A 72089-nucleotide genomic window follows, 5' to 3' on the forward strand; every position below is an offset into this window, starting at 1 on the left:
TCTCTCTCAACCCGAATGACCCTGGCCAGGGATTTGTCTGAGCAAGAACACATGGGATATTCCTCTCATTATGCCGAGAGTGGATGATCCTCTGTCGACACTCAATAGCCCTCGTAAGGTCGACTACCACTCCCAATGACCAGCTGTACTAGATCTGGGAACAGTCAAACCTATAAGTCTGGTATCAAAGAGTGGAGCACTCATACAGGACATCCTTGGTGTCTCAAGTCTAAGGACCAGATACACCACTAGGACTACGGAATCGCTGTCTGACAATAAGGCATCATCAACCATCCAGCATTCCGTAAGCGGATCAATCAGTGAACTCATTCTCCAATGAGCACCTGTACTGTATCCCTAGTGTCCCTACACGAGCAGCTATGAGACCAGCTGCATCCATCATATGGACGGGTATACAGCACACCAGTCTATCCGGTTATCACGATGTCCCTCTCGAGTAACCTATGACCGGGATTATTTAGGATATGTGTTTAAAGGTGAATCGATCTCATTATCGTGATCTCATCACGATCCGATTCCCATTGCACAAATCCAAGGACATCACAATATATATGCATTTATGCAATAGTTATAAAGTGATATACGCCAAAATATAATAAGCAAAAAGATTCTGTATCAAGTCACACGTGCCATCACTCACGTGATTGGCTTGCTGGGCACCTATGACTAGCACAATCTCCATATCGACTCCAAGTGTGCCTTCATTTGTGTTGCTTTGGGTCGCTCTCCCACTTGATCTCGTAATGCATCCACAATGCATTCTCTTAAGCGAGATCATATGATGACTCCTCGCCGCTAGCTCGGTCCATTGAGCTTCGTGAAGTAGTTTTTAAGGTACTCCTCAACATGTGCGGTCCGTCACACATGATTGTCCCTCCGGAGAGCTAGGACTTATCCCTCCTAGATAACTGTTCTATTGGAGCAATATCTCTCTTCATTTCGGAGACAACCATCCCCTTAGTCTACTTCGATTTTCTAAACAAACTATGCATTGTTCTGCCTCCTGCAAATGCACTTGCTAGATTTTGACTTCACGTTAATACAGCTCTCGCTGCACCACTAAAGGCATAGCAACATGTTGAACTCATTACACACTTCAGCCTCCTATGGACGTTTCCTTCACATACCGAAGAAAAAGTTTCAATGCTCCATGGCGTCAAGTATCGGTCGCCTTGGAATGGCCGCGAAAATTCCATCGTCCACATACAAGCCCATGCATGAGTACCGAATTCTTCGAGCTAGCAATTCCCCTCACCTTTGTGAGCTTTGCACCACTCTTTCGTTGCTGAGCAACTCATTCCATCTTGCATCGTCTCATCCTTTACCAAGCGTCTCGCTGGCCTTGAGCACCATCAAGTATAGTTGTCAATGTTGAGCCATAGTTCAAACTTAGTCATTCGAACCTTTGTGTGCTTTGCATTCTTCCAGGCTTGCTTGTTCTTATGGTGCCTCTTGCGTGAAGGGTTTGTCATTCCTCTGAATGCTAATCTCAGATGCCCGCTCCTCTGAGCGACTCCTTTTCCCTACATTTCCATGCTCGTTTTCCCTCAAACGATCGCACGTGTGCTGACTGCCCTCAACGCAGCCCCACTGGGTCCCCCACGTTTGCATGCCAAGTATTTCTATGAGTGCTTATCCCACTTTGATACCATTTATTATGGACTTAGCTGGTTTTGCCTAAGTCGTGCGACACTCTTGCATGTCCGTCCGTAAAAGACAATCTCCCCGAAGCCTCCCATGTCCCTTAAGACCTACAAAAGAGAAAACGAATTAGAAAAAATGCCTCACTCGAGATCTATAAACAAACATTCCAGGAAATACTTTATAGACAATGTAAATTACAAACAGACTTTACAAGCTCTGAACAGTTGCACAACAAAGGGTCAAAATGATCCACTATAGATCGAAAATCTCTCACAAGTGTCCACATGACACAACCTTTATTTACAAGCCTAAAACAGTCACCAAATCCAACTAAAATTGGACTATTTAGCCTTTAGCCGTCTCTCTATATGCTGTATAAAGCATGAATATACCAAAAGACACAGATATATATAAGCATTACATTAAACATCCTGTTTAGAAGTTTGTCTGTGACATGAGGGCATCGATGCATATATGCTGGCATGAACTACCTTTTTAGAAAGCATCAAATATAGAAAATACATGAGAACATCATAGCATGCCAACTTAAACTAACAATGCAAGAAGAGTTGGATGTAGAAGAAGCATGAGGGCAATGATTTGTGCCAACTTGAAATGCCTATATATAAAGTATTGTACGTAGAAGACACATGAGAACATCATAGCATATTGACTTGACCTAAGATAGGCGATGCTTAAGAACATTTAAATATGTTGAATTGACCTAATCTTACAAGGCACTGGAGTATGCATATTTGAACTATCCACAAAGAGAGCATGTTACATAGGAGATCCATAATTGATATTGGGGCATATCAAATTGAATTGATCGTAAAGAGAGCACTGGAGACCCATGAGGGTATTAAGGCATGTGACTTAACTGCCTATGCATGAGAATTGAACAGAAGAGAAGTGTAAGGGAGAAAGGAATGCTAGTTTGAACTACTTTTGCAATTACTATTGAACTTGGGAGACACTCAAGGGCATCAGAGAATGCTGACTTAAACTATTCGTGTAGTAAGCTTCAAATGCAAGATATACATGAGAGTGTTAGAATAAGCTGGCTTGACCTAATTATGTAAGAAGTGTCATATGCCAAAGACATGCATGGGAGCTGAGACTTATCCACATAAACTACACATGAAGAGAGTAGCACATAGAGGAGGGCATTATTTATGATGCTAATTTGAACTATACAGTAATTGTCGAATACATGCAGGAGATGCACGAGGGCATCAAGTATGCCAACATGAACTAACTCATAAGTGTATTGGGCCATGTGGACATGGACTACCCATGTAGAAAGTGTAACACTCAAAGACATTAAAATATGAATTGCCTTGCATAGAGCATTCAATGTATGCAACCTTAAATTAATCATTTTAGGAGTGTTGGAGTTAAAAGACGCAAGAGAGCATCAAGATACGATGACTTGAATTGCTAGCGTTGGGAATGTCAAAAGTGGAAGTTGCATAAGGGTGTGAGGGCTTGCTAACTTAGAGTACTCCTATATGAAACGTTAAATGTAAGTGATAAGCAAGGGTGTCATAGCATATTGACTTGAACAAGTCATGTTTGGACCATTATATGTAAGAGATGAGCAAGGGCAACAAGGCATGCTAACTTGAACTACCAGTTCAAGGAGCATTGGATACAAGGAACAAATGAGTGTCTTAGGATGTTTTGACTTGGACATGAGAGTTGGTGCATGAGACATATGAAGTCAAATAAAAGAGATGAGAGCATCATTAATTGTCAACTTGAAATGTCGTGCATGAAGAGTCAAATAAAAGAGATGCACGAGGGCATTATTGTGTTCCCGTTGAAGATGCATAAGAGCATTGGGGCATTCTAGCTCAATCTTTCCATGCAAGAAGTGTTGATGCTAGAGACATGAAAAGGAATATGAGGTGTCATCCTTACCATAGTGGAAGCGTGGGACACTAAAGATGTGTGAAAGTATATAGGACTTAAATTATCCATATAAGGAGCATTGGACATGAGAGACATACAAGGGCATAAGAGGCATGTCGATTTGAACTACCCATGTAGCAAAGGTGCCGAGAATATAAGAGATGTGCAATGATGTCGAGGCATATCAACATCAACTATCTATGCATAAAACGCCAGATGTAACAAACGTGCGAGGGCATTGAGGCATGTCAACTTAAACTACTAATTTAGATGTAATGATTATAATAGACACAAATGTATAGGAGACGCACAAAGGCATCAAAACATGTTAACTTGAACTGCCTATGCATAATGTAGGAATTATACAAGGGCATCAACGCATACAAGTTAAACCGATCTTATAGGATTGTTAGGCATACAAGATCCATGAAAACATCAAGAGGTGCAAGCTTAAACTAGTCGTCTAGCGATTGTTGGAAGCAAGAAACACATGAAGGCATTCAGACATGCCCCTTATAGCGACTCGTGTAGGTATTGTCAAACGTGCATGTGAAAGCATCTAGGTATACTAACTTGAACTATTTGTATTGTGAAAATCAAATACAAAAGATGTACTAAAATCGTTAGAACATCCTGACTTGAATCTCCCATGTTAGGAGCATGGGGCGTTGAAGATGTGTGATGGCACTAAAGAGTGTCAATTTGAACTACCCATACAAAAAGCATTTGATATGAGAAATTAAAAATGTATTAAGAAATATAAACTTCAACTAATTTGCATGAAAACTCAAACGTAAGAGGAGACTAAGAGACATATTAGAGGATCCAAAATATACCAACTTCAATTGTACTATTAGGAGCATTCACCACATTCTAACTTAGACTAGAAGCATTAGATGCAAGAGCACTTAAGGTGTCAAGACATACAAACTTGAATTGTAAAGCATTAAAAGATAATGTGCCAAGCTTTGCTTAAAAATACTATAAAAGATCGCAAAGAGTTATGGTGATACCTCGTAAAAGAAAATCAAAAATGAAAAATAAATGCATTGTTATGTCAAATACAATCTATGAATGCTCTTTTGGGAACGATATTGAAACAAGTTCCAAGGTCCATGGATTACATATACCTCCAAAGTGGAAAAGCATAATCTTGCACCATTTATATCATTGTTTTTCACCATTCAATATAAGGAAAAAATACAATTGAATGGTCGGCTGCCAATCCGCTGAAAGTGGTTCTTCAATAATCAATACGATATGCAAGTACTAATAAGTGGTTAATATAAGCTTCTACATTTGCTGAATGAATATAGTATGCAGTTATAGTGTGTCCAATTGGTCATCAAACTTCACATTTGCAGCAAAAAGCGCGATAAGCAGTGGATGCTTCTGTAGGCAATCCATGAAATCATCTCTGCTGACAATCCCATCACTATCAGCATCAAACAGCTGACAAAGCTGCAGGAGGAATGATTACAGTGAGCGCTGGTATTAGGAGGTGACGATAACAGAAACAATGTAATTCTAAGGTGTAATAGGACTAGGGTAAAACCAAAACGTACAGTTTCACTGATTGCGCCGTGCACTATCGACTGGTTGATATGACCCATCTACATCAGTGGTACAACCAAATTATCGTAGTGAGAGCGAAATCCAGAAAGCATGGAAATGGTTGTGGTTGGTTACCTTTCCAACAGAGATGTGGCCTGTCAGATTATCACTGAATTTTGCGAAAGCTGTCTCACAAGCAGTCATAAATGTAGGCTGTTTTTTGATCTGTGCTGACCCAGACAAAAACTGCAGATGAACCATCAATGAACGTAAGAATTTAGGAGTAACGACGACTGCAACTATGTAAAGTTTGTGAAGTATCAAGAGAGCTCACGTGTATAACATACATTAACAGTAGTGATATTGATTATTATCACGAGGAAAATGAACATATAAAATATGATAGATTATACTATGATTCATCTTATCGTTCTATACCAATATATCGATCGAAATATCATAGATAATCTATGAACAGAGTGTTCGATATACTATGTGTCTGTTTATATTTTTCGATTTTATTCATATTTTATATAATATGTAAAAAATTTATAGTAGGTTTGATAACCTTATTTTGATGGGTTTTATAATCATTTCAATCTTGTAAATGTAGATTGTGAGCAATCATTGGACTGAAATAAAATTGTCTAAAAACAAACTATCCAAATATCCATTTGTGAAGGTTTTCTAACTCTATAAAGTAGTGCAAAGTGTCAACCAATATAGCACCTAGGAGCTACTCATGTGGCACATGACTAGATAAACTTTTATAGTAGTATCTATGGTTAGTTCACTGTTTTGTTCCGTAGTAATATCATGTGAGTACTTGTGACGATTTATGATCGTGACGAATCACCTTATACCTTTTGTCTGCAATCGTTCAAAGCTTATGAAATCCAATGATTTAAAAGCGCTAGGCGCTCTGAAATATTAAAATATAATAATATAATATAATTAAAAATATATAATTAATTAAATAAAAAAATATAATATTAAATTAAAAATATTGTTAATAGTATATTACTTAAGTTAGAGGGGGAGAAAAAAATTATTCTCTGAAATATTAAAATATAAAAAATATATAATATAATTTAAATATAATTATTTAAATTAAAAATATAATATTAAATTTAAAATATACCGTTAACAGTATATTACTTAAAGTTAGAAGGGGAGGGGAGAAAAAAAATGTTAACAGCAATAGAGGGAGATAGCAACAGTCGCAGAGGATTAGTTTAAGATAGTTACGACAACGCTGCAAACAACAACGGTAGCGACAGAAATTGTGGACAATAATAGTGGCAAGGAGGGAAGCTACGGACAGAAGCAATGACAGTGACGAAACATGCGGGCAGAAATAGCGGCAATGGCAGAAGCTGCAAACAATAGCGACGATAGCGATGAAAGCTACGGACAACAACAGCGATAGCGACAGAAGCTTCAGAGGGAGTTCGTCGGTGGCAGAGGACCTGCGATCCTCTCCCTCGATAGTGAAAGGAAGCGATAGTAGAAGGAAGCTACAAGGGTTGTTGGACTCATCCATTGACAATAGAGGAAGGCTCGGTCCGCTGCATTTGCGACGAAGGTAGCGACAGAAAGTGTCAGCAGTGAAGGCAGAAGCAGCAAGAGGGTTACTCGGGGTCACGCAGACCTAAAGCGTGGTTTTGAGGTAAGAAATTACGAACCGAACTAGCCTTAAACCGGTTCAGTTCGCGTAATAGAATCATGCGCTTGCTTGAAATGCCCAATGTGTGCGTTTGGGCAAGCGTAGGCGACGCCTCATTGAAGCGCATCGCTTGGTGCACACACGAGGCGCTCGGGCCTTGCCTCGCCTTGCCCGAGCACTTAGGCAAACGCCCAAGTGCCTATTTAAATCACTGACGAAATCTATGTTTGTAATTTGCATTGCCTATCAAGTGTTAGTTGAAATGACTTTGTTTTATCCTGAGTTAAATACTTCCTCTAACTTGTCTTTTACTTTATAGGTCTTTAAGGAACTATAAGAAGTTTCAGAAAGGTTGATCCTTTACAGATCGATATGCAAGGGTGTCGCACGACTTAGACAAAACAAACTAAGTCCATAACAGATTGTTGGCTTGATACATACCAAATCATACCAATGTATCAATATATGATACGATGAGATATACTGACAAACTGATATATATACCATCTATATAGATCCCCTATCGAATTGATATGTATTATCTGTATCGAATAATACATCGTGATACGATGAACCTTAGACCACCGTTAATGTGACAGGATGGTTGGTATTTGATAAGGTGTTTTCACGGGTCAAACAGTTTACACTCAAAATAAATCAACCTATGTACACGCCTCACCTGTGTTCCTATACTACTACGAGTACTGGTTAACAATGCCAGTCCTTGGGTGCTTAGACAATGAACTTACTAGAAATATGCACAAAAGATACTGAATACCAAGTCACTTACCAGTAACATTATTTATCAATGAGAATCAAGTAATAAACTCAAAATTATAAGACAGATTTTAGTTCAACAGTTTACATCATCCAAGACTAAAATCAAACACGTGAAAAATACACAATAATACCTGACGAAATGTTATTGACCCCTTCTTTTCCAAGTCCAGATAGCCAAATATCTGACGAGGAGGAAATCTAACCTTTAGCTATGCATGAAAGGATCTTGGCACAAATATTTATAGAAAATCTTCATATTCTACAGATTGCAGGTTCCTCAACCAAAATATGGACCGAAATATTAGAACATCCGAGTATATATATTACATACAATTAGGAGTCACCAGTTTTCTGCTGTAAGTCCATACATATTATCAGGTTTAAGAAAAAATCGTTTTCTCATACACTTGCATTAATATGATGATACAAATCTCAATCCCCTAAAATGTCTATGCATATGTACATGCATGTCATATTCCTTTCCCATGAGAATGCATCACTTCCCGAAACAGAAGCTTTGAATTTGTGATTATAGCCCCATGATGATGCTTCAACAAATTTGATCTCAAACTAAATTAATAAGTTATAGATTTCCTTCAAAATACAACATGCATCATTCTTTCAAGTACTTAAATGAAGATGTGAAAGAAATCATAGAAAAACCTCCTTGACCTTGCAGAACCAGGGCACTTCATTATAATCTGCTTGTCACTGAATAAAGGACTTTAATGTACATTATGATTTTCTTAGTGGGAGAAAACAAACCAGAGCTGCTGTTGGCATCCTTTGCAAGATTTCAGGATGGAAACTTGATGATGGTAATAAGTGCTCTCATATCAGATTGACATGGGTTGATTCATATGAGTGTCAGTATGGTGCGATGACAAGGCGTGATACAGTAATGATATGCAAACGTTAAATCTAGTTACAATTTGGCAACATGGCATGGTCACAATTCCTTAGTACCTATGGTTTGATAACAAATGTTCTGAGAAGTCTCTAGAAACCTAACAATATAGAGTACATATTTTTGCAATCGTACAAATGTGTATATAGTTGATATTATACATGTGAAGAGTTTGTAGTAACTTCAACACCATATCTGCATGTGATAAAGCATTAGTTTCCTGACCAATCATTTCAATGTTCATTAAGAATCTCGAGCTATGCTTTCTAGAAAAACAACTTCAATAAAGCATTGATACCTAACATCATTTATTACACAAGTTATACACAAACAAGAAGACATTCTAACAGTCAATAGAAAAGGTATCAACTGCTAAGTTTCCTCGTATACAGTATCAAGCACGAGATATAACAATATGTAGCAGGACTTATTTTAGACCCTAGCTGGATTCATAGTTACCTAACAATGTTAAATTTTACTATAGGTTAGGATCAGTTAAGCACTACAAGGTCCACAAAAAAGATCAACTTTCTAGAGACTGATAGGAAAATCACGTTAAAAGTTTATTCTTTCATAAGATGGAAAAATAAGCATGAGATGTATGACCAACCTTTTCACATAGAGGACTCCACCCCAACCCATAAGCAGTCAAAAAACCATGAATTTGAACATGTCCACTGCCACCACCATATTACAAGATCACATAAAAATTGTCATCCTTAAACTCAAAAAGCATAGTTGGATCTAATAATAACAATCAAGAAAATTATGCAAGCTTTCAAAAACAAGTTAAAGCATCATGATTTCCTGCAGGGAATGCAAAACCAATCAGTTCGGTAAGGTTCAACCGATATTTACCAGTCCTACCGCCAAACAGATGTGGATTGCCCTTATTTTGGGCAGTCCAGTTCAGTTATATATATAACACTTCGTTGCCCAATTGCATCGCCACTGCTCATCGCCATATGACCCAGTACTTCATCTCCTCTTTCTCCGCAGGAGGTCAATCTCCTCTTTCTCCACCACCTCCTGCCCTTTGCACACACCTCCCCAAACCGCTACACCCCCTCTCTCTCTTCCTCTCTCTCCTCACCCATTCCCAAATTGCCCCATGATATATACCAGTATATCAACACATGATATGTTGGTACAGGTCGAAGTACCAACATATATTACACCAGTGATACTCGGGTCTACCAACACATGATACACCAATATGGCTCAGGCTTATACTTGTCCAAGCCAAGACTGATATGGGTCTGATACCTGAGATTGCAATCTTTAGTTATTGAATATATATGTCAAAAATAATAATAAGATTTTAGACAATCTCATAGCAGTATGAATTTATCAATTTAAACTTAGCACATGGGTGTCCTTTGATCTATCAAGTCACAAATCCTTAAAGCCTCAGCCATATCCACTAATGTCCTAGCATGGAATTTTTGATTGGTTGTCATTACAAAAAAAATAACGAATGCAAGGTTCTGAGTTCCATGGCACAAGTGGTATGCAGGTAACATGTCAGCTCGGTACGCCAACACCTGGCATGGGCTCTAAGACAGGCCAACACTATATCACATGACCTTGGCATACCACAGAATTTGTTCCACTGCAGTTGTCCCATGATTTCATGGTATACATTATGTGACATGGGCCAGTATGTGTAATCCATGAAGTATTCTTATTCAAACATGCAATTTGAGATTTGTCTGAGACTTACTTGGAATCTGGGTTCATAGCAAGAAACTGATCCAAAAGTAACACAGCCTCAGATGAGCTTATGTTAAACGACTGCAAATGAAAATAGTAGTAGAATTAAGAAAAAGACCATAAAATAGACAATGAAAAAGCAAAACACTCCATTTTCAGATAAATTAGTGTATGGATCACTGCCTCTAAAAGCATAGTGAACACTACAATAGATTTTGAGTCAGCAAAAGCTAGTAAGTATGATGTCTGAAATATAAGATACAAGAAATAATGATGATGTCAACTAAAAATTGAAAAATAGTTGAATTTATTTTGTAACTGAAAAAATGCAGACATCCCAATGTCATTCACAACAAGTCCCTAAATTTAGTTATTTATCTGGCTAAATAAAATTTTCCACAAGTTTCAGAAATTTAAGATATTACGAAAATCATCTTCTTGGCATTACATGTGGTTGCATTGCTTTGTGTTCCTATAGCTGCAGGAAAGACTAAATAGGAAAAGAATTCATGCCATACTATGTAAAGAAAGATTATGAATTAGGTGATATTAGGTCATTTACTCGTTATTAGGTTTTGACAGTTAACAGAGTATGACCAACCTTTTCACATGAGATTTTAGGTGATATTGGTGCTCTCTCCCTCTCGAAGAGGTTTTAGGTGAAAATATTTCCAAAGGTGGTACCTAAAAACTTGACATAGGTAATTCTCTTGGTGAAAGTAATGACCCCATCCATTATTTTTTCTCAAAAAAAATATTATAATAGTCACTGCAATTCTTGGTTTGCATGAAACATTATGATCAACTTCAGCTAGTCATCAATGTGTTAAAATTAGTCACATATAGCTATATAGGATATCTCAAACAAGTCAATTTTTAGTCATTAGAAGCCATCAGCTCTGGGAGAAAGATGTTCCATGGAAAATCCATCATTATATTTCGCAACTTCAGTTTGTTTGGGCAGACAGGTTTCTGTTCACTATTACTTTTCTATAAATTATAAAAGACTTGATGGATGAAAAGTAGATATTTCATCATCAAAAGTTAAAGGGTAGTTGCACTGTCATGGAGACACAAGACTCAATTTAGAGGTAAGTGACGCTGTTCACCAATGTGGATTTAAATTTTATTAGGATCAGATTCAAAAGAATCATTATCTTTGTTTCTCCAATTTGGATAAAGTGAAAGAAAATCCAAAATCGAAAACTTCAAAAATTATTAATTATTACAAAGACAAGGAAGAAAAGAAAACAACTGATGGCTTCATATGTTGGTTGTTCTCCACTAAACTGCATCACGTAAAGTTCCAACTACAATGCCAACAAATGATGTAAAATGTAGATTATATATTGCAGATTGATAACTTACATTCTCAACCCATGCCATTTCTACCATATAATTTGAGCCTCTCTCCTATGAACAAAGATTGAAGCTATAAGAAAAAAATATGACATAAAAAGAGCCAATAAAAGGTTGCATACAAAGATACGGAATATTTATAAATCACATACACACACTTAAGCAACAACTAGAAAAATGATATACTCTATCAACTCCCACTTTTTCCTCAAGAGAACGCAACACATATTTTATGGGAATGATAGATATGGCTGTCATATATTGTGTATGCATCATGTACCACAAAAAATGCAAAATAGAAAGTTTGATGGTTTGGATTTGAAAGTTGAAAATATGTCAAACTTGCTAATGCAAGTGTATCAATATGTGCAGTAAAATGTATCTTATAGAATAACAAGAATGTTAATGCATAAGAAACAATGTGTTATTAAGGTAATAAGCACCGACACAAGTAAGCTTTAAAAATTACTTTCAAAAAAATACTTGAGGAAATTAGGATACATAATAAAAAGCAAAGCATATGATCTGGTGCAACATCTGCCAGCCAAACACAGTCCAACTGTGTTCCAGTTGGGCTTGGGAAGAATGCAAATCAAACTTCAAATATGGCAAGTTTAGGTTAAGATCTTAAGAAAATTTCACACTTACCTAGTTCACATATGCCATATTTCCCATGTGTGTGCCACTATATAGGAAGCGAAGCACAAATTAAGCATGGGCATTCCATATCGAGTGTCTAGGTGTATTGCCAGTATCTACCAAGTTTAAAAGAAAAAACTGGAATAGAAAAACACCACTACAAGACCTGTACCATCTTGTGCCAAGCATACCAACTGGTTTACTCTGGTCCATGTACCAATGAGTTGTCGGACTGATAGAAACCATCTGTACCATATATCATGGTATTGCAAACCATGATATACACTATGAACAGGAGAAATAAACAAAAAAGAATGTCTGTTGCTCCATAAAATAAGCAGTTATCTTCACCTTTGTAAGTTCGGTTGCTCTTGCAGAAAGCATCATGTCACCAAAGGAATGAGATGTCTGTAGAACATTAAGTGCATTTGTCATAGCATAGCTAGTCTGCAAAAAAAAAGGCCAAGAACAGCATGTTAACTTTAGTCTTTATCATGATAACTGCTACAATTCAAACGATAAATGTTTATAAGGTGCATGACATGTATATAGTATTGGTAATTGATTGGACTGGTCATAGTATGATCATGTCTGATCGGTATTTTAGTCCTTACAGCTAATCTAAACCTATTAATCTCGTATTTCGTTCCATGTGCTTTGACATGCCATCCAAATTTGATACCCCTGCTTGCAATACCATAGCAAAATCCTCATCCTTGTTTGACTATGTTGCTCCAAGTTTTGCCATGACCAATCATAAGCTCGTTTAAACTTTCAAAATTATATATCCTTTTTCACTCCAATATATCAGCAATCATGATAAGAAAAAAGATATTTTAGCACCAAAGGGGAAATATTATTCTAGACACGAACATCAATTAACGAAGCACATTACTAATTTGTTTAACTTCTGAACTGACAAACTGTAAATTCCATTTTGGAAAAAAATATAACATATAAGATGCAGCATGTCACCACAGATTCATTGAACATACTCACCCTCTCTGCAAAATGAACTGTGTTTTGTTGTTTGCTCTCACCTGGAAAGACTACAGGAAGGTATTCCACCTGTTAAGCAAAAAGTGGCACTCTTAATACAAAATTTTACCAATTAAGCAGATTCACTGACTATTAATATGAAATCATAAAAATCCTCTTCTGTTTACGTGAAGACAGGATTTGGCTTAATACTACACTGCATGCATGCATTTATGTAAAAATTTATATGCAATAACAGAAGTAAACTACTTTTTTCTTGGAAACAACAATCAGTGAAGCTACTAGAACTTAAAGAGCAATACAGAATCAGATTCATGACCGTAGATGTTGCTAAGAAGTACAAACTAAAAATTAAGTTATTCACAAAAAATACCAGGAAATCCATGTTAATAAATAATAAAAGCAAGGATTTTAAATCCTGATCAGATACTGGTTTCGACAGACTGTTGTACCTATAAATCACGTGGTAAAATGACTTGCACTGCCAGTATGATTATATAAAATAATAAAATAAATAAAATGTTGGTACACACTGGTACTGAAGCTATATGCACTGACTGTTACTAACCTTATTATTTAAGTATAGCTACTCATATTCTAGAATCAGAAAATTGGTGCCATCAAAATCTTTACAATGAAATAATAAGCAAGAACAGTTCACTTGGGAAAAAATTCCAACATCATCAAAACTGTACCCAAACACAACCTATACGTCATAATACATAAAACATTTTTTTATCTATGACATTTTTTTCATACGAATCAGCAACATGCCAAGTTATTCCATGAAGAACTGAACATTGGATCTGTACCAAGTAATAGTCTCAGCCCAGATAAGGTACCAATAATCTTCCAAACTGAATGTCATACTGTTACTTTTGAGTAGAGAGGCAAATTGTCATCATCACTAATATACTGATCCTGATTCTGGACAAGAACAAGATCAAATGGTGAAAAAAGTCTCGTTAACTACAAATGGTTGTGCATCGGCCACATCTAGAGAGTTGGTTTGTTATAATGATAAGTCTCTTCCCTGAACAATCCCATGATTCCCACCTCCTCCCAATATCCCCCAGATGACAGAGTATTTGCAAGCATCTCAATCTCCCTACTCAAATGTTTCACATCGCCATTAGGGCATTCCTTTAAATACCGAGATAACCCTTGCGGTGCCCAAGGTTGCACATACTAGAGACAACAATTCAATCTGCAACAGGAGCATCATTTTAGCCCACATGAAAGATCTTGCACAGGTGCTTTGGTATGACATAATAGCTCAACTGACCAGATAGCCTATAATGTGTATAATATGGCCCAAAAGCCCAAACTGTTAGTATTAGACCACTAAGTCTATAAATAAAAATCCAACACTTCTGAAATTGTGGCCTAACACATGCCAAAATGGCACATCTTATGCACACCGAGATGATGTGCTCAAGTTTTCATGCAGAGATGCAAAGAAAGATCTCGACCGTATGTGGTAAGGGGATCAAGCATTACAAGGCAGGATTATGATAAATCCCAAGCAGTCCTGTACCAGAAATAAAAACAACATGAACAATGTACAAGTTGTTACCAACTGAAAAAGTTTTAGGGAAGCTTTGGGAAAAAGTTTCAATTGAATTTAACCTTGGATCATAAAAACTATATTTAATTGAACTTTCATCATGGAAGTGACAAGCAAAGAGTTACTCACGTGACATCAGAATATGGCTTACTGCACATGGCACATAAGTCATGGGACCAAGAACTGAAGGTAAAAAAGAGGTGGATCGACGACTCCTAAACCAGGATTGAAATCTGACTCAAATGACAGTTTTCTTGGCTCAACTAGCCTACTAGACCAAGAACAATTATGTATGAAGCCTTGTTCAGAGTTAATTTTTATCACAGACATTCTCATAAGATTTTTATATATCTCGTAAAATCTTAATTCTGATCTTGCCCTTCTTGTTATTGCTTCATTTTCATCCTAGACATAGCTACAATTCATGGACATGTCTTTTTTGGATTATAAAAAAAACTAACACTACAACAAACTTAGCTTACACAATGTAAAATCTTTTCTTGATGGAGTAGGAAGATTTACCAGATTTTCTAGTTCCGAAAGCAATGTGTAACATGAAACTTAGAAAGTTCTATTTACTTGAGCAATTATCACCATTAACAAATAATATTAAAGAAGAAATGAGAACTTTAGGAAGTGGGAAAACTGGGTTACAGAACCACCAGGGCAATCTGACTATTGTCAAATGTGGAAATCATGACACGTATATGAGGGCAAAACATACCTCCATGAAGTTGTGAAACTGTGTGAACATTCTAAACATGAGCTTCAGCAAATTAATGTTTCCCCTAAAACAAGTAACATCATCAGATGTATCAGGACAAAGAACATTAATAAGAGAAATGTCTCATGTAAAATTCTCACCAAGATTGGTCAAAATGTATGTACGGGTATCGAACAACCACCGGTTGGATTGGGAAGCCTGGAATGAATGCACCAAGCCGAAATGAAATGAGGAATCTCCCATTTGTAGTGGTCCCCTCAGGAAATAGCATAATACGCGGAAAGTCATTGGAAGAAGCCTTTCTCTGAATTCATGTCCTAGAAAGCATATTTCTGTATCAAATAGATAAAATATAGATTTTGTTTTGTGTTCATTTATAAGGCAAGCTCTTAAGGTTCAGGTTTCTTTCCATCAACTAACTGAAATGAAAGATATACAGTCAATGGCACATCTTATGCCGAACCAAAACAAGAAAGGTGGCGTAAGTAAAGCCCAATAGAACTAATATCTTGATAAAAAGTATGATTGCAGAAGAAAAAAACTTGAGGAAAGAAATGATAGCATCAATCATAAGTTCCAAAGCCTTTATACCTTTATTTCATGAATTGCGAGCTTTCTCGACTGTTGTGAGAACCTATCAACATATATAACCTATGAAACATAGATGAAACATGTTAACATCAAAAGTTCCAATTGAAGTGCATTCTCCCTTAATATAAAAAAGAATAAAAATCAGATAAATAAAGCAACATAATAAGAAAGACTTCCGGCCAAAAAAGATGAGCGTCCACCTGCATTGCTCTAACAATGGTTCCAACGAAGGGTAATGCATCATGTGACTCTGAAGCAACCATAGTTGGAAATAGTTCATAGAAAAAGAATATTGGCTCAATGTATGAGACATGATTACAAACAACTATAGGTGCAATGTCCCTTGAAGCAGGCCTTCCTTTTCTTTTAATCCAATGATATCTGATGGAAGAGCAACCATACAAACAGGTATTTGTAAGTATAAAAACAATCATTTATATGCATACAGTCAGTATATAACATTAGGTTAGATCTTTTCTCGTGCTTTTAAGAATTGATTCAAAAGCAGGACAACCCCCACACAAACATTTCTTTGCAAAAAAGCCAAAGCCTTATAAAGAAATACACAAGTACAAAACTGACGAGAAATGAATAAAGAAAAGATGAACAACCACTAATCTAACAGAAGATACATCAGATATGGATTATAGTTATCAGGAGTCTGAACATTCCTCTAGGAAGGGCTAAGCAACCAAATGCATCCAATTTATTCATGATCATTATCCTAAGTGCTTGAAATCAAATTGCAGCAGAGTCGTTTGCATTCAGTGAGGTTAAAAACTTATATCTGCATCTGGGAATATTAATGTTAGAGGTTCAACTGCAAGCAATGCAGAACTTAACAGAGTTTAACACAGCCTTAAGCAAGCCTTGGGCATGTCTTCAATTGTTACTCAATTAAGCTTGAGTTGACAGTTCATCAACTTAAGATGGTTGGATTTGTGTATCTATACTGGGTGAGCCAACTTATCAAACTCTGCCTCGTTTGTGTACTTTGTAAACGTAACTTGATGCCTTGATAGACAATCTTGCACCCACTTTCCTTGAGCTCCTCTTTTTCTCTCTTGGGCATGCAACACACACAGCGTTGTCATCAATACTCCTATGGCACCTGCCACTACTAAAAAATGATGACTCCTTACCCTCTTGTCCAAAGCCTCTTCCTCTTTCCCTTTGATTTTGTTCCTCTTCTCTGTATAGTGAGTGCCCTTCCCAACTATAAGGCAATGGTTTTAATTTGTCAAGAAACTTCATTATACTCAACCTGGCCAAATATACTCAACTTGATCCCAGCTTTAATTGTTGTACTTAGCTAAGTTTGGGTTAATGTTATAAGAATTTTCCAGTATATCGATCAGATCCAGCTTCATAATGGACGCATTTGCTCAGGTTCTTGGATCAACCATAATTCAATCCCAATTTACCTATTTGCACCCCAAAATCGTATAACTTAGCATTTTTTTAACACACACACACACAAATATATATAAGAGTTGCTCGAATTCCCACAAAAGGAAACACATATGACATACTTCTACCTCTTCCTCAAAGAGTAATCAAGTTTTATTTGTGAACACCTAAAAAACTGAACAGATGATAAAATAAAACTAAAATGACATGCAAAGCATCATCCATCCATTACTACAACCATACTCTTATTTCCTACCACAATAGTAGACAGAATACATCGGTTTTAAAAGATAAAAGAACCTGGTATTCACCACTCAAATCTTAATTGCATTTCCTACCACAATACGAGAAGCAGTATTTAAGCTTTAAAAATTAAAGTGATCAGAAACAAAAAAGAACAAACGAAGCCTGATCATATGCTGCTAAAGTCTTGTTATTATTACTTTTGGTAGTTTCACGTTGACCTTGGTTTGTAAGCTGTTGTTCCACCTTTAGAACAAAGATGTTTCTTCAGAAAGGTATACCCATAATATATTTCAACAAATAGTTATGATCCAAAAGAGACACTTTGCATGACCAGTTTGTCATTCATAGAGGAAACATAAAAGGATGCATGGAGAAGCTACAAGACTCGGAAAAGTATGATTAGAGAAAGACTGAGGAATTAAACCATCACAACAGACATCCTAGTTAGCAAGCTGACATTAAAGCAAATAGGATATATTGATATGACCCAAGCTGACATTAAACCAGCAACCAATCACTTAGGCCTTTTTTTGCAGAATAGTTACAGAAAAATTGATATGCCAAAGGTAACTCAATGAATTTACAAATAATGGACATTTTGTTAGCATTGTTCGCATCGGAAATGATGTGATTCAAAATAGTTCTATCAGTTTGTGCCCATGAGCTAAAAATTGCTTTAAATCAATCACAACCAGAAGACCCAACCAAGGCTTGCAACTATACTAAACCCTTGTCTTTGTCAGAAATGTATGCGTTTTTATGGTAAATATTTTGTCGAACTAAACCTGCATCATATTTGTTAAAACAATTTCCTTTTCTGATAGTTTTTCTTTTTGGTAAGTCCGTTTTTACACCTTTAGCATCAAGAACCAAAAATCATATTGGTTACCATATGCATCCAAAATCAAGAACCAAGATACCATATGCACTCGACTATTACCATCAAGAACCATCAACCAAAAAACCCTATTGTACTCGGACTACACAAACGATACTTTCTCCAGATCTCAACCAAAATATCCTAATGCACTCGACCATTAGCATCAAGAACCAAGAACCAAGAAACCCTATGGTACTTGACTACACAAATGATACTTTCTCGAAATCTCAACCAAGAAACTCTGATGGACTCGACTATTAGCATCAAGAACCAAGAGACCCTACTGTACTCGACTACTTAAGTGCTACATCCCCAGATCTTATCTAGCTCGTGTATGCAACTAAACCCAAACCCGCCCGTACCATCCTCGCAGATAAAAATACCACGATTTTCCTAACACGCGTCTACTCAGATTAGAATTGTAAAGAAAAGAAAACACAAATCTATCAAGATTACCCGAAGGAGAAGAGGATGAAACGGGCGCAGAGCCTGGTGACACACATGACGCGGGACCGCCACCGCGACATTGGTCTCTCCTTATCCTTCCACCCGTAGAGTGCCACCACCGTCGTCACGTATCCCACAGCGATCGCGATCCCTAAGAGCACGAGTCGGGCGGCGGCGATCGGCAGGCAGAAGACCGTCTTGCACCATTCGTAAAGCCCGGCGATGTGGGGTGTGTGGTTGCGGAATGGGTCCACGGGGCTCATCTGGGGCAGGACAAGAGGCGTCGCGCCCAAGAACTCGAAAGGGTTCTCCGGCGGCGGCCCCGCCGCCTCGCTTCCTCGATCGAGGAAGCGATTGAGGTCGAGGGCCAACTCGGGAGGGCCGACGTCAAGCAGGGGCGCAGTGATGTCGCCGTTGGCATGCACCATGGGAGGAAGAGAGGAAGGATCTCGAGGTGGAGAGGGAGATGGCCGATGTGCGGTAGAGGCGGTGCGGTGAGGAAGGACGCGATGTCGACGAGCACCAAAATATACGTTGTTTGCCCTGGGGGCCACGGCGACGGCGTATCGTAGACCCGTGTTCCCTGCATCGTCCGAGACAGGCGAGCTGCGGTCTGGGATGCGGACATCGGATCGGACGCGTGGTTTGATGTTCCCTTTGTCCGACAAAACATAAAAACAACGTTTCCACCCAATCCCTAAGACGCCAGGGACGGGAGCATGCAGGAAAATCCTGTATCCTGCTTCTGGAAACCAGAGGATCCTTCGACGTACCGCGTCCGTTATTTTGAATGCCCACGTACTTGACGGTCAGATCTGAGCCGCAACGTTATATGTTTAAAATATGAGACGGTCAAAGTTGGGATAACATTAGTACTTTTCGCACCCGTCAAGTCTCAACTGAACACGTTTCCGTGTGACGATTGATTGTTTAAAAGGGACCCTCAGGGTCCCACTGTTTATACTCTGCCTGTGATTTTGGGGCCGAACGGTGACGTGCTGCTCCGTAATTTAGGATTTCGGATTCGTGCGAACTTTAAATAATATATTTTTTACATAGCTAGTCTATTTAAAAAAAAAATTTAAATAATATATTTTTATAAAAAAAAATCAGCCTATCTATTCATCGATTGTCTCCTTTATTTCCGGTTAGCCCAACTAGTCATCACCTCATTGTCCTCGTCAAAAATCCAATAACCTACGACAATAATACTCGTTCAAAATCAATAAAAAAATAATCTCATCCAAAGGGATAATTAACCTTGTCCTCATCAAAACCCAGTAGCCTACGACAACAATCTCTCATATCTATTGAGGTGAGGTTTGAGAACCAAACTTCGGAGTAACGAGGGTGTTTTGATCAATATAGCAATTCAAGGGACTTAAATGGGACAGATGAGGATGCGGAATGAGAATTTGGTGACTATAAAAGGTCTTTAGCAAAAAACTATGCTATATATATATATATATATATATATATATATATATAATTGGGTTTTTATATGTGACGTGTCCACGGCGAATGCGACCGAGCGTTGATTTATGTGCTCGGTGGCAAATTTATGATTTGAATTCCACGTTGTTGAATGTGATGCTACATAGATGCAAGAGTCGGTGAAGCAACTTTTAACATAAAAGATCAAACAAGGTTATTATAAATATTATCCTTCACATTTGAAAATATTCACACCTGGAATAGGTGTTTGGGTCCACCAATACAAGATGGAGAACGTATTAAGTCAGGCATTATTATTAGATTATTTGATGTGAGACTAAATAGGGAATTTTTTATCCCAATCATAGTCGCATAGAACGGAAATTGGTATTTTGGTCAACAATTGTAGCCAAAGTTGCTTCATGATTTGAGACGCTACTTATTCCATCGGAACAGTTGACTCAGCCCATTGTAGTAAGTTGGGAACGTTTCCAATGTACCGAATTTCCATTTGATATATATATATATATATATATATATATATATATATATATATATATATATATATATATATATATATATATATATATATATATATATCTCGATTAAAATAAAATGTCCAAGGCTTGCAACCAAGCCCATTGTAGTAATTCATGTCTCATGACGATGCCATAAGTAAAAATGAAAGTGATCGAATCGATTGATTGATTGATTGATTGATTGAAGAATTCTATAGTCATCATCTCCCATACACAAATGAGGTGAACAAACTCTAAGTCAAAGTGGTCGAATCGATGGCGAAGATGATCCATCCACAAATAATTATTGACCTAAAGTCGAAAGTGATTGATTTGGAGGCAAAGTTGGCTTAGATGCAATAGCAAATGGAGGCACTATCAAAGAGATGCTAATAAAATTATTCAAGGTCAAAACCGAATGATGGAGGTTGAGCTGCTAAAGTACCATTATGAAATAAAAAAAGTTAAAGAAGAATTTCCATAGATTCAGATTATAGAACTAAAGGTCTAGTAGGAGGTCGAGGTGATATTGGCCCTAAATAGAGCAAAGCAATAAATACCATTATCACATATAAGGAATCGATGAAGTTCAAGAAGAGGCTCTTGAGGTAAGGGATGCCTCGTTTAAACAAGTACCTCCTTGCATTAGCTCACTTCATGGTAAGATATCTCAATGTGATAGTTGAGGAAAACCTATATATTGACTATCTTGAAAATACAATCATATCGATGTAGCTAATGGTGCCCTTCGACGATAATCCTAACTCCTCCAGTACCTTTATCTCAATCGTAATCATGTCACCACCAACTATTGTTGCTTTGTCCTCTACCTCTTCAACTTTTAGGCATTTTGTTTATACTTTTCTTTTTATTATGGATTGTCTTAGAGTAGAGCTCTGAATTGAACGTCACATGTATATTAACAATGTCAATGGGGTAGATTGAATCACCAATGAACCCCAACAAAGAAGAAGACACCGAGGTCTAGTAATTAGTAACCGATTCTAACATATGGAAGGCATCATAATACTCTTGACTAATGCATTAATCATTCTAATGGAGACTATAAGGGCATTATAATGATATGATTGAGGTTAAGGTGTTCTGTCTTCTCTTCCTTTAAAGTTATCTTTAGATCTCCCTCCAACCCCAGGCACTTCTCAATAGTAACTCGAGCTTATACTTTGCTAACCAATGAGTTACCTCTTTTGGAGGTTGAACCATCGATTATAACATAAATATGCTTCTCTACTAGTCCCCAGAGTCATATGACTCTCATCACTTGTGCACAAAGTGCCTAAGGTGCCCTTGGCAAATGAGTTCTTCTATCTACTCATCTAAATCAAAATGTTTGATATCATGGCTATGATCCTAATGGAATATATAATACTTTGCTTAGTCACATCTCATCGATGAGGATGTCTTAGGATACGGTCCTACAGTAACCCTTCTCTTTGATATGGAAAATGACTTTTATCTAAAACATGTTGAAGGGAGTTAAATTTATGCATGATTTGGATGGGCCTACTTGGTTCGACCCTCTTCGCTAAGGCAATCTTGAGGTCAGGGCTAGTTACTCATACTTCATATGTTTGCATGATTCCCCACGCTTGTAGAGACTAATGTCTTAGCTACGATGTACTAATTAATGCACTGGAGCAACCTGGATAGAGAGATCGATTACTTAGGACCATAAGAACTAATAGGGTCTTGGCCTAAATATGAATGCTTGAATGTGGCCTGAAGGGTTTCTGTTAGTGATTCCTCAGGTCTTATTTATTAATCTAGTGATAAAGTCTACCAATAATTCTTCCTTAACTAGTCAGATTGTATATAAGGTCGTAGTTATATGCTCGAGGCACACGTTCTTTATAAAGTATTATTTAAACTCCTTAAGGAGCTCATCTATGAGAATATCACTCACGAGCTATACCTTGTTATGTTATAAAGAAAACACAACAACTCATCTTATCATAGAGAAACCATAATAACTCATCATGTCATAAAGAAAGCATTACACATCAAGGCATCTGTCATATGGGTGCAGAAAACCACTATATGTTTTGTGGGGTTCGCACCTCCGTCGAATGCCTCCAAGATAAGCAGTCAAAATATTTTAGGACTCAGCTTTTTTTGTTTTTAATCTTTTGGACAATAGGAGATTCAGCTAAGGTGGTGTTTATCGATTCCTCTTTTTCTAGATGGAGCATGCATGCCCTTTAGATGTCAGTCAATTTGTTGGATTTGTGTCATATAGTTTAATAAATAGAGTCCGCCGATTAGATCTCCAATTTGAATGTCATTGGATGAGGGTAATGGAGCCCATTGACCTTGGTAGTGGGAGGTCAAGGAGGTCATTGCTAAAAAAAACTTTCAAGGGGATCATCATATTAGTAGATGTTCCATACGGGGAAAAGAAACCAAGATAATTGAATATCTACTAATACTAAAGAGAAGTCTGCATCGAGGAGGAAATACTAATGGCCAAAAACATAAGTAGTTGGGTAATATAGGTGAAGACACTATAAGAATGAGGTGGAATATTCTTATTAGAGCACTCGTTGAGAGAGTCTATGTGACAAAATGCATCCTTCTTCTAGAGTCAAAATATTAGGATGAACGTCGATAGTAGTTGGATCAACTCAACTCATTTCGAATCCATGTGTGTAAAGACTCTTTAGGATATAACCTAGGCTTTAGATGCTTGAATTGGTGTTAACTTATAAGAAGACTGAGGTCCAATGAGGTTCTCAACATGATCCTTTCGATGTCCAAATTGTTAGGAAATAAATAAATAAACAAGTTGTAGAAGTAGTTGATTGTTATTAACATATCCTCCTTCCTTTTATACAAGTTAGAAGGAAGAATTTTCCTCAACAGATTAGAGGATTTCCCTCAACAGAGTAGAGAGATTTCCTCAAACAGTTAGGAAATCTCATCTACTTATCATGCCCCCGCAAGATGGTGCTCCGATCAAGGAGGTCAATCTTGGACTGATGTAATGCAAAAAATTTATGAGATAGAGGCTTCGTAAATGAGTCGACCAATTGATCAGCCGTATGAACATGAGAAGCACGAAGTTGACGGCGGATAACTTGATCACGTACAAAGTGGAAATCGATAGCAATATGTTTCATGCGAGAGTGGAATACCGGATTAGCGCACAGATAGGTAGCTCCAATGTTATCACAATATATTGTAGGGGTGGAATCGATGTTGAGTTCCTGGAGTAGATTCGTGATCCAATTGAGTTCTGCAGTGGTAGCAGCAATGGCATGGTATTCAGCTTCAGTTGTAGACCGAGCGACTGTCTTTTGCTTCTTAGAACTCCAACTGATTGGATGAGCACTAAGGAAGATAATATACCCTGATGTGGATGTTCTATCGTCAAGGTTACCTGCCCAATCAGCATCGGCAAAGGCATGAAAACAAAGTGGAGAGTGTTTACGAAAAAAGAGTCCATGATTTAAGGTCTCTTTAAGATATCGTAGAAGTCTCTTGACCGCAGACCAGTGTAGAGTAGATGGTTGATGCATAAACTGTGATAATTTGTTGACAGCAAATGAGATGTCTGGACGCGTGAGAGCTAAGTATTGTAAAGAGCCAACAACTTGGCGGTATTGAGTGGGTTCTGTAGCAGGACTTCCATCCGATAATTTGAGAGAACCACTAGTAGAGATGGGGGTTGTAACTGCATTTGCATCCTGCATGTTTGTCTTTAATAACAAATCTTGAATGTACTTGCGTTGTGATAAAAGGAGACCGGAAGATGTGAATGTAGCTTCGACGCCCAGAAAGTAGCTCAAGGGTCCGAGATCCTTAAGCGAGAATCGAGCTGCCAGTTGTTTGATGAACGGTTGGATGCTGATGGGATTGTTGCCTGTGACAATAATATCATCCACATATACCAGAATATACATTGTGTTTCCATGATAATGTCGCAGAAACAACGAAGTGTCAGATTTGGAGTTAAAAAAGCCGACATAAAGAAAAAATGAGCTAAGTTCAGTGTACCAAGCTCTCGGAGCCTGACGAAGTCCATAAATGGCTTTCCGAAGTTTGCAAACATGCTGTGGATACTGAGGATGAGTAAAATCGGGGGGTTGTTGCATAAAAACATCTTCGGATAGAGATCCCTGTAGAAATGCATTATTAACATCCAATTGTCGTAATTGCCAGCCTTTAGTGGTAGCCAGACTCAAGATGAGCCGGATTGTAGTGGGTTTAACAACAGGACTAAACGTCTCAGTGAAATCAACCCCAGGTCATTGATGAAACCCTTTGGCGACCAAGCGTGCCTTATATCGGGCAACAGAGTCATCTGGGTTCCGCTTAATTCTAAAGACCCACTTACACCCGATGATGTTTTGTGAAGGATGGAAAGGAATGAGATCCCACGTTGAATTATGGAGGAGGGCATTATATTCCTCACTCATGGCAGTACGCCAATGTGGAGATTTTTGGGCTTGAGTAAAGGTGGTGGGTTCAACGTTGGGGGATGAGGAATTCATGATAGCTTGAAGGTTAAGTACCTGACGAGGTTTAAAAATACCATGCTTAGAGCGAGTGGTCATAGGATGATTAGAGACGACAGGATTGGGAGGTGATGTTGGGTGAGGATCTGTGGCATAAGTCGGGTCAAGTGGAGACACGTCAGGGGCACTTGGGCAAGAAGGAGATAAAGAGGATGGTTGTGTCTCGGAACATATTGCCCCATCAAGTGGGGAAGAGTGGAGTGGAGTAGAAACGGGCAAGTGTTGAACTGGAGTGATATAGTGCGGATCAGGAGGGGAGAAAGTAGACGAAGTCATGGGAGGCTCGTCCGATTGGACCGAAGGTATACCCCAGTGAGATAGTGAAGTGGTCTGTATGGCAGGATATGGAAGGGTTTGGAAAGGAAAGTTAGACTCAACAAAGACAACGTGACGTGATATGAAGATTTTATGAGTGTGGAGATTATAGCAGCGGAAAGCATTATGTTCAAGTGAGTAACCAATAAAAACACAAGGAGTAGATCGGGATGTTAACTTATGAGAGGCATAGGGACGTAACCAAGGATAACATAAACAACCGAACACTCGGAGTTTACGAAGGTTAGGGGGTTTGTGAAATAGTGTGTCAAAGGGGGATCGGTATTGTAGAACATTCCTTGGCGACAATAGTATCGCCGTGTGTTAGCCAAGCGGCCAAACGACCACAGTAACATGCTGCCTCAAGCGGAGTCACTGAAGAAGCACAAGACAGGGATTCAGAGCCAGTAACGAGCATCGTCTTGGCTCTGCTCATCCACTTCTTCTCTTTCTTCATCGCCGATCTTGCTTTTCTTCGTCGGCCTTGCTCCCTCTCCTATTTGTTGCCTACAGCAGACACTCTCCATCGTCGTCACGTAAGGAGGAAAACATTCTCTCACTGCCTCCTCAATAGCGGTGAACGGCGAACAGTGGTGTCTTCCTCGCTTCCCAGCCAGCAGCAGTCGCAACTGCTGCATCTTCCTCTACCGCAGCAGCCTTCGCTGCCACTTCCCTCTACACAACGGCGCCTCCTTAACGGCGGTGTCCTCCTCCTCAATAGCTACGAACGGTGAACGATGGTGTCTTCCTCGCTCAGTCTTCCTTACTTAACGACGGTTGCTGCGTCTTCCTCCTTCGCTGTCGCGGCCGCTTCCCAGCCAGCAGCAACCGCAACTGCTGCATCTTCCTTTCTCTACCACAGCAGCTTTCGCTGCCACTTTTCTCTATACATCTAATTGCTACAGATTTCTCTCACTGCAGTTTCCTTGAGTAACACTGCAGATTTTCGCGGCCATTTCCCGGCGAACTGCAGCCTCTCCAATTCGCTGCAGCAAGCAGCAATCCACAGCAGCGAACCATAGTCTACATCTAATTGCTGTAGATTTCTCTCACTACAGTTTCCTTGAGTAACACTACAGATTTTCGCGGCCATTTCCCGGCGAACCGCAGTCTTGAGTACCGCTGTAGTTTTCGCAACCATCTTCCGGCAAACTGCAGCCTCTACAATCCACTGCAGCAAGCACCAATCAACAGCAGCGAACCACAGTCTTGAGAATCGCTGCAGTTTTCGCGGCCATCTTTCGGCAAACTACAGCCTCTACAATCTGTTGCAGCAAGCAGCAATCCACAGCAGTTGCCGACAACTTTGGGCACTATTATAGATTGCCCAATCTGCTGCAGCAATCTATAGCAGCAGCCCCCTCCCTCATTCTCCACTTCTTCTAAAAAAAAAAAAAAATGTCTTCGTTCACTTCTTCTGATGTTTCAGTTCCTGTAGGGACTCCCACTTCTTGTTCTTCTACAGGGCTTATCTCCATCAATGCTGCCACGCTGATACCCTTTAAGTTATCAAAGGGTGGCAACTATGCGTCCTGGCGAGCTCAATTTTCTAATCTTTTATTTGGATACGACTTGCTAGGTTACATTGATGGCTCTTTCAGATGTCCTCCGGCCATGCTCAACATCCCCGGCGATCCCAGTCCAGTACCCAATCCAGCTCACAAACTGTGGCTACGTCAAGATCGTCTCATCCTCCAAGCCATTCAAGCTTCAGTTGCTGGATCTGTTGCTCTCTTGATATCTTCATGTGTGACAGCTGCTGATGCATGGTCTACACTGCAAACCACCCTGGAAAATCATTTGCGTACTCGCAAGCTCAGTCTTCTATCCAAGCTTATGGTGACAAAACAAGAGGGAAGTAGTATCTCTGATTATCTACAACACATCAAGGTTATCATTGATGACTTGGCCTTAATAGGTCATTCCCTATGTGACGAAGAGGTTGTCATTCATACCCTCAATGGTCTCGACACCGACTACAAGGAATTGGCTGCTGCAATTCGGGCACGCGACTCGCCAATCTCTTTTGAAGATCTCTATGATAAGCTGACTGACTACGAGATGTACTTGAAGCGTGCGGACAAACTACCTGGATCAACTGTCACTGCTCAAGTCAGTCATAAGTCTAAACGGAAGAGCACTCGGTACTCACCGAACATCACCCAAGGTTTGGCTAATGTGCCTCTTGATTCTGTGAGTTCCATGCAATACCCCTCCTATCCTCCTAGTCATCACTTCTCGCAAAGTGGCAACTCCAGCCATCATCCGTCTTGGCGTCCTGCCCTACCGAGCCATCAAAGACGGGTCGTTTGCCAACTGTGTGACAAAGTCGGCCACTCCGCTAAAGTTTGCCGGTCTCGTCCCCGCCTCCCTGCTTCGTCACACTGGCCTTAGGCAAATCTCCTAACTTCTCCGACACCTAGCCAGTCCAACTGGATTGTTGACTCTGGTGCCTCTCATAACATAACCGCTGATCTTCAGAATTTGTCTCTTCACAATCCCTATGGCGGCGATGAAGATATCATCATCGGTGATGGTAATGGACTTCCTATAACTCATACTGGTTCCACAACGCTTAATTCTGACTCTAATACATTTACGCTCGATGATGTTTTATGTGCTCTTCATATTAAACGCAACCTCGTTTCTGTTTCTCAATTTTGCAAACATAACAATACTTCCATTGAATTCTTTCCTGATTCTTTTCTTGTTAAGGACTTGAGCACGGAGGCATCATTGGTCCAAGGCCCGAATAAAGACAACATTTACGAATGGGCGTCAACCTCTCGAATAACCCAGCCCACTGTTCATTCTTCTGTTGTGACTCCAATTGATGTGTGGCATCGTCGACTTGGTCATCCCTCGTCCTTTATTCAGCAGAAATTATTATCTCATCACTCTCTTCCTCTTTTTAAGTCCACTAATTCTATGATGCATTGTGATGCTTGTCTTAGTAATAAGAGTCATCGGCAGCCTTTTGGCTCATCTTCCATTTCCTCTTCTAAACCTTTTGAAATTATATATACTGATGTTTGGGGTCCTGCTCCAATCTTATCTTTTGATAAGTTCCGATTTTATGTTATTTTTGTAGATCACTTCTCTAAGTACACATAGATATATCCTCTTTCCCATAAATCTGACGTTTCTCGCATTTTTTCCACTTTCCAGAAGTTGGTCGAAAACTATTTTCAGTCTACCATTAAGATAGTCTGCTCTGATACCATGTTAGGAAATAAATAAATAAACAAGTTGTAGAAGTAGTTGATTGTTATTAACATATCCTCCTTCCTTTTATACAAGTTAGAAGGGAGAATTTTCCTCAACAGATTAGAGGATTTCCCTCAACAGAGTAGAGAGATTTCCTCAAACTGTTAGGAAATCTCATCTACTTATCACAAATAAGTAATAGAATGAGATATAAGATAAGATGAGGATGAACAATGTCTAACATCGATTATTATAGTTGGATTGATTTTTTATAACCAATCAAACTAAAAAAATTATTTTATAATATAAAAAAATATTCGATGGATACTCACTTAGTTGTTAACTAGGAACTTCAGTCTCTTTGTTCGTTTAAATATTATTCAAATTAGATATTAAAGATGATTTTAATAAATATTTTATTTTCAAGCATGACAATAATAAAGAGATAGATCACGCCGAATCAACTACATCAAGTGAGAGGTTGTGTGCACAATAAATTGGTGTTAGGAAAATTAAAAGAAATATATCATGACAAAACTAAGTTCAACGTACCCCAAGAGCAGGATTGCTCCGAAACTCCCTACCTAGCTAGCTTTCAGCACTCTTTGACCGCCACCGCCAGGTCTCCCCCAACCCACCAAAATTCGAGGCAAAATCATCGGTCAAGGTTGTCTCAAAGACATGGTCGATTAAAGCTTTCTACACGCGTTAAGATAATGTATTTACAGATTACTATTCATAAGCCTTCCCTCCAGCATGCTCTGCAACTGTCTGTAGTACAGTTCATGCAAATAATCTTCAATCCAAAGAACTAGGATATCGGTTTCTGCAATCTGTGTTGTATGATTAGACTGCTTCGTGCCTTCCTACTGTTGCAGTTGGCCAGCGGATTCCTGGTACTCTTCTTCGAGATCGTGTGGCCAGGGGATCAAACTCTGTGGAGGAAAGCAGCAGTCGCATTCCACCTGGCATTGCCGCGGCCGGTCCATCGGCGATCCCGAGGAGGAGGAGGACGACGCGTCCCCGGCCTTGCCACGCCCCCTCGAGGTCGCATCCCGGAGCGGCCCCCAACACTCGACCCGGTTGAACTCGGGGAGGCTCGAGTGGAAGTAGACCCACACCATCGCCTCCTCCAGCTCCGGGTAACTGTTGAACAGCGTCTCGTCGCCATGAACAAACGCCTTCAGTACCTTCATCGCATCATCCAACGCACAGTGTCCATCACTCGATGTGCAAAAGGACTCATAATGATGAAATCATGAGCGAGCGAGTTGGTGACTGCACGAGTATACATATGTGTATCTATACCACTGGGAGTTCCTTGCAGAAGATGTAGTATCGGAGGTTGGCGATGAGGTCGAGGAGGAAGTGGCCGCCGCTAATGTGGCAGTGGACGTGAAGGGACATCTTTCCCTGGACCTTCTTCCACTCGGCCACCACCTCGTCCCGCTGCAGCCGGTTGTACCATCCCTGTAGCTGTCGAAAAACAGGGGAGACGAAGAAGCTCTGTAGCAACTGTCGACGACGAGATATGTGCAAGCTGAGATGTGCCTATGACAGGTCGATTGATACCTGAGCACGATTGATGGTGTTGGAGACGGCAAGAGTGATCTTGGAGGTGACATCGCTGTGGGTGAGGGTGTAGGTCCTGGGTAGCTTCCCCGGGTGCTTCTCCTCGTCCACCCCCAAGAACAGTACCTTCAGCTTGGAAGCCTCGAATATTGCCGGCCCAAATAGTCTCGCAACCTAATCACGATTACCAGCACATGAGATCTCAATATGTTGTCTTCTGCATAAGATACAGAGACACGCTCTACGTGAAATCATGCTTTGCGTTCGTTGCTTCTCTGTTGTGGTATTGGTCATGATAGTATTTATTTGCAATTGGCAGGTTGATGATACAATATATTTTTATATTTATAATCGTGAAGAAGTTCATGAAGTATTCAGAATTGCAGATATGTATACAGAAATAGACAAATCCATTAATACAACATCATTTGGTTGTTAAGCTCAGGAGGCAAAAAGAAAACAACAGAAGAAAAGATGGATCGGAAACTGTTATCAGACACCAAAAAGGATATAATCCATACATGTTCTCTTCTTTGCCTCCTTACCGTAGATGTTCATGATCTCAGAACAGTAGACAACAGCAGTGATATCACGATATGTAGAAAGCATACCGGAGCTATGGATCGCCTTCGTCTTTCTCTCGGCTTGCCGAAGACTAACAAGGGACCCCTTCTAAGATCCGGACAACAGCTGTGCTGCTTTAGTTGAGCAGGCAGCAGAAACAGACCGGCAGCGAGAGCCATGACAACCCAAGAGTAGACAGGTAACAGAGCAAAAGGAAGAAGAAGAAGAAGAAGAAGAAGAAGAAGGAGAAGAAGAAGGCTGAGAACAAGCACAGGGATAAGGTAGAAACAGTAGCTAGCCTCCTCCAACCTCTGTGGAAGATTTGGGAAACTCGAGGACACTTGGAACCCAGTGGCCACGGAGTCACGCCTCCTTATTGTGTTCTGTTTCGTTCAGACTTGTTCGGGATATAGTCGGGCCGCTGATCACCTAATATGAGTTCCCTTTCTCGCGCTCTCTCTCCCTCTCTCTCTCTCTCTCTCGCTGTCGAGGTTGCCTACACCGAGAAGTCAGCGGCTTCTGCCGCATTCTGGCGGTGGGAGTGTGTGGTTTGTAAGCAAGCAGAAAGAGGAGGCGTGTGGGAATTCCAATCGTTTACAGGGAAAGGATTCCCATGTTTTCTACTCACTGTTTTGTTTGCTTCTTGGGGTCCAAAGAAGACGAAGCGTGGCCACCAATCCGCCGTGACACGTATGTTGTCAGTCACGGAACAACGAGGCCAATTGATTTGATAAAATCATCACACGAGATGATTCAGGTAGCAGCAAGAAAGAGCAGTCTTAATTATACGGTTGGAAATAATGGAGTTTTCTTTTTGCGAGTTAGATTGCGTTAAATTGAGGAAAAATAATAGATAAAGGGGTTTGTTTATCTGAGAGTTTTAATATAACTAAAATTGAAGGACGTATTTGTTCTTCCCAATAATAAATAAAGCATAAACGATGCATTTTAGGGTGATTTTCTCGGATAATGTTCTTATTTTTGAAATATCGAAAAAAATCTTTAATTTTTAAAATAGTAAATATATCCTTCCTAACAATTTAAATTTTGAGTTTCCTACCGAGACCAACTAAACCAAACTATTCAAACTAATTCGATGTTAAATTAAATCAGTTACAGTAGTATCTTTGGTTCAACAAACTTGGTTATAGTGTTTTTGAATTATATTATAATTATTTAGTAATCTTATCTAAAAATACTGTAAATTAATCTTATTTAATTTAAATTATCATAAATATTAATTATTAATCTTATTAGATGTGTTCAGTTTCATAAAATATTGTATTGAAGAGTGCTTAGATGATTTTCAATGAAAATTAAAGAGATTTTCAATAAAGGGAAAGGGAAAGGGCGAAGGGCACGAGAAAAACACCATGAATGGTAACGCTGTTTATAAAATACTTAAAATATAAATATTTGTTTTTATAAAAAAAATCGTCCAATAATTTATATTTGAAAATAAATCATCCTTGTAAAAAATAATTATTTAGAAAATTAAAGAGATTTTTTTTTTATCTCCACCGACCTCATCCATTCTCTTCATCTCTGCTTCTCCTTTTCAGGCGTCACCGCCAGTCTCATCGCCGCCCTCCTCTCCGCCTTCCCCTCTCGCCCCTGGTCTCGTCTTCTTCGAGGCCGCGGCTGCCGATTTTTCCGTCGTCTACCTTTTCAACCCCCACTACCTCCTCCCGCCCCTCTCACCCGCCGTTACCACGGCCTGCTCCACGCGGTAGCGATGAAACGTGCAGCCTCGCCCACGCCTCCCATCGCTTTCTCTTCGCCGGAGTCCCTCTTCGACTGGATCCGCCCCCGACTTCCCGCCGACGCCATTGCCTCCTGGGGCGCCACCCCTGGGACCAAATCCCTCCGTAATCTCTGGCTCGAGATCTGCAAAGGCGAGGCCTCGCTCCTCCTCCTCCCCCACTCCCAGAATGAGACGAAAGGCGAGGAAGACGACGCCTCTACCCTCCTCCGCGTTGTCAACGTGGCTACCCTCAGAATTCGTAACCCTCGCGGCGCCGTCCTTGTTGAATCTCACCAGCTTCTCTCCGATGGCGCGGTGCGTTACCGTCACCGTATCCTTTCCGAGAAGATGATGCCCGGGGAGCCCGTGGAGGAGGCTGTCGCCCGTGCAGTCCGTGAGGAACTAGGCAAGGACGCGGTGAGAATTTTGCCGGGGTCGTATCAGATGAGGGTAGAGGAGAAGGCTTCTGTCTCCTATCCGGGCCTCCCGGCACGATACGTGGTCCATTCTGTTGATGCGGAGGTCGATGGACTGCCGGAGGAAGGGGAATTCTCGACGGAAGAGAAGGGGGAAGAGTTTGAAGCAACGGAGAAGGCGATCTTTGTCAGGAGACATTTCTGGAAATGGGTTGCTGACGACGGCAACATTCAGTAAGCTTTGGGGATGATTTCAGTGCTTAAAGGTGCGTCTTTGAATGGATTTACATATGTATTGATCTGTTATCAACTAAATGTTACAGTTTAAGAACATATTTGTGCTTGGTGATTACAAGTGTTATGTAAAATATCTCAATTATCACAATATTCTATAGTTATATCTATGGTACGACGGGTTGGAACATTATATCCATAATGCGAATGGACTCAGTTATTTGATTATTTCTCGATGTTGCACATCAACTTGTTGTAAGAAGATTATGAAACATTTTTAATGTGTATTTACAGAGAGAAGATTGAGCGAATATACATACAGAACTGACGGATAAATTTTGTAATTTATCATTCTAATATTTTTAATATTTATTTAAAGATAAATATTTATTTGTTTTTTTTAAATTAATAAGTAAATAAATAAATAAATAAAATCTTAAAAAATTATATGTTATATAAAATAAATACAATTTTATTTTATAGAATACAAAAATCGTATTGACTTCTTACTAAATCATGTCATTACATTAAGTACATTTCTCATTAAACTGATGATCATATAAATTAGCCATGTTATAAGATTTATATTGTTATTAGAGTTTGTACCCCATTATTCAAGTCATTATAATCATCAATTACAATACCATATCATAATTTGGACAATGACTTTATTTACTTCCTAATCTTGAATGTTCTAGTAAAGAGCATAATCTCAATAATTAATGTATGTTCCTACTTATGAAACCCTAATAAGAAATAACAGATTTATTTATTTTTATTTAAAAATAAAAAAATTGATATGGAATTAAATCTCCCTGCCCATTTCATAGGGTTTGACCACTACGCTGAACAGAAATAGGGAAGATGTCTAATTATGTTTGCAATTCTATTATCGGAAAATATTTTTAGTTAAATGGATATAAGCCAAATTTTCTAGAAAATCACCAATGTAGATAGGGGAATATGTGGCCTATTGATTAGGGGAATATGTGGTCAATCATATTTTGGCGTCGTTAAGTTGATGAATTTGCATGTCATGAAATGGTCCGATGGGGTAATTAATGTATTAAATTGTAGCCTTATGAACCAAGGCAATTCCACAGCATACTTAATGTGAGACTAAACTGAGTTGTCATTGTCTTCTTAAGGTTTAATCATCTCGGCAAAATTCAAATATATTCTGGATTACACATGCACCATGCATCATGCTGGTGTAATATCATCATTCTGGATTTCCCGTACCTACTTTGATATGCATGGATTATGTGGAATCAGATTCGAGCAGTTCTTTTTGTTCGTCATAGATTGGGTTGAAACCCACTAAATTTTGTTGTGAGAATATTTTGTGCAGTAAAGGTAAAAATCAGCCAAACCATTTAGCGCAAAATCTTTTTCTCGATTGTCTGTCTCTCCTCACTATGAATGCCACAAGGAAAAACTCTGATGAAGTTACATTTAGGTTAAGCGTCGAACATTGAAATTAGTGTCTAAGGTAGAAGATTCTGCACCACTCCCCTCATCATGGGAAAGTAGACTCCTTTGGGTGAATAGGGAGAGTGTCACCGATCACCAATCAACCATATATTATTCCATCGAATGGAATGTTTCTGTAGAAGCCTCCACTTAGCGCAAAGGACGGACGACGCAGCAAAGTTTTCTCATTATGGCCCTCATGCAAAGAACATTACCCGCTTAATGGCGTAGGAATCAGTGGGGAAAAGCTAAAAGCATCGGGTTCTTCGTCGATGGCTTCCTTTGCAAGGAAGGAAGCGTCGTTGAACCACTTTAGCTACAAAGCTTTCGTCCACAGCAATTATTTGGTGCTGCTCTCTCTCTCTCTCTATCACTGCACTGCTGTTTGGATGGTAGCAGAAGTCGACCATATATATGAGCTTTTTCCCTAATGAAACCAAGTTTGCTTTAACTACTGATACACTTAGCACACAGTACACGACAGTCCAGACACTGCTGCTTCTTACATAAGAAGAAAGAGAAAGGTAAAGAGAGACGGTCTCTGGTACACAGAGCTTGAGCATGCGAGAGGAGCCATTGGACTCAGGTATCGACCTTGCACTCCGGTTCACCGAGCAGCGGCACCGGCCCGGTAACACCCTTCCTGAATCCGGTGAGCATGTCGCATCGCACGTACATCCCATTCCAGTTGCTGCGGAAGGGGCCCGACTTGTACCTCAGCCGCCCCAGCAGCACCAGCCTCAGCCCCACCACCCCGTAGGCCTGGTCGGTGGCCAGCCCTGCCGCGACGTCCCCCGATATTGGCACGAACCCGCCGCCGAGCACCGGCGAGATGGCCATGGTGCTGTCCTTCTCCTGGAACATGGGCGGTAGCGCGGCGGGTGGCGTGATGGGCTGGTTGCGGTAGGACACGTAAGCGGAGAGGCGGTCGTAGAAGACGGAGGCGCGGTCGTTGGGGTTGCGGATGACCAGGGTGAACTGCATGCTGGTGGAGATGGCGTTGGCCTGCGACGAGGCGTTGGAGATGTCGTAGATTGCGGCTGCGCTGACGGTAAAGCGGGGCTTGGAGGGGCGGTAGACGAGGTAGAGAACAAGGGCGGTGATGCCAGCTAGAAGAAGGAAGAGGAGGAGGGAGGTGACGAGGAGGCGCCCGGGGGAGGCGCGGCGGCCCTTTTTGTCGTCGGACATCTTTGACTCTATGCGCTTATCTTGCTCCGCAGGATGGAAGTGGTGGAGTGAGGGAGTGAGAAGTGGCCGGAAGGTTTTAAGAGAGGATGGAGAAGGGGTCGAAGGAAAAGGATGCTAGTGGCTCGTGACGTGTAAAATTCTCACCTTTTTAAATGGAGGTTATTTAGAATTTGTCCTCTCTTTCTTAATTACAAAGAAACCATGAGGACTGAGACAGTGATTACCAGCATGGTGTATCTGCTATTCTGTATGAAATGGAAGGTTCTTAATTGATTTCGATACGCTCCGATGCATGAGAACGCAAGAAAAAATCTGCTCCTTACGAATGGAATAGGACTGACATGTGACTAGATTCTTGCTCCTTTTGAAGAGATTCACCACTGCGAACTATGTGCAAAGTAGTAATCTTATCCCTGTATACCGGGGAGCTGTTAATTACCAATGTATTGTTCTTCAGCACTAGGAGTCACTTGCAATGCTATTATCGAGACTTCGAACACATGCACTGATCCCGTTGTTTACTATCATAAAGACAGGGGTGAAGATCTAGCAGTAGTGATCAGCGCTTGCAAGTCGAGGCGTGGGAATGGCAACCAGCGGGCGAGCCTTCTTCATTACGATCCCAAACTTCTCCTCCAGCTCCAATGTCGTGCCCTTCGGCAGCTCCCAGTCGAACGAGTGCAGCAGCGACGCCACCATGTACATGACCGTCCTCTCCGCCATCGCAATCCCGGCGCAGATCCTCCTCCCGGACCCGAAGGGGAAGTACCTGAAATCGTTCCCGCTGAAGTCCCACCTGTCGGCGTCCGCGAACCTCTCCGGCCTGAACTCCAAGGGGTCTCTCCAGATGGCGGGGTCTCTTTGGATCGCCCACACGTTGACGAAGACCCTGCTGCCCTCGGGGACGGTGTAGGCGCCGACGACGCGCGTCGAGCTGGGGCAGTGCGGAACGAGGAGGGGGAGGGCCGGGTGCAGGCGGAGCACCTCCTTGATCACCAGCCCGAGGTAGGGGAGCTTGGGGACGTGAGACTCTTCCACAATGCCGTCCTTCCCCACCACATGGTCAAGCTCCTCCTTGGCTCTTTTCATGACGTCCGGCTTCTGCATCATCTCAGCCAAGGTCCACTCCATCGTGTTAGATGTGGTCTCTGTCCCACCCACCACCATGTCCTGCCCACAAGCGTTCATGGCAGGCTTGAATTATTTGGGAAACTTCTAATAATGCAGAGGAATGTAATAATGTTCCTAATTGCACAGCTTCATCATCTTGGGCTAACACTTGCATTAATAGTCATAATAGTAAGTGCAGCATTTAACACTAATGCCAAAGAAGCGTCTGATGTTGGAATATTATGCGATGATGCTGGAGAATTGACTAACGAAGTTGAAGGTATATATATATATATATATATATATATATATATATATATATATATATATATATATATATATATAAAAGCCATATCATTATATTATTATTATACGAAAAACTTTAATATCGAAATATAAAATTAAATAATAATAGATCTAATTTATAATGTGTATCTATCGATGTCGTTCAGAAAGTTTTTACCTGATCTACGGAAGTAGTCATTATATTCGAATGATTTCAATATACAAGGAGAACTAGACTCGCTTTTTTCTCTCTTCCTATCCTGACCATTATGTACGATAGATTAGAGACAAATGGGAGATGAGTGAAGATATGTAATCTCTCAATAGTGTTACGTATTCTTATCTCTTTATTTGTGTATCCACATATTCACATCCATATTGAGTCGCTAGAAGGTATATCTTTTTATAGACTATAGTAGAGGGAGTAGGATAAATAATTAAGAGAGTCCCTCCTATCAAAGTATCTCTTGAGGAATCCTACATGATGGTGTCATGAGAGTATCGTCGACTGATGAGTCGACCCGGTTGGTCTACTATCGAAGGTACAAACTCATTCAAGTTCCTCTTTCTAACCGATGTGGAAGACTTTGTGAGGTAAGACCGCATAGGCTATCTGATTGAAAGTCGTTCTGTTGGTGAGGACCCAGTTCCAGATGGTTAGGTAAGTGAATTGGGATCTTTCTAGTTGTAAGGTTTCTCCCCGAGGGCTGGGTCATTTAGGTGTCTTTGGGTGATTGGCAATTCTGTATGACAGGCCGGTGCCGAGGGTTTCCAGTGCATCGATCCGGTTAAGGTATGATCTTGGGGTCTTCATGCCGAGTGTATGACTAGGGAGCATGTAAGCTTGACGTAGGTGCATCTCTCGGGTTTTCATACTGAGGTACACGACTAAAGAGTATGTAGGCTTGGCCTTGGTGTAACCCTCGGGGCTTCATGCTGAGGTGCTTAGCTCGAGAGCGAGTCCTTTTTAACTTTACTCATCCGAGGTGCCACTCTCGGGTCATCATGCCGAGATACATGGCTACGGAGATACATGGCTATGGAGTACATAGGCTCAGCCTAAGTGTAACACTTGGGGTATCTCACCGAGATGTATGGCTAAGGAGCGTGTAGGCTTAGCTTAGGTATAGCCCTCAAGGCTTCACACCAAGCTACTTCGCTCGAGAGCAAGTCCTTTTTAGCTCTATTCATCCAAGGTGCCACCCTCGAGCCTTCATGCTGAGATGCATGACTAGAGAGTGCGTATACTCGGCCTAGGTGCAGCCCTTAGGGCGTCTTATTGAGGTGCATTACTAGGGACCACGTATGCTTGGCCTAAGTGTAGCCCTCGGGTTTTTATGTCGAGGTGAATACCTAGGGAGCATGTAGGTTCGACCTAGATGCAGCCCTCGGGTCTTTATGCTGAGGTGCACGACTATGGAGTGCATAGGCTCAGCCTAGATATAGCCCTCAAGGCTTCTCACCAAGTGTACGACTATGGAGCATGCAAGTTCGGACTAGGTGTATTTCTCGAGTCTTCATGCTAAGGTGCATGGTTAGGGAGCACATAGGCTCGACCTAGGTGTAGCTCTCAGGGCTTCTCATTGAGTGGTTAGGGAGTGTGTAAACTTGGCCTAGGTGCATCCCTCGGGTCTTCATGCTAAGGTGCACATCTAGGGAGCATGTAGGCTTAGCATAGGTGTATCTCTCCAAGAGCTGAGCTTGGCTGCATCGAGGTAGAGGATCTAGCTCGTCTAGGGTCAGACTCAACTGCGTTGAAGCAGGAGTCCAGACTCAGTTGTGTTGAAGCAAGAGTCCAGACTTATTTGAAGGTTCAACCCAACCGCATTAAAGCAAGAGATTGGATACACTCGGGGTCAGATTCACTTGCGTTGCAGGCAGTTTTTGGTATTGCGGGGCATATATGGTGTGCTACCTTATCTTGATAGCATACACCCCTTTCTATGGGGTCCTCCTCCGTGGGTTTGATTCACAAAGGGATTTGAGCTCCCCTTTTCCATTTCTAGTGCTTCTATAGTTGTGCTAGGGTAGGCGATGCGATCTTCGCTGATCATTGCTTGCATGGTCCATATGTATATCGTTATGTCAAACCGATGCCTATTAGATAAGGAGATGCTTTTATATAGTATTCTCTTGTTTTTCTTCTTCTATCGTTGTTTCTTGTTGTTGGTTGTTAAATTCTTTAGTGCAAACTAAGATGTCCTCCTCTAATAAAACTCCGCCTTCTCCTTGAGGGTCGTACTCTTCTGGCGATGACCTTCTGATTGCCTTTAGTCCTCCTTCTCGATACCAACGGGGTGCTGAAATGTTGACCGCCTCCTCCCAAAAGGTAGTTCAAGTGAGCTCTTCATTCATGGGGAGTGAACCTTTTGAGACTTCATTAGTCCCTTGGGACCTTATGCGAATGAAAGAGGTCCACGAATGTAGTTCCTGGTGACCTTGCTATAGTTAGAGGCATTGCACAATTGCTTCCGGGTTCTATCTAATAGAAGATCATATTTCCCCAACTATATGAGGAAATCTCTCTATTCTGTTGAGGAAAATCCTTTATTCTATTGAGGGAAATCATTCCTCCTAATCTATATATGTATAAATAGGAGAGGGACATGTTAATGTATTTAAACTTTTTCACTTTTTCAATAAAGCTTCTTCAATAATTGTTCTTATCTTCTATTATTTTTATCATGGTATCAGAACAGTGAGAAAAGCGAAGCTTTGCTCTTGCCTTCGGCCAGCGACCAACGCCGTTGAGAAAAGCAAAGCTTCGCCCTTGCCTTCGGCCAGTGACCAATGCCGCTGCAGCTAAATTCCTAAGAGGCTCCATGGCTAATCCTCATCTTCCTCATCGCGATAGTCTTTGTTGATCTGCCAACAGTTAGCAGACTTAAGGAGAATGAAGGGCGAACTTAAGGAGAATGAAAGGAACGCTTGTGCCCTCACAGCAACAGTAATCGCAGTAACGACAGTGATATGCTCTTGCTCTACTCACGAAGCCTCTCACTCGTAAACCATTCTTTATATCGATCCAAGATTGGTATCCTTGACAGGAGCATGGGGGCATGATAGAAGATAAGATTTCCCCAACAATATAAGGAAATATCTCTATTAAAAATCCTCTATTCTGTTGAGGGAAATCCTTCCTCCTAATCTGTATAAATAGGAGAGGAACATGTCAATGTATTTAAGCTTTTTCACTTCTTCAATAAAGCTTCTTTAATAATTGCTATTATCTTCAATTATTTTTATTACTATCGAAGTTTGTTCTATTCATTGCTGGGGACAAGGTTCGCCCTTTCTATTGGCTCTCCAAGGGGTTCTACCTCTCCATCGATGCTATGGAAGTAAGGTTATGCTTTCCTCTTCCTCGAGTGGTGGCTTCCTATCTAGGATATTGACGGATTTTGCCTTTCTAGATGGCGCCAAATTCTTAGCGTTTCCTGAGAGTCTTCCTTAAGGTGTGCAACGATGTCGGGGTGCGGTCATCTCGTGACCTCTTTGCCTTGTGCTTTCGATTGAGTTAAGGGCTGAGCAGTTACTACCTATCTCCTCGTGCGGGGTTTAAGATAAGTGGAGCGGCCGCCTGTAGCAAGGGATGGAGAAGTCACTTCTTCAATGTTAGCAGAAACCAAGATTGGGGCTTCCTGGTGGTTTGGGCAGTGCACACCATAGACAACACGTTGCCCCCTTTGTCCTTAATTGAAGCCGAGACCCTGGAGAAGATATGAGGGTTCTTCTTATTTGGGATCTCGGAGCGTGAGGAGGAAGTCCGTTCGGTGGAGGCCACTCCTCTAACCCCATTTGGTATAGTCATTTTTTATCTTTTTCTAGCGGTTTCTCACTTGATTCTAACCCTTACTTTATGGTCATTTGGTAGATGTGAATCTTTGAGAGCTAAAGAGGCAACGCCTTTCTGCTAGTCATATGTGCCATGCAAGCCAATCACGTGAGTGATGACACGTGTGACTTGACAAGCAGTCTTTTTGCTTATTATATTTTAGCATTTATTACTTTATGTATATATATATATGTATATATATATATGTATATATATACATATATATACATATATATATATACATATATATACATATATATAAATATATACATATATATATATACATATATATACATATATATATACATATATATATATGCATATATATACATATATATATACATATATATACATATATATATACATATATATACATATATATATACATATATATACATATATATATATACACATATATATACATATATATATACATATATATACATATATATATACATATATATACATATATATATACATATATGTATATTATGATGTCCTTGGATCTGTGCAATGGGATTCAGATCATGATGATATCATGATAATGAGACCGATTCACCTTTAAACATAGATCCTAAATAATCCTGGTCATAGGTTACTCGAGAGAAACATCGAGATAACCCGATAGACTGGTGTGTTGTATACCCATCCATATGATGGATACAGTTGGTCTCATAGCTGCTCGTGTGGGGACACTAGGGATATAATACATGTGCTCATTGGGGAATGAATTCACTGATTGATCCGCTTACAAAATGTTAAATGGTTCATGATGCCTTATTGTCAGACAGTGATTTCATAGTCCTAGTAGTGTATCTGACCCTTAAACTTAAGACACCAAGGATGTCCTGTATGAGTGTTCCACTCTTTGATACCAGACTTATGGGTTTGGATGTCCTAGATCTAGCACCGCCGATCATCGAGAGTGACGGTCAACCTTACGAGGGTTTTTGAGTGTCAATAGAGGGTCATCTATTCTTGGTGTCATGAGAAGAATATCTTATGCGTTCTTGCTAAGACAAATCCCTGGGCAAGGTCATTCGGATTGAGAGAGAAAGAATTCTCTGAGAGAATTCGATTAGAGCGAGACTCGAGTAGAAACTGTGTGGGTCTGACAACACCATGCTCAATATACGGTCTCTGAGATATTAGATGGATGAGGGACTATAGGTACATGGTAATTAAGGACAGATAGGTCAAATAGATTTGATTCCCCTGTATCGTCTAGGGACTACGACGTAGTAGCCTAGTACGTCCGTAGTCAATAAGTCAAGTGAATTATTATGGAGATAATAATTCATTGAACCAGAAGGAGTTTTGATAGCTATGACTCACGACTAGCTCGATATTGGCCCTAGAGGGTCATACACATATGGTACGCATTGTGATGAGTAGAGGTTCGGATATGAGATATCTACCGGAGCCCCTATTTTATTAGATATCTAATATGCCCTTGAATTATTGGATCCTATGGATGAGATCAAATAAGCACCCATGAGAGATTATTGAATAGAGATCCACTAATTTAAGAGGCCTGGGTAGTTGGATGGAGATCCAATACCCAATAGGGTAGGATCCATTAGGGTTTGACAGGGAGCCTCTATAAATAGGAGGGAATCAATGGTTCATAGGCTAGAGCCTCTTTGCTTACCTCTCTTATTCTCCTCCCCCTCTCTACCTCAGAATAGGCCTGGAGTTTTAAGGAGCATTATCGCAGCCCTATTATGTGGATCACCACTAAAGAGGAGGGTGCTTAACCCCCTTCACCCTCTCCTAAAGATCTGTAAGGATTCAGGGATATACGATCTCCCTAGGTAATTGAGTTTTCTATCTCACACGTGGTTTTCTGTTTTACGGATTTTTGTGCATCAATCTTCGTACGATGACGAACATATCTTTGGGAATTGAGGATTTTATTTTCTGTTCTTTCGTTATGCATGTGATGTCGCCCCCAAGATTTTCCAATACTTTCTGCTCATCTCTTTGGGCTTGAGGAGGGCCTGTTGATGGGCGAGCCATTGTCGTGGGCCCGGGGCTCCTTTTGTGGCCCTCCTATCAGGGCCTCCGAAAGCTCAAAGGCTAGCGCCAATCTATTCAAGGGGGACACAACTCCTTACGAGGATTCTGACTTCTTTGGGGTCCTTATGTGAGCACAACGTTGCAGGCCTATGCCCTCGAAAGAGGCATTGGGGCCCCTACTAAGGCCCCCGAGCCACAACACAAGCCCCAGAGCCACTATTCGCGGAGGAGTCGTTGCCCGTGATAATAGAGGTGGCTTCGTTTCCTAGGTCGAGATCACCTATGGGGGCAAGGGCCTCCTAAGAGCCATCCTATCTTTCTAGTGGGTTCCTTGGCTAGGCGTCCCGATCCTATTACTATCACTTCTCCGAGGCCACTATTTGGGTTGACCCTAGAGCCATTTGAAGAGGCTTCCTTTGGGTAACAAGCATAACCACTCCAGCCCCAAACTGCTCCATTCCCTGAGGTCACAGATCCACATATGGAGCCATCTATTGAGGAGGGCCCTAACCTGCCACTATCTTCGATAGGGGAGGGTCCACATGTAACTTCTTTGGACCCATCCTTAGGTCCACCTGCAGCGACACCACCATGTGAGGGGGTGGCTGAAAAGCCCTTCACCCCCTAGGGGAATGACGCCATCGAGGGTTTGCTAGTTATCCCCCCACCTTTGTGTGCTGATGCCTCGGTGGGCTAGAACTTCTTCGCCCCCTGCTTGTCTGCCACTACTAAGCTTGGTTGCATGGCTCCATCCCTAGGCACCCTCATGAAACCGCATTGGGAGGGGCTGATTGAGGACCAGCGATTTTGGGAGGAGGTCGAACCGACCGCCAGCTACTATTGAGGCTCACTTAGCCCTATCTTAGTTGACCTGGTATACTGTTGCCCGCTAGAGGTACTAGCTAACCTCTATTCTTGCAATGAAGTCCCGGTAAGGCCCCTTCCTTGAGCATACCTTGTTATTTTCTTTGAACTTCCTCTTTAACTACCTTGCTCTTATAGCACCATAGCTACATGACAATGCTCATCGACTATCTGCGAGATGCGGGGACATTAATCAACTAGCCCTCTCTGGCTAACTTCGCCTTAGAAGCTCAAGTAGAGTGGTACGAGGAGGAGAAGAAGGTGATAGAAGCTTGGGTTGCAGAGTTGTCCTCACAGCTAACTTAGACCTGCCATCAAGTCAAGGAGGTGGAGCAGTGCCTCGTGGGGGCATGCAAGAGGGCGGTGGTTGAGACATTTGAATCGGCCTTGGATCTAGGCCTAGCCATCCACTATGCCGAAGAAGTTGAGGCACGAGTGGAGGAGGCTCGGGTTGAAGTGGCTATGGCTAAGTACATGGTTGTCGAGAGCATAATGGAGGGTGAGCAGCAAATCGAAGCCCTTTGTCGGGAGTTAAAAGATGCTCGCTGGTAGTTGGGCAAGGTCATTATGAAGAGGAGGCTGTTGAGGGAGCAACTGTCAATCAACTTTGATAAGCTATTGGCTACCTGCCTAATAGTTGAGAAGGCGAAAAAAGCCTAGGAGGGGCCTCCTGCAAGGAATCAGAGGGGTTTCAATGTGGCCTCCAGCACTCCAACCAAGCTGTATATGAGTTTGGGTACCAGATCGTCACTGGTCGCTTCAAGGCGAGGTACTCTAAACTTGAGGTCAACGAAGACCTGTATGCTGAGCTTCCCTTGAACGTCGAAGTGCTTGCCCTAGTGGAGGTTCCCTTCGACGAATGCTCGACATCCCCTTCGGCTTTGCCTCCTTTGGCTTGATGTAACTGCTAGTCATAAGTATCATGCAAGCCAATCACGTGAGTGATAGCACATGTGACATGATACACATTCTTTCAACTCATTATATTATTTGGCATTTTATCACTTTATATTGCTTGTTATATATATATATATATATATATATATATATATATATATATATATATATATATATATATATATATATATATATATATATATATATATATATATATATATATATATATTGTAATGTTCATGGATTTATGCAATGAGGATCAGATCATGATGAGATCACGATAATGAGACTGAACACAGATACTAAACAATTCTGATCATAGGTTACTCAAGAGGGACATCAAGATAACCAGACAAATTGATGTATTATATACTCATACATATGATAGAGGCGGCTGGTCTCATATTTGCTCAAGTGAGGATATTAGGGCTATAGTGCAGGTGCTCATTTGAGAATGAGTTCACTGATTGAACCGCTCACGGAATGCTGTATGATTAATGATACATCATTATCAGATAGTGATTCCGTTGTCGCGGTGGTGTATTTGGTCTTTAGATTTGAAACACCAAGAATGTCCTATATGGGTACTCCACTCCTAGATACTGAACTTATAGGTTTGGAAATTTCATATCTAGCACAACCGGTCGTTTGGAGTTGTAGCCAACCTTATAAAGACTATTGAGTATCGATAGAGGATCATCTGCTCTCGGTGTCATGAGAAGAATATCCAATATGTTCTTGCTCAGACAAATCTCTCGCTAGGGTTGTTCGGATTGAGAGAGAAAGAGTTCTCCAAGAGAATCCGATTAGAGCGAGACTCGAGGAGAAACCTCATGGGCCTGACAGTATCATGCCCGGTATGTTAAATCTCAGATTTTGATGATGAAATTAATTAATAAATTATTAATTTAATCCATATGTTGATATTGTTAGGATCGAGAGCACTAAGAGGGGGGGGGGGGTGAATTAGTGCAGCGGAAATCTTTCAGCGATTTAAAAAAAAAAAAAACGAAAGCTGCGTTCGTCCGATAAAAACGATTTCGATGAAAAGGCCGATTCTAAGATTACTTAAGATTCAGCGCAGTTTACGTCTAAGCACAGTTTACGTCTAAACTGAGTTTGCGTCTAAATACAGTTTGCGTCTAAATGCAGTTTTGCGTTTAAACACAGTTTTACGTCAAAACGTAATTTTGCGTCTAAACTCAGTTTACGTCTAAACGCAGTTTTACGTCTAAACGCAGTTTGCATCTAAAAATAGTTTACGTCTAAAACACAGTTTTATGTCTAAACACAGTTTGCGCAGTTTGCGTCTAAACACAGTTTTGCGTCTAAACTCAGTTTACGTCTAAACGCAGTTTTACGTCTAAACGCAGTTTGCGTCTAAACGCAGTTTGCGTCTAAACGCAGTTTTACGTCTAAACGTAGTTTTACGTTTAAAAGAAGTTTACGTCTAAAACACAGTTTTATGTTTAAAAATAGTTTGCGCAGTTTACGTTTAAACGCAGTTTTACGTCTAAACGCAATTTTACGTCTAAACATAGTTTGCATCTAAAACAGTTTCAAAGGGATCTAAACTTAGAAGCTAGTTCATAAAAAGCGCAGAAGATAGTTTTGCTGAATCAAAACACAAACGTAAGTTGATCGTACGAAAAACACAGATTTACGTCTGAATGCAGATTCGAAAAGATCAGCACTTAGAACTTGTTCGTAAAGGCGCAGAGAGCAGTAGTTATGTAGGAGGTTTGCAGTAATGATAAGGTACTCGAAATAAAAGCAAACCAGAGATTTAGAGTGGTTCGGTCAGTCTTGACCTACTCCACTTTTGGCTTCCTCCTCCGACGAGGTCACCGACGTCAACTAGCTGCCTTCCTTCAATGGGCGAAGGCCAACTGCCCTTTTACAGTTTCACTCCTTTTGATGGGCTCAGGAGACAACCCTTACAGGACCTTTCTCTCCTCTCTTTACAACTCAAGATTTGAAGAACAGAAAGAGGAGAACTTTAGGACTTTACACAAATTTGAGCTCTTAGAATCACAGAAAAGATCAAGAATTCGGTGTAGGTCTGTATCATTTCTGTGCTGAATGGGTGGGGTATTTATAGGCCCCAACCCAGTTCAAATTTGGAGCTCAAAACGATCAAATCTCGGAATTCCGTGATCAGGCGGTTGCACCTCCTGACTGGAGAGGTTGCACCTCCTGGCAGAGCTCGGAGACTGAGCCCAGGCGGTTGCACCTCTCTGTCAGGGGCGGTTGCACCGCCTGAGTCTGGCTCGGAGACTGAGCCCCAAGCGGTGCCACCTCTTGACTGAGGCGGTTGCACCTCTCTGCCAGAGCTCGAAGACCGAGCTCAGGCGGTGCTACCTCTCTGTCAGGAAGGTTGCACCGCCCAGTCTAGCTCGAAGACTGAGCTCAGGCGGTTGCACCTCCTGGCTGGGGCGGTTGCACCGCCTAGTCTCGCTGGGAGACTTAGCCCAGGCGGTGCCACCTCCTGGCCTAGGCGGTTGCACCTCCTGGTGCAATCAGGGTCCGAATGGTTAGCTCCATTCGGCCCAATTTCAATCTTTTCAGGGGCCCAATTGCCCCAAGATTAAGCTAATGGGATCACCTCCCATTTTCTAACTTAATCAACATGCTAACTACGATTAAATCTAAGACAATTTCTGCAGCTTTGCTCCGATGCGTCAATCGCTTCTTCCGGCGAGTTTCCGACGAACTTCCGTCAATCATTCGATGAACCCTCGGTGATTCTTCTGCGGACTTCCGGCAAACTCCTGGACTTTGCGACGATCCACTTGGCGAGTTCCGACGAGCTTCGCTTGGCAAGCTTCTGGACTTCTCGGATCTGTTCTCGCAGAACCTCCGACGACCGTCCGAACTTCCGTCGAACTCTCGAACTCCCAACGTGATCATGATCTTGACTCCGGCGCAACTCCTGCTGCTTGTCTAACCTTCATCGTAGTTAATCCTGCACACTTATCTCAACACATAGATTAGACAACAAATGACAATTGACTTCATCATCAAAATCCGAGATTTAACAGATATAAGTGTTGTAGGATTAACTACGATAATGAATAAGGCATAAAGCAGATGTTGGGCTGGAGTCAAAGATCAGATGATACGTCGAAGATTCAGACGATGTGCCGGAAGCTCGTTAAGAGTTCATCAAGAGCTCACCGAGAGTTCGCTAAGAGTTCGTCGGGAGTTCGCCAAGAATTTATCGGGAGTTCACCAAAAACTTACCGAGAGTTCATCGGACGTTCGTCGAGGTTTCGTCGAAAGAACAATTGACATACCGAACAAAGATTACTTAGTTATTGCCTTAATTATCATAGTTAGAACTTAGATTGAGTTAGGATTGAGAGTTAATCCCACTAACTCAGTTAAGGGCCAATTAGGCCTAAAACAAGGCTAAGTTAGACCGGATGGATGGCCCACTCGGCTACTTGGAGCTATGCCAAGTGGTGGCACCACCCAAGGTGGGCGGTGGAACTGCTTGAGGCTCAGCCTCCTAGGTGGTTTGGGTGGTGGTACCACTCAGACTAGGCGATGGTACCACTGATAGTTAATGTTGTCAAGCAATGGTACCGCCCTATTAGGTGGTGATACTACCAGAGCCCAGTCTCCAAGGCTTTGTCAAGCGGTAGTACCGTTAGACTAGGCGGTGGTACCACCCAGTATCAGAGTGTTAGGCGATGGTACCACCTAGTACTGCCAGTACCTCGGAAATCCAAGATATGACACTTTTTGGCTCCAATTTTGAAGCTATTAGGGCCTATAAATACCCCACTATTCTCTACATGAAAGAGCAACAAAGTGTGAACAAAAATCATGAAAGTATTGTCAAAGTGCTAAGTGTCCTCCTCCTCCTTTTCTAAGTCTTGTGATCATTCAAGTGAGGTGTAAGGTTTATAAGGTTGTCTCCTAAACCTAAAAAAGGATTAAGTATTGTAAGAAGGTGGTTGGTCTTTGCCTATTGAAGGAAGACCATTAATGAATGTCAGTGACCTCGACGGAGGAGGAATCAGAAGTGGGCGTAGGTCACAACGACCGAACTACTATAAATCTGGTATGTTCTTTCCATACTACTTACTTTCATTACTTAGCTGCACTCTGCATTATACATTTACTTCAAAATGATTTTTTTGTTACATTTTTATCAACTCGGAAAGATTTGAAATCATAACCGTCATTTTTATTGCTACTCTAATTCATAGCCCTCCCCCCCCCCCTCTTAGTACCGTAGTGATCCTGACAATTGGTATTAGAGCAAGGTTACTCTCAATTTGGTTTAAAACCCAAGAGAGATGGCTTTTGTTGATAATCATGAGGGTCATTCTATCACACGTCCTCTCATGTTCAATGGAATAGATTACACATATTAGAAAACTAGAATGAGGATTTTCTTGATTTCTATGAATTTTGAGTTATGGAATATCATTGAAAACAGATTTCAAAAGTCTTCTCTTCTAATGAACGATTGGAATGATTTGGAGAAGAAGACTTTCTCTTTAAACGCCAAAGCTATAAATGCTTTATTTTGTGCTTTGGATAAAAATAAATTTAATCAAGTTTCTATTTGCGAAATGACTTATGACATTTAGCATAGACTTAAAATCACACACGAAGGCACAAGTAGGGTTAAGGAGTCAAAAAATAATCTTTTAGTTCATAGTTATGAATTGTTTCGCATGAAACCAAGCGAGACCATTGAAGACATGTACATTCGATTTATGGATGTCGTCAATGGTCTAAAAGCACTTGGTAAAATTTGTTCTAATTTTGAACTCGTTAACAAGATATTAAGATCCCTTCCAGAGAGTTGGGATCTTAAAGTAACTGCAATTCAAGAAGTCAAGGACTTGAACAACTTTCTAGTCGAAGAACTTATCAGGTCCTTGATGACCTATGAAATGACATGCAATGCATATTAAGAACTTGAGAATAGAAAGGATTTGATACCTAGAACTCAAGAAGATCACTTGCGAGAAAACTCAAGTGATGATGATGATGATGACTTGGCACTTCTAACAAGAAAATTTAAAAAATTCATAAAAATAAATAAAACTAAACATGATATTAAAAATAAAATTAAAATAAAAAATGATCAAGTAATTTACTACGGATGCAAGAAGTCGAGGCACTTCAAAAGTGAATGTCTCCAAGTGAAAAGAAGCAATCGAAGAAGAACAAAGCTCTAAAAACTACTTGGGACGATTCAAGCACATCTTAAGATGAGGAGCCAACCAACAAAGAAGTTGCTAACTATGCTTTAATGGCGTTTGGCGACGAGGTAAGTAACTCAATCGAAACCCATTTATCCTTTGATGAATTGTTGAATGATTTTCATGATTTATTTAATAAATATAAATTAGTTAGTAAAAAGTATAAATTATTAAAAAAAAAAGCATGCCTCTCTTGTTAGTGAATTCAATAGATTAAATATTAAGTATGATAATAAAATATTATCTCATTGTAAAAAATATAAAAAATTAGAGATGCTTAAAATGGAAAATTTGCTATTGCATGAAACCTTAGAAAAAATTGAAATAGGAAGTAAATCCTTAAATATGATCCTTGCAAAAAGGGATTATATTCATAGAAGAGATGAAATCGGCTTTGAGTAACATTCACCAAAATCCAATCATCTTTGTTAAAAGTCTAACTTTGCATGTTTCACAATGAAACAAATGCACCTTTTGTTATAAATTTAGATATTATGCTTATAAATGTCCATGTAAGAGGTATAGTTCACATAAGCTAATTTGGGTCCCTAAAGGAATTATAAATGACTCAATGCAAAATGATAAGTTAGGCATATCTTTTTATAATGAACCCAAGGTTAAATAGGTACTTAAAAGAAAACCACATTTTTTGTAAACATCTCTACAACCGAAAGCTAGGAGCAATAATAAAATTTTAATAAAGGATGCTCAAGGTTTATGACCATATATCCAATATTCTTTATAAAGATCACTAGTCAAAACAAAATAATTTTAATTGAGGATGCTTTATGAAATCATACTTAATGATATTATATTATGCATGAGGATTTGAAGTGATGATGGTTTAAAATATGGAATTATGTGTTATACTTTTTCACTTGATGATTATTGTGATAAATATTGTCCTTAGGTTTTCAATCATGATGCATGGTTTATGTATGGAATGCTAGAGAATACTAAGAATAAAAATGAATTAAGCTAAAGAACTTTAGTTATTTTTAATCTTGTAGGAAAGTATCTACATTGCTTTCATGGCTTTCTCAAAAAGTCATTTTGATGATGACTTTGGATTTGTCTTCATATGAGATGATATGTTGATGTTTATGACAAAGATGTATCATACATGAATCAATTTTTTTGATTCTCAAGAATATTTATCCAAACAAATTTTGATTCTTTCACCTGTTTAAATTTATTTCTAAGTTTTTCAGTAATTATTTTCTTTACAATTCTACCCCTTTTGACTAAGGAAAGGATTTATCCAAATAAACTATAGTATGCCACTAAGATTTCTTAATGTTTATGACTTGAATTATATTATAAATTCTCTTATATTTATGATTTGTATGTCTCTTTATATGATTGAATCATTAATGTATAGGACAGAAGATTATTTGCCTGCACATCTTAAAAGTGCTGTAAAGCTTATACCTTCAATAAAGTGACAACTTGAATGCTAAATACATAATTGGTATCATCCGCCTAAACGTTAACTTGAATATTTTTACATATTGTCTTGAATATTAAATGTTAACACCACTAGAATGTTAAATATGGGTGCTGGGAAGTTCGAAGTCAAATGTTGAAAGATAAAATTGCAACTTGAAAAAGAACCGAAGGCAGTACACCAGTGGTAGCACCACTAGACTAGCGATAGCACCGCCTAGATAGCAGTACCATTGCTTGAAACTGTGCCCTATAAAAAGGCTTTTAGGGCCGATGGTAGAACTACCCCCAAACCTTCCTCCACCTTTCCTTCGCACCTCTAAACCCTTCTCCACTTCTTATATAAACTTTTGATTTGATATATTACATTCGATCATAGTGATTGAAATTGTTTTATTTGAATTCAAAGGTCATGATTCCTTTTGAATTCAAGTTTGACTTATCTCAATGTGATAGGGAGAGTTAAGGTTAACTCCATCATCAATTGGTTGTCATCATAAAAAAAGGAGAGATTGATAAATCTCATATTTTGATGATGAAATCAATTTATAAATTATTGATCTAATCCATATGTTGAGATAAGTGTTGCAGGATTAACTATGATAATGAATAAGGCATAAAACAGATATTGGGTCAGAGTTAATGATCGGATGATACGTTGAAGATTTGGACGATGTGCTGGAAGCTTGCCGAGAGTTCATTAGGAGCTCACCGAGAGTTTGTTGAGAGTTCGCTAAGAGTTCATCGGGAGTTCGCCAATAATTCGTCGGGAGTTCATCAAAAGCTTACCAAGAGTTCACCAAAAGTTCGTCAAAGTTTCACTGGAAGAACAATTGACATACTTGACAAAGATTACTAAGTTATTACCTTAATTGTCATAGTTAGAACTTAGATTGAGTTAGGATTGAGAGTTAATCCCACTAACTCAGTTAGGGGCCAATTAGGCCCAAAATAGGGTTGAGTTGGGTCGGATGGATGGCCTGTTGAATCTCGGATTTTAATGATGAAACCAATTAATAAATGTTTATGATTTAATCTGCATTTTAAGTGATGCAGGATGCTTCAATCAGGGAGAGACAATTAAAGCAAGAAGAATCATGTTGGGTAAGAGGAAAACATGTTAAAAGATTAGACGTCGGGCTGGAGGATCGGTTGACGTATCGACAGAAGGCTTCGGGCTATGGATTCGGGCATTGGGCCAAGAAGAGCGGATATTGCACCAAGTATATCGGAGTTACGAGGTCAACTAGCTGATTGGGCAATAGGCCGCAAAAGAGGACAATGCGCCAAAAAATCGGACGAAGCATTGATGGACCAATGACATGCCGGACGACATGATTCATGCTTAGTAATAATGAAGTTCTAGATCGAAGTGTATTTTTATGTGCGCAGGATTAACTACGATAGCAAGGCATAAAGCAAAATGAAGTTCCAGAGTCAAGAACGCGATTTCATTAGGAGTTCGAGAGTTCGTCGGAAGTCCAGACATTCGTCGAAAGTTCTGTCGGAACCAACCGAAAAGTCCAGGAGCTTGCCAAAGAAGCTTGTTGGAACTCGCCAAGAAGATCGTTGTGAAGTCCAGGAGCTTGCCGGGAGTCCGCCGGAACATTACCGAGAGATTGTCGGAAGTTCGCCGGAAGCTCGCTAGAAGAAATTGGACTTATCTTACTTAGAATATATCTTAAGAATTATAGTTAGCATATAATTAGAGTTGAGATTGGGAGGTAATCCTATCAACTTTGTTAGGGGCCAATTGGGCCTGAAGTTGGGTTGGTTTGGGCCGGATTCAAGGCCCAACCAGGGTGCTGAAACCTTGGCCAGCGATGGCACCACCAGGGTCGGCGGTTGCACCGCTTGGGGAATAGCACCCCAGGAAACCTGGGCGGTGGTACCACCGGCAGTAATGCTGCCGGCGGTGGTACCGCGCTTGTTCGGTAGTGGTATCACCCAATACCAGATCCTACGGCGGTAGTACCGCCCAAGAACGACGGTGGTACCGCCAGTACCCAAGAAACCTGGGATGAGACCTTTTTAGGCTCCAAGTTTGAATCAACTTGAAGCTTATAAATGCCCCTCTCATCCCTGGTTAACATATACAAGCACAGAGAATTTAAAGAGAAAGAAATATTATTATAATCTCTTATGAGAATCCTCCTCTTCTAATTTAAGTATTAGAATAGTTTGAGAGAGAAGTGAGTACTTGTAAGAGTTGTCTCCTAAACTCGATAAAAGGAGAAAAGGGGTATAAGAAAGATGTTGATCTTCGCCTATTAAAAAAAGATTGATAGTGGATGCCAGTGGCCTCGACGGAAGAGGAATCGGAGGAGTGGATATAGGTCACGATGACCGAACCACTATAAATCAGTTTGTATTTATGTTTTACCATTTATCTTAACTGCAAACTGCCTTCCTTGCTTTACATCAACTATACTTATGTATGCTTTCAATCTAAAGATATTTCTGAAATGGTTTTCATCGAAATCAGATTTTACCACTGCATTAATTCACCCCCCTGTTAGTGCCGACTTATTCCTAACAATCAATTTATCAAGTATTAGAAAAATATTTCTATAATGTTTGATTTAAAACATATAAAAGTTACGCTTATACCTTTTACTTTTAGACTAAATCTTATAGTCCTTCTTCACGTAACATTTCTTGTCATTGAAGTAGTACTTTACTATGAATATTTTTTTTAAGTTTATATAGTATTTATAAATTTAGATAATTTATGTTTTAACTTTCATTGTTATCCACTCCTTATTTAGTACCCAAATATTATGAGTCTTTCTTATTTTAATCTTAATTCTTTCTATAAATATATACTAGTTAACTTATTTAAGTTTTACATATCCTTAATTTTATTATTTAAAATTTAAATGAGTAAAATAAGAATAAATAAAATTAAAAATAAATTATATATGAATGAGCTCAACTACATTCATGCTAAATGCTCTTTTAAGCTTAGCTTTACTAGCCATATTGAGGATATAATATTAAATTTCTCAAATATTATCATATTGAATTACAGTCAGTGTTTTTATTAATATATAAGTCAATGACTTATTAATAAATTTAAATTGATCTTTAAATATTTTAGTGTGCTAGTTGTATACTGTAATGATGTCTGGATATTATTAATAATTATCATAAAACTGAGTATTTTAAATCTTTTTCGATCATTTATCTCAATTATTTGTTCTATAAAACTTTTAGTAGCTAAGTCTGTGATTCTTTCAACCAATCTAATGAAAGTCTAACACACCTAATATAAATTACATATACTCAAGTCATTGATAATAATTTAATCTAAAAAATATAAGGGCATTTATTAGAAAATAATTAAGGAAGTATCATTATAATAAAATAATATAATATTAATGTTTCAAATTTTTTAATAAATGCTGAACTATTAATATCATATCTATTTTACATTTAGATGAAATATTGACATATCTAGTATTCATACAAAAATATTTATGGAGAACTGATACCATCCTCGCGGAATAGAGTTGCTATCTTTGGGTATATAACTTTAAATTATAAGAATTTCCAAAATAGCATCATCATACCCTATCATATAATTATTTGAAATAGATTCTTCTTTATGATTATTTAAATCTCTTAATTATGTGTGTTATTATGAATATTATTTTTTTCAATGTTATTTAGGGTTAATTTATAAGTTATTGGTCTAGGCCAATTTGATAGCTATAAGTTTAATATCATAAAATAAAATATAATGTAAATTATCTTATAAATGATAAAACTTTTATTATAATTTACATCTTATAAGTCTACCATCATAAACCACTTTGGTAGCTACTAGTCAAATAAAATTTAGGGATATGAGTTGCAAATAATATTCACAAAATTTCTTCAATCTAATTTATGCTAAAATAATTTAATAATAATAATCATAATATTATTAAACATTAGTCAACATAAAAAAACTCGTATGATTACTGTAATCATGATGAAATATAAATCATGCCTTTATGTAAAAAATAAATATTATTTCATAATTTTAAATATATGTATATGAATAACTAAATAAATATATAAGAACAATAATTAGATTTTTATTTATCATATATAAAATGTTATTAATATGTTATATGAGAAAAATATTAAAGAAAATCATAATTTATATATTTTTTAATTTTATATGTAACTCTTCTAACAATAACCGAGCTTCCCAAATTAGCTTCATAGATTTGGGTGGATCATTCACCCAATTAGGCTTATCAAGATTAAAGTTGATCAAAATTTATTTTTTTCCTTGAATTTGATCAAAAATTAATTAATCGAACCTAAATGCAATCAAGTAGTCAAAATACAATAATGATCAAGTTCGATGCAAATATTTGATTAATTTAAATTAAATTAATTAATTTTATAATTAAGGATATAAATAAAAAACTTTAATTTTTGAAGGGTATAACTATAATTTTATTGGGATATGTAGATAAAATATCTAATTTTTGAAGGGTAGAATTGTTAAAAGGACATATATTAAAATTTTACTAATTACATAGAGGTAAAAAACACCTTCTATTTAAAAAGAAAAAAACCCTAATTATACTCCCTTTATGTGATCACCATCGCTTATACGTCGCCCGACAATCTTGTTGGCCTTCGACATCTAATGACGTCGACCGTGACCAACAGATGACGCTGCAATGGCATTATTGCAACTACCATAACCATTATAGGCAACAATGATATTGTTGTAGCTATTGCATGCAGTGACAATCGTTGTAGCCACCACATGCATAAGTAGTGGTTGAAGTTGCTACAAGCAACAACGTTGCATAGCCGTAGCATGAATTGTAGTTGCCGTAAGGTTGCCGTAATCTATAGCACTTTCAGTAATCACCACCCACAATTGGGCTAGCGACCATCGAAGATTGCCGCCCTTAACAAAATAATGGTCGAGAACAAGTTATCGATAGTGTTCCATCAATCAAACACGAGAAACTTCACATATCTTGTAAGCAAGTGATAGGAAAAACTTTATAAAAAAACAGATTAGCAATACAAATGAATCATTCATGGATCGTAAATAAAAATCAAATAGCATATTTTTTATTTTGTAAACATGACTTTGATATCAATTGTAAGTATAAAAACTATCCTTATGCTACTATTATACAAAGAATTTTAATACTAAAGTATGAAATCAAACAACAATAGATCTAATTTATAATGTATACCTTTTGATGTTATTTAAAATACTTTTATTTGATTTTTAAACGAGCGTACTTTCATTGGATCCAAAAGCTATAGTAATGATAATATATAAGATGAACTAAACTCACATTCTCCTTTCTTTTTATCTTTCACGGGACCATTATGTACGATAGATTATGATAAAGGAGAGATAAGAGAAGATTTATAATCTATCATTGACTAATTTACGTGACTAATAAGAGAAAATTTATAATCATCTTATAATATTATGTATTCCTGTCTTCCTTTATTAGTATATCCATATATTTATATCTATACTTAGTTCCTAAGAGGTCGTGTGCCTTTATAAACGAGAGCGAAGAGTCTAAAATAAGTAATTATTAAATTTTGTTTTAGCAAACTTATTTCATAAGTAATTATTTCATAATTGAGTTTCTTTTCATTGATTGATAATTATAATTAAAATCTAATTACATCTATAATATATTTTATATAGATAGATTGAACTATATAAACTAACACAATGGAAATATTCCATTAGCATATTAACAAACTAACACAATATATATATATATATATACTAGTGGATAATTATGTATATATTCTAGTGTCCCAAATGTTTTCTCCCATCAATTTTGACCTCTAGTAGCGTCAAGCTACGGGGGCACATGAGAGGTTTCGTGAGAGGCTGGGTCAACTCGAAAATTACCGGCTGTAGAGCGTACCATTAAATTACACCTTTAAATAAGTAAAATTATTCGAAATTTTGTTAAATATTCTTATTTGTTTGATTATGTAATATTCGATAAACCGATAAAACATCAAATACATGACATCTAAAATCAAAGGAATAGAAAGAGAGAATACTGACCATGAGAAGCGCTTTGACGTTAGTCATGGTAAACGGCGTCTGACCGTCGCCACCTTCCGTCTCCAACCTTAGCATGAACTCCAAGAAGTCGTCTCCTCCCTGCTTCTTGCCTCCACCCTCCTCCAATTTCCTCCTTCTCCTTTCGATGATCGACTCGAAGATGCGATCGAAGCGCTCCAACAGGACGTGCATCTGCTTCTGAATCCCCTGCAGGTCGAACCTCGCGAGCCCCGGGAAGAAGTCCGACACGTTGGGCCTCCCCAGCAGCTCCGTTATCTCCGCCACCAGTTCCTGGAACTCCTTCCCCACCACGCTCCGCTCCTCCCCGTCCTCCAGCGTCCCGCCCCACAGCGTGCTCGTGATCACGTTCATTATAGCCAGGAACATCTCCGCGCCGACGTCCACAGAGCTGCCCGCGCGCTCCCGGAGGCTTCTAACCACGGCCCGCACCTCCCGGCGGCGGAGGTCGTAGACGGCGTCGAGGCCGGCGGGGCAGAGCATCTCGCGGACTAAGGCGCGGCGGAGCATGCGCCACACGGGCCCGTTGGGGTTCCACACGATCTCGGTGCCGCCGCCGTAGGTGATGACGCGGGCGGCGGCGGGGACGTCGCGGTTGGCGAAGGCCGCGTCCTGGTCCTTGAGCACCTCGCGGGCGAGGGAGGGGGAGGTGACGACGACGGCGAGCTTGGCGCCGAGGCGGAGGCTAAAGATGGGGCCGTGGGCGCGGGCGAGGCGGGCGAAGTAGGAGTGCAGATCGGGTTCGAGGAAAGGGAGGCTACCGACAAGGGGGAGGCCAATGGGGCCGGGGGGGAGGGGGGCGGACCTCGGGCGGCTGTGCCGCCGGAACCAGGCGGCGTACCACAGGACGGCAAGGAGGCAGGCGGCGGCGTAGACGAGGAAGCTATCCATTTACTTTATTTCTTCTGTGCCTGCCAAGCAATAGGATGTGGTGAGTGTTGTACTCTTAACGAGTGGGAATATGGCCGGTCGATGATGTTTTGATAGGTGAGAAGATACCCTGTTGTCGGGTAACAGTAGCCACACAGAAGCCACCAAATTTCCGATGACGATAACGTGTCCCTTAGTTTAAGATGATAATTAAAAATACTTAGCAGAGTAGGAGATGCTAATTGATCTGTGTTCTTTTCTCTTTCCCTTTTTTTTTTTTTTTTGAGAGAGAGAAAAGAATTACTGCTCAGGTTTTCCTGTATTCACTCGCAGATCGTATTTTTCTGTCCGTGGGGGCTGCACGGTTCCTGTATTCACTCGCAGATCGTATTTTTCTGTCCGTGGGGGCTGCACGGTTCCTGTATTCACTCGCAGATCGTATTTTTCTGTCCGTGGGGGCTGCACGGTTCCTGTATTCACTCGATTCCCGGCCTTTTCGGATCCCAGCGGTTGGCGGGGAGGACTAAAATGATTAGGTTAGGTTCGGTTAGGCCTTCTGCGGAGGCGACACGAAACGGCGCCTTGAATCAGAACTCATCGAGTTCTGATTTTCAAACCAAAAATATCTTTTTTCTGTTCTCTCTGAATCATTTCATATATCATTGGAATAGCTCAATCATAAATTTCATAAGCAACTTTAGATATTAAAAAAAAAAACTTATATTAGCTTAAAATTTTATTATAATCAATAACCGACCATCTGGCCAATGCTGCTTTCAAAGACCTATAACCTTATTACATCAAACAAAATTAGCTAATATACACTTATTTCCTTCTCTAAATACATACATAATAAAATATTTAGTGTAAAACATTAGATATTATCTTGATCCACAATTTCTCAGAGTAGATCTTCATATCACTTGTCAATTATATATATATATATATATATATATATATATATATATATATATATATTCAACTGAGGAATAATCTATATTTGTTAGCCATTTTAAGCTTATATATATTCAACTGAGGAATAATCTATATTTGTTAGCCATTTTAAGCTTTCCGGAACGACTCGGTTGGCGGTTCAATCATTGGTTGACCGAGAGCTTTTATTTAAGGGTTGGATTAGTCGAGCAACATAACTTGGGGAGCAACCGACTGAGCAATGTTGGTCAAGACGTGACCTAGACATCGGATTGGCCACGAGGCATGGCTCCGATGGCGACAAATTGAGGTACACGACTCGAGCAAAGAGTGGACCTGTTATAATGACTCGGGCCTGATAGGCTAACTGGTCTATCAACTTCGTTTGGTCTAAACCACTACCCAAAATGCTTAAGCTGAAGTTGATAGTAATACACTCATCAGACCCTTATAAGTCAATCTTAATCTTGCCCACTTTCGATGTGGGACTAATCAGGAGTTTTACAATCACCCCCACTTAAAGGCTTGACGTCCTCGTCAAAATCCAACATAACTCAGATCAGACCCTAGCATAGTGCATGTGAGGCGTAACCCAGTGGTTGCTCCATGTCGTGACGAGTCCTCTAACTCCGTCTACGAGTAGCCCTTTCCTATTCGAGCCCCCTCATCATGCCCAAATGCTAGGTCGGCTCTGATACCATAAAAAGATGTCACATCCTGAAAAAAAAAATATATTTTTTTGTATCTTTCCACACACTCAGGCTAAATAGATAAACATCACTTTATTCATCATTTATAACCATTTATTACAATTCATTTATTCATCAAATTACAAATAGAAAAGTAAACATAGTGATGTTAACTTCAAGAATCATCCAAGTAGCTCTACCTAGCGATAGAGGAAGGTCCGCTCTCCATTAGAATATGACTTAGTACTAGAGGGAGATTGCTTTGAAAATAAAAAACAAAGAAAATTCAGCAACGCTGAGTAAGAACCCAAAAGTCAAATCAAAATGAATACACGATCAAAATTCAATCAATCATCCCATTGGCGTATATCAAATACCCGAATGAGCACTCCCCCAACAGCGGATGGAGAGGCTTTATCCTACGGGATGAGTTTGTGTTCTCCCAACGGCGGATGGAGGCAAACTCATATCGCACTCCCAACAGCGGATGCAGTGGTATCCCACACCCGCCAAAGTGGGGATACGTCCATCCCAACAACAGATGAAGGAACCATCCAACTACCATGTTTGACGACCCGCTAATCCCCGAAGGGAATCGCCCTACCTGCTCTCGGTAGGAAAATAATATAATCTCACACTGGTCATGTCCATTTCGGGATGAAATAACATATTTAAAACATCTCTTTCAAATATCATCATATCAAATAATACAAATTAGCCCTCAATTGACTTGAACTCTAGTTTAATCGATTTAATTGAACTCGATTTATTAGAACCTAATTGAACCGATCTCTAATCCTTATTTAACTGGTCTGGAACCACCTTAGACTAGTATAATTTAGACTAGATTAAGTTCAATTTAGGTTAAACTAACTTAAATAAGTTAATCAATTCAGAATCACCCTGAATTGATCTAAACTAATTAAGTCTAGTTTAGTTCAATCAATATTTGGGCTCAAATTCAATAATAATATTGGGTTAGATTAAGCTAGTCCATCTACTGGTAATGTGCATTATACATGATTGAGCATGTATTACACAAAGCTGGCCCAGCCCTAGTCCATAGACTAGTCATGTGCATCGCATGTGACCACCCATAATGGTTGGGCTGGGGTAGCCTACGGGCCAAGGCCTGACCCGTGGGTTGGGCCTGGCCTATGAGCAATTTCATTCCAATTAATATCTAATTTCATATCATAGCATATACCGATTAACAATATAAATAAAAATATAATAATGCATTAAAAGATAGATGAGGAGAAAAACTTTAATACAAGGAAATAACATTCTAAATTTGACTAGAAATCATAAGACATTAAAAGATGGACTGCGAGATAAGTTTTAATACAAGGAAATAACCTTCTAAATTTAAATAAAAATTATGTTTTTAACACATATAAAATTTCAACATATTCTAGTCATATTTTAAATCATTCATAATAATATATTTTAAATTTCGGATCAAATAATATCAAAAAAAAAGATTTTAGATAACATATTTTAATCTAACAAGATTTTAATCTAGATAATATTAAAGATAAACTGTAATGCAGGAAATATCATATAAAACAAATATATTTTTAACATATTTAAATCTACAATAAAAACCTTAATCATGGGTCAAAGAATATTATGAAAACTTTAACTGATTACTTTAATACAAAAATTTTGACATTTAAAGAATTAATACATATTTTTTAAACTATAAAACTTTCAACATTTAAAGAATCAAAATAAAAGCTAAAACTTTTAAATTTAAGAAAGGTAGGGAAACCTACCTCTTGTCAATAGGGTGTAACTCCTCATTCCTCCCGTTGCCAGGCTCGACTAGGTGAGGAACGAAGGAGAGAAATTAAATAGGAGGAGGTGAGCCTCTATTAAGGGAAATTTATTTTAATTTTTGTATTTATTTAATATAAATTATTTCCATTTAATATACTAACAAATATGATATTATCATATTTGGAATACTTAATAGTTATTTCCTTAATTCATATCAACAACAAGGAAGTAGATTAAGATTTTCTTAAATTATAATAATAAAGAAAGAAAATCAATTCCTAACTTAAATATTTGATGTGATTACATTTCTCCCCTCCTATAAAAATTTGGTCCCCAAATTTAGCTTACCTTAATAGAATAGATGAGGATATTGCTCTCGCATATCTTTTTCTCTTTCCCACGTTGCCTCTTGGTTTGAATGTTGTTGCCAACAAATCTTTACCAAAGGTATAATTTTGTTCCTTAGAACATGTTCTTTCCTTTCCAAGATCTGGGTTGGTTGTTCTCCAAAAGTAGCATCATCTCTTAATTGTAGAGGTTGGTAAGATATTACATGTGATGGATCCCTGATATATCTTCGAAGCATAGACACATGAAATACATCATGGATGCCAGCCAAAGCCAGGGGCAATGCCAATCTGTATGCCACAAGCCCAACCTTTTGTAATATCTCAAATGGACCAATAAATCTTGGGGCTAACTTTCCCCTTTGACCAAACCTCATAACTCCCTTGGTTGGCGACACCTTTAAGAAGACGTGCTCATCAACTTCGAACTCTAGATCTCTTCGCCTTTGATCTGCATAACTTTTCTGACGACTTTGTGCTGTTAATAATCTCTGGCATATAATTCAAATATTATCATCATTTTTTTGAATTAATTGAGGCCCCAAAAGCTTCCGTTCTCCCACCTCATCCTAATATACAGGTGATATGCACTTTCTTCCATAAAGAGCTTTAAATGGAGCCATTTGTATGCTAGAGTGGTAACTATTATTATAAGAAAACTTAATTATATGCAAGTGCATATCCCAACTCCCACCAAAGTCTAAAGCACATGCTCTTAAGAGATCTTCAAGAGTTTGTATTGTCCTTTCAGATTGACCATCAGTTTAGGGGTGAAAAGCTATACTAAATTTTAACTGCATGCCCAAAGATTTTTGTAGACTTTCCCAAAAATTTGAGGTGAATCTTGTATCTCTATCTAAAATAATGCTAACTAGCACCCCATGATATCGAATAATTTCCTTAATATATAAGCTTACTAGTTTATCCAATGAATATTTCTTGTTAATAGGGAGGAAGTGAGCAGATTTAGTAAGTTTGTCTACTACTACCCAAATTCCGTCGTATCCTTTCACAATCTTGGGTAATCCTATCATAAAATCCATAGTGACTTGCTCCCATTTCCATTCAGGAATTAAAATCCTTTGCAATTTTTTCGTAGGTACTCGATGTTCTATCTTCATTTGTTGGCATATTAAATATTTAGAAACAAACTATGCTATATCTCTCTTCATACCACGCCACCAGTAGTTTTGGCGTAAATCTCGATACATCTTAGTAGTCCCGGGATGGATATTAAATTTTGATCTATGTGTCTCCTCCAATAATTGCATCTTTACTAGATGGCTTTCGGGAACACAAAGTCGATTGTGGAATGTAATAGAACCATCTTCAGCTTAGAGGAATTCAGGTCTAGATCCTTGAGCTATCTCATTAACTATCATACGAAGATATGTATCTTCCTTCTGACATTATTTAACATTTTCTACCAAATATGATTACACCATCAGACATGTAAGAAAACCTTTATTTGTCTCCAATAAAAGTTTATGTTTTAAGTTTGCAACTCCATCATTATAGAATTCCTTTGAATATTCATGTAGGCTACAAGACTATAGGTATTTCTACTTAAGGCATTAACAACTACATTAGCCTTCCCAAGATGGTAGTTGATATTAAAATCATAATTCTTTAGAAAGTCCAACCATCTTCTTTGTCTCATATTTAAATATTTCTGTGTGAAAATATATTTGAGACTTATGATCTGTGAAGATTTCAAAAGTCTGTCCATAGAGATAATGCCTCCAAATTTTCAGTGCAAAAATGATAGCTACTAGCTCTAAGTCGTGAGTAAGATAGTTCTTCTCATGAGGCTTTAATTGCCTAGATGCATAAGCAACTACCCTTTCATTTTGCATCAGAACACAATCAAATCCTTGTAGTGAGGCATCGTTATATAATACAAAACCTTCTCCTCCCGAAGGAATCACTAAGATATGAGCACTAGTTAATTTCTTCTTTAATTCTTGAAAACTTTGTTGACATTTCTCATCCCACATGAACTTTATATTTTTTTGTGTCAACCTAGTCAATGGTGCTGCTATATTTAAAAAGCCTTCTATGAATTTTCTATAGTATCCGACAAAACCTAAGAAACTTCTAATCTCCGAAACATTAGAAGGCTGCTTCCATTTTAACACAGCTTCAATCTTATGATGGTCAACAGATATACCAGCACTCAAAATTATATGACCGAGAAACATAATTTCATTGAGCTAGAAATTACACTTGCTTAATTTGGCATATAATTTCTCTTGCCTTAGGACTTCCAAAACTGTATTAAGATGATATTCATGCTCTGCTATGCTTTTGGAGTAGATCAAGATATCATCAATGACCACAATTATAAATTTATCAAGATAAGGGTGGAACACCCTATTTATAAGATCCATGAAGGCAGTCGATGCATTTGTGAGTCCAAAAGGGATTACTAAAAATTCATAATGACCATATCTTGTTCTAAAAGCAGTTTTCTGTATGTCTCCTTCCCTTATCTTCAGTTGATGATACCCATATCTCAAATCAATTTTTGAGTATACTTGAGTACCTTGAAGTTGATTAAATAGGTCATCTATTCGGGGAAGGGGATATTTATTCTTTATGGTCATTTGGTTGAGTTATCTATAATCGATGTATATTCGCATAGATCCATCTTTCTTCTTTACAAATAGGATAAGGGCACCCCAAGGTGATACACTAGGTCTAATAAAACCCTTGTCCAAAAGCTCTTGGATTTGTTTCTTTAACTCCTCCAACTCAATTAGTGTCATTCTATACGGAGGTTTAGAAATAGCTGCAGTGTCATGTAGAAGATCAATTGTAAATTCAATTTGTCTATTTGGTAGCAGTGCAAGTAGATCTTTAGGAAAAACATTTGGAAAATCACGTACAATGGGGATGTCCTTTAATACTGGCTTCTTAGATTCTTCTCCAAAAATAAAAGTCAAGTATCCCTGACATCCTTTGAGTAATAGTTGGGTAAAACTCAAAGCTGAAATAATAGAAGGGAACTTTTCTTGAATCCCAATGAACTTGAAAGATAGGCTGATCTAGGGGTGAGAAAGTAACAATCTTCTGGAAATAATCGACACTTGCATGGTATGCTGAAAGCCAGTCCATACCCAAGATAGAATCGAAATCTTAAAATTCTAGTAGGATAAGATCTACTAGCAAATCGTGACTTTTAATAGTAATAACACGGTTTCTATATATCTGATCAACTATCATAGAGTTTCCAACTGGTGTTACTACTATTAATGCATTACTCATTATCTCACGATTCCTATACAGTTTCATAGCAAAATATGGTGATATAAAAGAATGTGTAGAACTAGAATCTATAAGTATAGATGTTGGCATACCACAAAGTGTGATGATACCTTTAATAATGGATCCCGAGGCTTTAGCATCTTGATGAGTTAGTGCATAGACTCTTGCTTGTCCTCCCTCTCTGGGTCCTAGCTGTTGCTGTCCAGCTGTTTGGGGTGGAGCTCGACGTTAATGTTACTTCTGAGGGCAGTCCTTAGACATGTGCCCTGATTGTTGACAATTAAAACATACACGTTGTCCCATGGGGCATGAAGTGGAAACATGATCTGTCTTTCCACAGAAATAACATCTTATAATAACTTGATTGTTAGGAGCTCCTGCTTGTTGATGCCCAAACTGTTTGCCTTTGCCTTTCTTTAAAGGTCCAGAATGTGATCCCTTATACGCAGATGGTGCAGCACTAAAAGGTCGTTTTTGATCCTTTGCTTGTTATAATTCATTATCCAATTTCTCCACTACCAGAGCTCGATTTAACACTTCAGCATATGTTGGTAAAATTAGTACTGCAACAGACTTTCTAATTGATGATCGAAGTCCTCTCTCAAAATGACGAGCTCTTTAACTTTCATTAAAAGCAATATGTGGAGAGAACTGAGCTAACTCAGTGAAATGATGATCATATTCCATTATAGTTCTATTTCCTTAGTGGATGCTAAGGAACTATTGTTGTTTCTCAAAGCGAACTGAATCAGGAAAGAACTACTCAAAAAATGCATCTTTAAACTGCTTCCAAGTTATCACATTACCTTCAGCCTCTAACATCCTCCTTTTTAAGGTCCACCAAGTATTTGCCTTCCCTTCTAAAATAAAAGAAGCGAAAGGTACTTTTTGATTTTCCTTACATTCGATAGCTTCAAATGTCTTATCCACTTGACGAATCCAACGTTCAACAAATATTGGATCTTATTTGCCCTAAAAAACTGGTGGTTCCAATCTCTTAAAGTGATCTAAGGTATTTTTCTACCCCGTGGAATTTCATCTCGCTCCTCCTGACACTCAAAGTATCCTCTAATAGCATTGAGGACTCCGTGTATGTTATTTTAAGCATTGACGGGTGCTGAGGCATGAGCGGCATTTTGCGAAGTCGAAGAAGCTGGCTCATAATCAGTGATAGGTGTACGTGAGGATTGGGTTTGCTCTATGATGCGTGGAGCTTCCAAGTTATTATTTGTTTGAATACCTCTCCGAGTGCGTACTCCAATAGCATTACGACCACCCCGAGTGACAAGACCACTAATCTCTGGAATTGGCTTCATTACTCCTATAATAGGTTAAAGACAATCATCGGTTAGAGTTAATTAAGGGACCTAATACACCTACAGGCCCTAGACCATGCTCTGATACCATTAAATTTGTCACATCCCGAATTATAAAAAGAATAATAAATTAATATTTTATTATCTATAATTCAAATCCTTATCTTTATAGTAATAAATATTTCATTAACCAGAAAAAAAAATTACAATATCTTCTTGATAGGGTCATAAGTGTCTTCCACCCAAGCTTCAGATCTATTACACAGTAGTAAATTACTCTAAAAATAAATATAAAATAAAAACATATCAGCAACCACACATGCTAGTAGAAACCTCAAAAAAATCATAAAGTTAATTTTCAATATTCATGAAATATAAACAAGTATCAATAATTCAATAAGAAAATATATCTATTCATCATAAAACTTATGCATTAGAAAAATGATGATAATTTCTTACATAATAAACAAAATCATGCATCAGCCACATGCAACACATACATAATAACAAAGGCGTACATTATCCGATGTACACTCTCCCAACAGTGGACGGAGAAGCATATTCCATGGGATGGATTCCTCCCAACAACGGATGGAGATAATTCATATCGCACTCCCAACAGCGGATGGAGTGGTATCCCTCACCCACCGAAGTGGGGACACGTTCCTCCCAATAGCGGATGGAAGAACCGTCTAACCATCATGTCTAATGGCCCGCTAATCCCCGAAGGGAATCACCATACTTGCCCTCGGTAGGGATACATAAACATCCATAATCATTCATTACACTTATACATTCACTCACACATACATCAAGAAATCAATATAATTAAATATTATGAGAGATTATACTTGATGTAAATCTACTAAACTGTGTTCATTGGTGGCTCCGCGCTGTGATGGGCCCGTAGCTTCTATCACAGATTGCACTCCCAATGTGAACTACTAATTTAGTCACATCTATTACATGATACTCATCATATCAATATCATAAACATAAGAAAATAGAAAACCAATAATCATTTTCAAATAACATCTTCAGGTTAAAACTTTTAAATTAATCAAATCATAAAAGCATGAAACATTAATATCTAGTCCTCAATCAATCAAAACCCTAATTGGAATGACTCAATTTACTTAAACCAAACTCAATTTGATTATGATCTAACGGAACCAATATCAAATCCTTATAGAACCGGTTTGGAATCATCATAGATTGATCTAATTTAGATTTGATTGATCTCAATTAGATTAAATAGGTTTGAACTAGTCAAGTTAGTCTGGAATCACCCTAAACCGGCTTTAACTGATCAAACTTGTTTGATTTAGTCAATTAATGAGCTCAAACCAATAGAGAGGAAATTAAACTATGTCGTATAGTGCTAACCCAAATCGAACCAACCCACCTAAGTCTTGGACGGGTCACACACACTGCATATACCTATTCCAAATACTAGATTGGGTTGAGGTACGACGGGCTATATAAAAGGAGTGACGATATGTCTAATGCCAATCGTGTATTTGGGCAGGCTTAACTTCATGGACTAAGCTAAACCTTATTTATAAGTTGGGCTAAGCCTTACCATTGAATTAGGCCATGCTTGGCTCACGAGTTGATCCTATACACTTGAGTTGGGGTCATAGCTGACCACATGGATTGAGTCGTACATAGTCGCATGAGCTAGCTCATGCTTGGCCACATGGTTGGGTCGTACCTTACCATATGAGTTGGGTCATATATGGTAACATGGATTGGATCATACCTAGCCACATGAGCTGACTCATGCCTAACCACATGGTTGGATCGTACCTTACCACATAAGCTTGGTTATACATAGCCACATGGACTAGATCGTACCTAGCCACATAGGTTGGGTCATGAGTGACCACATGGGTTAGGTCGTATCTTGCCATATGAGTTGGCTCCTACCCGACCTCATAGGTTGGGTCATGTCGAGTCACATGGGCTAAGTTGTACTTGGTCACATAAGCTAGGTCGTACATGACCACATGATCTGAGTCGATTTGATCTAATCGATCAACTTAACTCAAGTTAGACCCCAATTAGACTCCTCTTATCAAATTATATTTTTAATATTTAAAATTATTAAAGAATGACTCAAATACATTAATTAAAACTTTAAATTCATGATCTTAAATTTAAAACTAATTACATTATATAAATTCACACATAATTCTTGAAACATAAATATATCTAATTAAATAAATTAGAACTATTATGCGAATCCAAAAATAAGAATTTTAATAATTAAACCAATATCAAAATTCACTTAAACTTAAAAGATCAATATAAATCAAATAATCATTCTAACATCACAAATCAATTATTATTATTTATAAATAATAAAATTTTAAAATTAAAACATCATCATTCAATATAAAATTGTAACAATCTCAACATCAAGATTTCAAAACATAAATCAAAACTAATTAAAAAGAAAGGATCCTACCTCTCTTCAATTATCTCTTCTTTGATATCATCTCCCCGGAAAGTCACATCCTCAATCCTCCTATTGTTAGCTTAGTGGAGAATGAGAGAGGAGTAGCTCCTTTATATAGGAGAAGGTGAAATCTCCCGAAAAGGTAAGTAATAATTTAATTTTTATTTTTAATTTATTTTATATTTACTTTTACACACACAAAAAAAAGTAATATAATATTCATTTCTTATAGTTCACACAAAAAAATGGAATGTAAACTATTTACTTCCTAAATATCAAATCGCTCATTAGGAAATAAATCAATTAATAATTAATTGATTAGTAGAGTTCTTAACTTATCATTGTGATTAAGGAAACCAAATTTAATTATTTCCTTAGTTATAGTACACAAATATAGAAGTTAATAATAGAGCAATACATCATTTATAGTAATTAATTTATGTTAAGGGAGAAATTATCGGTGATTACATTTCTCCCCCACTTAATAGAACTTTGGTCCCCAAATTTGATTAAGAATAATATTAATCAATATAGTTAGCTTCTGAAATACTAAGTCAAAGGATAAAACTAAAAAATATTTTGATCAAATGTACCACTCGAAAATTTTTTAGTCAAAAATATATATTTATATATTTTTAATATAAAATATATGACAGATTAATGAAACTTATTGAATAAATTGGTAATAGATTACCCAAGTATATCAAATACTGTATCTAATGAATCAATAAAATTTTAAGTTTTAAAAACTAATTGATTGTTGACATAAAATATAAGTTGAGGTACAACTCAACAGAAGCATTTGAAATGATGAAAATTTATCCAACTATTCAACATATATTTTTTTATAATTTCGAATGATTTATATTTTATATGTGTCAAAGAAATAATATTATATCTAATTCTCCTTAGACTCATCATTTCATTAAACAAATAATATCTGATAATTAATTTTACATTAAATCAAAATTATATTTAAATTAATTACTCATACAATTAAGTTTAAATATCAATGCATGATCAAATGTATTCTAACTTCAAAGTCACATATTTTATTAATGTCAACAATAACTTCTACAAACCATCCTAGCATATGTCAAATTTAATCTCAATTTTAAGAATAATATATGGTAACAAAAATTATAAAGGTAAATACTTTATATTTATAAAAGATTCTATAAAATTTTTGCACTTAAAATTATCAAAACTTTTACGTTAAGAGAGAATAACTGAAACTTACTATAATCTTAATGAATAACTAAGTCATATATATCTCAAAAATAAAATAAATATTCTATAATTAAATTAACAACCCTAATCTACTTTTAAAAAAGAGGACAAGATTATTATAGAAAAATCATATTCAAAATGTAAAATCTTATAGACTAAAGACAGATCGAACCCTAGCATAGTGCATCCACACCGTAATGAGTTCTCGACTCCATCCACGGGTAGCCCTTTCCTACTCGATCCCTCTCACTCTGACCAAATACTTGGTCGGCTCTGATACCAAATATAATGACCCGAGTCAGATGAGCAAACTAGCCTATCAACTTCGTTTGATCTAAACCATTGACCAAAATACTTAAGCTGAAGTTGATAATAGTACACTCATCAGACCCTTATAAGTCAATCTTAATCTTGCCCACTTTCGATGTGGGACTAATCAAGGGTGTTACACCTATTGACCGAGGTACCCAACCCAGGCACAGGTTTGACTTGTTTGTCGAAATATGGCTTGAGCGATAATTGGTCAAGATACATAACGCGGACAAAGACTTGACCTCTTGACCGAGGTACCCAACTTGGGCACAAGTTGGACTGGTTCGTCAAGATGTGGCTAGAGTGATAATTGGCCGAGATCATGACTTTGGCAAAGCCTGGACCTATTGATAGAGGTACCCAACTCGAGTGCAGGTTGAATTGGTTCATTGAGATGTGGCTCGAGAGAAAATTGGCAGAGATACACTACTTAGGCAAAGATTGAACTTGTTGACCGAGGTACCCAACTCGAGCACAGGTTGGGTTAGTTCATTGAGACGTTGCTTGAGCGACAACTAGCCGAGATACATGACTTGGGCAAAGACTAGATCTATTGACCAAAGTACCCAACTCAGGCACTGGTTAGACTGGTTCATTGAAATGTAGCTCGAGCGATAACTAGCCAAGAAACATGACTTAAGCAAGATTGGACCTATTGATCGAGGTACCCAACTCAAGTATAGGATGGGCTGGTTCATCGAGACATGACTCGAGCGACAACAAGCCAAGATACATGACTCAGGCAAAGACTGGGTCTATTGACCGAGGTACCCAACTCAAGCATAGGTTGGACTGGTTTATCAAAATGTGGCTCGAGTAATAACTGACCGAGATATACGACTCCGACAAAGATTGGGC

General features: G+C 38.8%; 5 protein-coding genes across 7 annotated transcripts; 1 reads left to right on the forward strand and 4 right to left on the reverse strand.

The window, feature by feature from the left end:
- Positions 1-4717: 4717 nt before the first annotated feature.
- Positions 4718-19577, reverse strand: LOC135679085 (lysophospholipid acyltransferase LPEAT2-like). Of its 2 annotated transcripts, XM_065192491.1 has the most exons (14): positions 19071-19577; positions 16279-16459; positions 16079-16138; positions 15628-15791; positions 15488-15551; positions 13197-13265; positions 12549-12644; positions 11568-11612; positions 10210-10280; positions 9097-9163; positions 7711-7761; positions 5269-5379; positions 5145-5192; positions 4718-5040 (listed from the first exon to the last, which is right to left on the reverse strand). In XM_065192491.1, exons 1-14 carry the CDS (start codon positions 19487-19489, stop codon positions 4903-4905), a joined length of 1584 nt encoding a protein of 527 aa, XP_065048563.1. In that variant the 5' UTR covers positions 19490-19577; the 3' UTR covers positions 4718-4902. The 2 variants fall into 2 exon arrangements, with proteins under 2 accessions (XP_065048563.1, XP_065048564.1); XM_065192492.1 differs by lacking the exon at positions 11568-11612.
- A 10175-nt stretch (positions 19578-29752) lies between these two features.
- Positions 29753-31609, reverse strand: LOC135679086 (protein STAY-GREEN 1, chloroplastic-like). 2 transcript variants are annotated; one of them, XM_065192494.1, is made up of 4 exons: positions 31254-31609; positions 30643-30816; positions 30379-30540; positions 29753-30260 (listed from the first exon to the last, which is right to left on the reverse strand). In XM_065192494.1, exons 1-4 carry the CDS (start codon positions 31383-31385, stop codon positions 29937-29939), a joined length of 792 nt encoding a protein of 263 aa, XP_065048566.1. In that variant the 5' UTR covers positions 31386-31609; the 3' UTR covers positions 29753-29936. The 2 variants fall into 2 exon arrangements, with proteins under 2 accessions (XP_065048566.1, XP_065048565.1); XM_065192493.1 differs by having other exon boundaries at positions 30379-30546.
- Positions 31610-32727: 1118 nt separating this feature from the next.
- LOC135679087 (uncharacterized) lies at positions 32728-33770 on the forward strand. The gene has a single exon (XM_065192495.1). The coding sequence runs from the start codon at positions 32942-32944 to the stop codon at positions 33602-33604; it is 663 nt and encodes a 220-aa protein (XP_065048567.1). The 5' UTR covers positions 32728-32941; the 3' UTR covers positions 33605-33770.
- A 1718-nt stretch (positions 33771-35488) lies between these two features.
- On the reverse strand, positions 35489-36385 carry LOC103973360 (NDR1/HIN1-like protein 1). The gene has a single exon (XM_009387905.3). It carries the CDS (start codon positions 36259-36261, stop codon positions 35656-35658), a length of 606 nt encoding a protein of 201 aa, XP_009386180.2. The 5' UTR covers positions 36262-36385; the 3' UTR covers positions 35489-35655.
- Positions 36386-36653: 268 nt separating this feature from the next.
- Positions 36654-58982, reverse strand: LOC135679088 (geraniol 8-hydroxylase-like). The gene is made up of 2 exons (XM_065192496.1): positions 58007-58982; positions 36654-37431 (listed from the first exon to the last, which is right to left on the reverse strand). The coding sequence occupies exons 1-2, from the start codon at positions 58913-58915 to the stop codon at positions 36808-36810; spliced, it is 1533 nt and encodes a 510-aa protein (XP_065048568.1). The 5' UTR covers positions 58916-58982; the 3' UTR covers positions 36654-36807.
- Positions 58983-72089: the final 13107 nt, after the last annotated feature.

This window comes from Musa acuminata, chromosome BXJ1-7, assembly GCF_036884655.1.
Source record: "Musa acuminata AAA Group cultivar baxijiao chromosome BXJ1-7, Cavendish_Baxijiao_AAA, whole genome shotgun sequence".
Taxonomy (NCBI): Eukaryota; Viridiplantae; Streptophyta; class Magnoliopsida; order Zingiberales; family Musaceae; genus Musa; species Musa acuminata.

What these genes read in the sequence shown, in the direction of transcription:
- LOC135679086 (XM_065192493.1), bottom strand. Translation starts at nt 31,385, where the DNA reads ATGGCTCTCGCTGCCGGTCTGTTTCTGCTGCCTGCTCAACTAAAGCAG. An exon ending in ACACCATCAATCGTGCTCAG is followed by an intron (nt 30,547 to 30,642) that starts GTATCAATCGAC and finishes GTTTTTCGACAG; the next exon opens with CTACAGGGATGGTACAACCG. An exon ending in TCTGCAAGGAACTCCCAGTG is followed by an intron (nt 30,261 to 30,378) that starts GTATAGATACAC and finishes GATGCGATGAAG; the next exon opens with GTACTGAAGGCGTTTGTTCA.
- LOC135679088 (XM_065192496.1), bottom strand. Translation starts at nt 58,915, where the DNA reads ATGGATAGCTTCCTCGTCTACGCCGCCGCCTGCCTCCTTGCCGTCCTG. An exon ending in ACGTCAAAGCGCTTCTCATG is followed by an intron (nt 37,432 to 58,006) that starts GTCAGTATTCTC and finishes GCTTGTGGGCAG; the next exon opens with GACATGGTGGTGGGTGGGAC.
- LOC135679085 (XM_065192491.1), bottom strand. Translation starts at nt 19,489, where the DNA reads ATGGTGCATGCCAACGGCGACATCACTGCGCCCCTGCTTGACGTCGGC. An exon ending in CCATTGTTAGAGCAATGCAG is followed by an intron (nt 16,139 to 16,278) that starts GTGGACGCTCAT and finishes TATGTTTCATAG; the next exon opens with GTTATATATGTTGATAGGTT. An exon ending in GAGCAACCGAACTTACAAAG is followed by an intron (nt 11,613 to 12,548) that starts GTGAAGATAACT and finishes CTTTGTTCATAG; the next exon opens with GAGAGAGGCTCAAATTATAT.
- LOC103973360 (XM_009387905.3), bottom strand. Translation starts at nt 36,261, where the DNA reads ATGTCCGACGACAAAAAGGGCCGCCGCGCCTCCCCCGGGCGCCTCCTC.
- LOC135679087 (XM_065192495.1), top strand. Translation starts at nt 32,942, where the DNA reads ATGAAACGTGCAGCCTCGCCCACGCCTCCCATCGCTTTCTCTTCGCCG.